At 43.6% G+C, this 72,089-nt stretch overlaps 1 pseudogene; it reads left to right on the forward strand.

The window, feature by feature from the left end:
* The first annotated feature begins 24,511 nt into the window (after window positions 1–24,511).
* Window positions 24,512–56,626, forward strand: LOC143697090 (cyclic nucleotide-gated channel alpha-4-like; annotated as a pseudogene).
* Window positions 56,627–72,089: the final 15,463 nt, after the last annotated feature.

Raw genomic sequence — 72,089 nt, forward strand, 5'->3', positions numbered from 1 at the left:
ACAAATTAAAAGTTTACATTTTACAATATTGACGTCAGTAAGATTTGTTTAATGAAATTAATATTTTTATTTAACAAAGGATCGATGCATTAAATTGATCGAAAGTGACAGTAAAAGGGTTTTACAGGGTTTTTTTATTATTAAAAAAAAACTATTTCATATAAATGCTGTTCTTTCAACTTTGTTCATCATGATACATTTTATGCAAAATTATTTGGTTTCCACAAAAACATGAAACTGTTTTCAACATTGATAATAATAAGAAAAGTTTCTTGAGCAGCAAATCAGCATATTAAAATGAATTCTCATCATGAAGGATCATGAAGACTGGAGTAATGATGCTGGGAATTCAGCTTTGATCACAGGAATAAATGACATAATAGCCCATGTTAAATTGTAATAATATTACAGTTTTTACTGCATTTTTGATCAAATAAATGCAGAAGAGACTTAAAAATCTTACAGCCCCCAAACTTTTGAACAGTAGGCTAGTGTACAATAGTGCATTACTATAACTAGGGTAGTTTGGTAAAAGTCACTGACTAATTACAGGCGAGTTGAGAGCACAAATCACAAAATATTTAGTGGTCATGAAAACGTATTCAGATTTAGCATATTAATGATGCATTCAGCTCATAAATCATGACACACTTCTCTAGCACAGGAAAATGCATGTTAGTTCAAGTGCATGCTTTTAAAAGTAAAAGTATTGGTATCGGTATCGATATCGGCGATACTGGCCCTGTATTTACTTGGTATCGGATCGATACCGAATTTTGCAGTATCGCCCACCCCTACCAGTTATGAATGTAATTTGATACTTATGTTATGACTGATCATGCCCAAACGCGTGTTCAGCGCGTTCAGTCTGTGTTCACAGTCGGTGTTTAAGACCTGCTACAGTCGATGGAAACAGTCAGTCTTCGAATGTTTCAGCGAATCGTAAGTGTGTCCCCATCATTGGTCTGCTATCAGTGGCTCAAACCTCCATTACTAACTCTAAAATGACGTTTTGGAATTAGCAACGGAGGCATGGGATTAGATGTGTAAGAAATTAGTCCTACATACAAGAGCGTTTTAATGGCAAAAGCTTGACAAACGTCTTGAAATGCATCATCTGAACAATGTTTTGAGCTGAACTGTAGTATAAGCGGAATAATTGACTTCAGGCCGTAATTATTTTTCTAATAATTCAATGGCCTGTCATCAATTATTCCTTACATAATAGCTCAGCTCATAAATAAATTGATGACGGTATCCACCCAGCAAAATCAGTCTTAAATACCTTTGTATGGTGGCCGAGAGAGCTCAGCGCGCTGCAACTGAAGAAAACACATGCAAATAGAAAAAAACAACAAATTAAGAAAACGTCTCGGTTACTAACCGAGCTCCCTGAGAGAAGGGAACGAATATATTGAAACCAAATTTTTTAAAAGGGCTCGCTCATATTGCATAAGTAGTTTACGCTATGGGAACCCCTTTCGAAACGCTGTGTGTGCTTAAAACTTCGCTCCTCAGAAGTCCCGAGGCTCATATAAGAGTAAAGTTATGAGTCCTAAGAGGGGCCAAATCCGTGTTGAGCCTTCTATAGGAATGAAGGTGCACATACCCCCCAATAGCCTACCAATTACACAATATGTGTACTAACATACTAAATTGAACAATTCTTATTTATAGTTTCCCAGAAATCAGTATCTTGTGAATTAATTAACTTTTCAAAGTCTAAAGAAATACCAGAAAACAAATGTTAAGAATAAAAAACAAATATTTATTTTACATTAATGTAATAACCCCCTTTTAAAAGAAAAATAAAGAAAAATAAAATGTCCAAATCAACTTTCCAGCCTCAGAATTGTTTGTTTTCTCCCTTATGTTCTTTTCACTTGCATTTATACCTTTTTACCTTTTCTCCTGAAACATGTAGAGCAATAAGGAAAATAAAACAATATCGTTAAAAACAAATTAAACGCACTTGAAGATTCACAACAAAGTTTTTTTCCCTTTCAGTATGCAAATTAGTTGCGAGTCAGTGACGCAGTCAAATATACGGTCGTTTGATATCGTTGGGGCACAGTTCGTTGGTGCACATTTACAGCTGACGAATTAAATGTAGGCTTACTCACATTCAACAGTCCCGCAAATGAGTTCACTTATACCCAGGGGGCAAAGGGGGTTTAGCAGACTGATGGGCTGCTGTAAAAGGTTGTTTACAGCTGCTATTTGGCTTGCTAGCTAACGTAACTACTTCGGTGGGTAGCCGTGTAAATGATAATACAACACTAATAAATTCAACCTAATCTCCAGGGATGAAACGCTACACAGTTCGGGCTACAACTAAATAAATAACAGCAAGGGTTTTGCGTGATTTTTAACAAAGACCCCTTTGGGTTGAGATCCTATGGTTGAGATACTTACTGTAGTCAGTAGGCGGGTGAAATGAGCGGTAAAAGCGCAGTGATTATGGGTAAGTAGCGTGCGTAACGTGACATATCGTTGCCGTGGTAACGACTGAAAGTCTTCTGATTCATAATAATTATTAATAATACTCGCTGATATGACAGAAAATATATTTGAAAAAAATTAAATATCGTAAAGGGTTTAATAACGTAAAGGGAACAACCTATTTAACAGCCTCGGGCCATTATTTAAAACTACTCCATATATAAATTGATAGTTATATCACAAACAATTTACTGTTATTTAGTCAACAAAAATCGGAACTAATACACTATAATACAGGGTCCGAAATTAACACCCGCCAAGCGCCAAATGCGGGTAGATTTTCCGTTTGGCGAGTAAATCTCAAAAGGCTATCCGCCACACTGGCGGGTGAATGTTCCAGACATCCCAAGTCTCCCGGAAGTTCCAGGAGTCTCCCGCATATTAATAGCGGCTCCCTGATGCCCGCAAATTAGTTCAAATCTCCCGGACTCTAGAGCGAGCGAGAAAGAGCGCGCACATACTGAGCTCCAAACCGTGTAGCGCGTGGACGGGAGAGAGGGAGAAAGAGCGAGAGAATTTGCGTGTGTGTGCGTGTGTGTCTCAAGAAGCGTGTGTGAACCTTCTTCACACCTAAAATAGACCTACAGCCTACAACAAAACAACACATATTGTTTGCATTCCTTGGTGAGCGCAGCGATATGATATGCTCTCATTCATGGATATTTCATAATATTTGTACACATGTATGGTTTATTTGCTGATAATTAATGTTTGTCATCTTGCATGTTTTACTTGTGACGTTTGTAGCCGTGAAACAAGTGTGTGTGAAATGTTTGTTGTATGTTTTCAATACAGTTTTCACGGTGCTAAGGTGATAGAGTGAAAGTTGAGCGTCATGCTGGTTTGACGAACTAAATAAAGGACACCTTATGCATCAGTCGAGACTCTCTCTGTTTCTTTGGACCCAAGGGCTGCTGCGGTGAAAACTCGCCGCTACATCTGAGTCATCTGCTACGCTGCATGTCGTCTTCGTTCTGGAGGTTGCCATCGCTTGTTCCACGCATCCAGGCAAGGTCGTAAATTGGTAGCACGTTAATCTTTCACATCACATATTTTAGCGTTATGGACGTGTACTGCAGGGTAAGTTAAAAGAATACAGCTGGTCGCTTTCACTTATAGTGTCAGCTAAATGAATAGCTGTATCTTTGATATCGATTGCACACAGTGACCGAGGCTTGTGCTTGTACTTACGTTAATGACAGATACCTACCGTTAGTATACTAACAGCTACTGTTCTAACAATGTACTGTCACATACGAGCGTACATCTTTACTATTATATTTGGCTAATCGCCATTAGTAAATTTTTGCGATATATAATTACTTTGCAAAACATCTCTCATTTGAAGCATAAACATAATTAACAGAAAAAAAAACTTAGCCTAACGTTACTGTGTAGGACTCGTCACTTGCCATTGGAAGCTTCTGTAGCAGCCTACGTTCCTGCTGTATCCTGCAGCCTATCTGGCAACCTCGAGTCAGGGAGGAGGGGAAGGGGATACACCGCTCTACAGTAATTTGAAGGTGATTGCAGTACCAGTTTTGGCCACAATCCTACATACTGCTCCTTTAACAATTCAGCCGTTTAAACGAATCATTTGAATAAATGACTCAATAACTCACTCATTAAGACGGTCACCTGCCCCCCCCCCTACTGGTGGTTTAGTTTCGTGTTTAAAAGTAGGCTATAATTCTTTCCAGTATGTCATATTTGTATCTTCAAAAAATATTTAAATCAATCTCATAACATTATTTAATGCAGTTGTAATTTTTCAGTGTAAATTTATTTATTTGATTGGTAACAGCATAGTGTCTTATTATTTCAATTGAATTTATTGATCAAATCTAAGTATTTAAAATGAAAGATGAAGCATACATTTAAACCGATTTCTGGATTTTTACTTGGACAAGAGAATGGCCGATTTATTTGTTCGAAGGACAAGCACATGTAAAGCCTTAATGTTGAGCCCGGAGTTATATTTTTTATACTGTAGGCCTAGTATTATGTTTATGTGGCAAGCCAGTTTTACACATCAGCCCAGTCTATTCTGTAAAATTAGTGATAAGCCGGGTCTGAGTTTTTTTGCACATTAATTTGACAATAAATGTGGCACACCCAATTTTTCTTATGCACACCCAGAGACGCTTTTCTGGCTACGCTAGTGGTATATGTTATTCAAACCGGTGTGCAAATAAGAGGAAACGGCGCTTCCGTACTGTAACGTAGTTTTACACTGTTTACTTTTTAGAGCTGCGTTAAAGAAGATTGTGTATGTTTGCAGCATTATTTTCTAGAGTTGGGGTACTCTAACTCGGACTCAAGTCCAATTTTGAATGAACTCGGACTTGTCACGCACTCGGATGAATTTGTACTCGGACTTGACACGGACTCGGACATTTTAGACTCGAAAAAATGTCCGAGTCCAGTCTAGTCCGGGCACTAGAGGACACTATATTATTCAAAAACAAAACGAAACTACTTGTGTTGTTTCCGCGTTGAGCATTAGCCAATCACAGACATGTATATTAAGCGCATGAACACAGAGGCAAATCAGAGGCATTGAGTCAACATGCGGAGAATTCGCTTAAAATGTATGTTCAGAATCAGCACAAGCTTTATCCTTTCGCAAATCCCCTCATAAACAAAGTCTTGACGCGATATAAATGACAGATTCAATGTGCAGTGTGGACACTTCAGTGTTTATGACGAGAGTTTTAGGGAGAGCGCAAAATGCGGTAAGTGATGGCTTAAAGGGAGCGCTATCGACAATCTAAATAATAGTTTTGTTTTTCGTGCTTCTACAGGACCAATTACGTTCACACTGTAAATTATAAAGAGTGATAAATGCATTTAAATGTGGGAGTGAATCCGCTAAATTTTAGTCCTGTGAGTCTTGAAATTGCGCTGATTGACATAGTAACCATAGCAACATGAGAAAGTGATAACCATAGCAACATTTTGGTGTCTAATAATTTAATGATTTTGTTACATTTACACTTAAGTCATAAGTTTACATACACCTTTCAAAATCTACTAAATGGAATTTTTATTTATTTATTAATAAGTAGGATCATAAAAACATTGTTTCTTTTTAGTACTGCACTGAAAAAGATTTTTCACATCACAGATGTTTAATAGCCCACAAGACAAAATACAAACACAAAATACAAGACAAATTACTTGATTGTAAATATCATTACCTGACACACAATATTACAATCAAGTAATTTATCTTGTATTTTGTGTTTGTATCCACAACTGTTTTTTTGGGGGTTTTTTGTAATGGTTGTTCATGAGGAAAAATCCTGCAGCTCCTGCACATTCTTTGCTTTTACAGCATCTTCTGTATATTTGACTCCTTACTAGCAGTGACTGTGATTGTGAGATCCATCTTTTTGCACTGGTGCCAACTGAGGGACTCATACACAACTATTACAAACCCTGCAAACACTTAGTGATGCTTAAGAAGTCCATTAAGGATGCAACTGGATGTAAATTGTTCTTATTTTGTTGAAAATTTATATTAATTTAGTCCTGCCCTTCAGAGGCTAAAAAAGATAAGTCAAACAAGAAAAACAAAATAAGTAAACTTTAAACATCACCATTTGCTCAAAAGTTTACCCCTGGCTCTTAATGCATCGTGTTGCATTCTTGAGCATTACCTTGCAGATTCTCAAAGATGTACAATAGGTAAACGTATGACTTTGACTATACTTTGCAATCATTTTGTAAGGTTTAAAATATTAATTTAAGAGCTCAGTGTTGAGACCTTTCGCCGGAATTTGATTGACAGGCGATCTGACCAATCATAATGCAGATACCGCCATTTTTGTCCGACAAACAAACCAAATCAGTTAGTAGATTAAAGTCAGTGGACTTGAACTTGAAAAATGGTGTGTATTGATATCTTTTTGCAGTTCTGATTTTCATTCATGTTTAATTTGTGCTATAACTAAGAGATTATCAGTTCATGTGCTGCTTGAACTGAGGCCTACACATTAAAGCACCACAAAACAGGATTTATTGTTTGAATTTCATAATAATTATAAAAATGTAAAAGATGAGACTTTATTTCATACCAAAAGTAGGCTGCTGTGTCTTGTATGTTGGCGCATATTCAGTGTCCTCTTTGCTCCGCAATATATTTTTCACTGTGTGAGAACATTTGGAGTGAGAGCGGAACGACTTGTCGGACGTAGCAACAGTAACTAAGAGGGGCGGGTCATTGTGAAAGGTCAATTTCAAATCATTTAAATCTTTGTGGACTCGGCTGGACTCGACTCGGACTCAAGTCCGACTCGGCCCTCTTTGGACTCGGACTTGGACTCGGACTCGATTGTTAAGGACTTGGACTTGACTCGGACTCGACAAAGGTGGACTCGGACACAACACTATTATTTTATTTATTTTTTTATCACCGTAACGCATTTTTTTAACAATCTGTATCGTATAAAGCGCTACATACATAATTGTGTAATTTACTTAAATGTAGATCTTCAAACAAAAGAGAATGAAACCAAGGCAACCAGAATAAACACAAAATTCAGTTGATTAATAATTGTAATGTTAACTTAAGTTAATTACTTGTCTTTGTTTTATGTTAAATTTATTTGGAATATCAGACAATAACTTACTGGATATACACAAAAAATGCAAGCAATTATATTCAATAGTTTGACATTAATGTGCATATTTTTTATTGTGTAATTGCTATTTTCAGGAAAATGCACTGGTAACAACTAAAAACAGAAGATAAAATGTAATTGTAATTTAACAGAAGATAATGGCTGCGGTGAAACAAATATGCACTCACAGCATTTAAAAAATTGTGCCTTTCTGCTTTTTTCCAAAAATGCAAGTTATTGGGCAAATTGTGTAGACTGTCAATGGAGTGACAAAGCTCTCAGATATCATCAAAAATATCTTCAATTGTTTTCCGAAGATGAACGAAGGTCTTGTGGGGTTGGAATGACATGAGGGTAAGTATTTTAACTTCTTTTATCTGTAGTGTTCAAACTCATTATTAATGCTGAACAATAAACCATAAAAAATCACTGGAAATAGTATGAATACTTTCCACAAACACTTGCTGACACCAAGTTAAAGGAACAAGCCACCGTGTTCGCAAGCACAGGTGAAGCACTGCTACTTGGGTGCAGAGATATCACGCAACACCTGAAAGCTGTAACTTCTCAAACTCAACACAATCCAAAAGCGAAGATACTCCGTGCAGGTCACGCCTGTATGTTGACGTAAGTGGGGGGATTTCAGGTGTTGCGTGATATCTCTGCTCTCCCTGATCCGTTCGATGACCTGTGGTAGCATCGTGACCGGAGGAAATGCATATAGCGGGCGGCTCGGCCAACGGTGGGCTAGCGCGTCCTTGCTTTTTGTGAAAAATGTTCGGCAACAAGCGTTGTCTTCTGAGGCGAAGGGGTCGACCTCTGCCTCACCGAAGATACTCCATATGCTGAACCGTCTGTGGGTGAAGAGACCATTCCCCTGGGGGAACTTTGTCTCTGGATAGCGCATCCGCACCCTGGTTCAGAATGCCTGGCACGTGCGCCCTCAGCGAGCGCAGTTTGTGCTGAGCCCATAGAATGAGACTCTTGGCCATGGTGTGTGCAGGTTGTTCGACCTGAGACCACCCTGGCAATTTATGTAGGACACCACTATGTTATCCGTCCAGACCAGGACGTGTTGGCCTTTTAGATATGGGAGAAAAGTTTTCAGTGATAGAGCGACCGCTCTCATCTCTAGACAGTTTATTTGTAGGCGCCTCTCCGGACTTGACCATGGGCCAGAGATGGGCCTGCCCTCGTTTATGGCCTCCCAACCTAGGCTGGAGGCGTCTGTCGAGATGACTTTTCTCTTTGAAACACACCCATACTCACGCCGGACTTGATACTAGTCGGCTGCTTTCCAGGGGGGCAGGGCTTTGATACAGCCGTGGCTCGCTCTGATTTGTAAGTGGCCAGATCGCCACGCATGAGTCGGTTTTAGGGGCTTTTAGCCGCTAGGCGTGACGTATGGCGCGCTCTCATTTGTATAGAGTCTATCACTGTTCCCAGGAAAGAAATATTTTGGTCTGGAGACAATGTGCTTTTGGAAGCATTGATCCTGAAACCTTGGCATTCTAGATGGCTGAGGAGCCACAATCTGTGAGTTATCAATTGCGCCTCCGATTGGGCTATAACCAGCCAATCGTCGAGGTAGTTTAAGACTCGCGCTCCCCTAAGCGCTGCATCCATGCACTGCATCCATGGTGAGCGCTGCATCCATGCACTTTGTAAATGTACGAAGTGCTAGAGATAGGCCGAATGGTAATACTGTGTACTGGTAAGCCTGCCCCTTGAAGGCGAATCTCAGGAATCAAATACAGAACGCAACCAAATCAAATACACAACGCAACCAAATACAGAAATGTGCAGCAAATACTTATATATGATCAAGATGTTAAAATAAACAAAAAAAACTCACCTTTTAGGTCATCGACAACACCACTGATGGAAAACAAGTAAACAAAATAAATGAGCCAATGTTCAGTTGTTTTTGTTAACTAATCTTTAACTAAAATAAAGCTGAAATAAAATAAATAGATGAAAAACTTAACGGAAATCCATACAAAAGTGAAAATTAAATATGTTCCCTTGGCAACTAAGTGAAAAAATTGAAGTAACAAAATTGCTCAAAATTAATGTAAAATGAAAAGGAAAATTGAAAATATAAAAATAATAGCCAATTCAAAATTTTAATAAATATTATAATTGTATACAGTAAAAAAAATACAAAATAGCTACTCCCAATGGTCATCGCTGTATCATCATGCATTAGCATAAACCTTTGTGACCTCTAATGTAATGAGTAGACTTCTCTGTTTTATGAGTTCATGAGTTATGGCCGCTTGGCTTTATCGCAGTCAGTGTGAACATCCCTAACCAGGCAACATGTGATAAAAGCCTTTTCCATGTAAATCTGAAGGAGCTGATTATGTTTATTAGTGACATGCAGCAACGCAAAGTCATTCACTGTCATTGTCAGACAGGCCCGGCTCCACGGGGGGGCCAGGGTGGGCCTGGCCCACCCAATCAGAAGCTTGGCCCACCCTGGCCCAACACCACATAACAGCCTATCACAAAATTGGTGCGATATTCAATTCAGCTCGAGATAGGCTACGTTATTGTCTATTTTCTACCCAACCCCTCCTTTTTCCCTCCGAGACCAGTGTTGCCAACTTACACCCACCCCCCCCCCCCCCCCCAACGCCCCCAACCCCCCCCCCCCACGGACCGGCCCACCTGGAATATCAGTTGGCCCACCTTTCATCTCATATCTGGAGCCGGGCCTGTTGTCAGATGGTGTTTTCCTGCAACTTAAGTGACACTGATTGTTGCAGATGTGACAAAATTGAGCAGGACTTTATGCAAATGAGCAGCAGCATGATGTGTGATGACAACCAATGGGAGACAGTCTTATACAGCAGCCAAATACAAACACCTAGAAACAACAGTAAAAATACTACAGCAGTTCAATTGCTGTCAGGTTTATTCTAACAGCACACTGCAACAAGAACAGGGACATTTTGCTGGTTACTTGGTTTCTATGGTTTCTTGGTTTCTATTCTGTGATGTACAGTGAAATCTCATTAGTCTAAAAATCACACTTCACAGAATTGTCTAATAAACACCAGATATTACTAGATTGGATGTGATTGTGTCACTGCGTGCAGCTTTTTCTCTATCGAGATGGCATGAAATGAAAACTCCCCCTATTTTCTAAATTCATGCAATTGATCGCCCATGCATACAGTTAATTTAATTGTTTTAAATGGTTTGACCTAATAATTTTTTAATTAAAATGTCAAATTGATTTTCAGTGAAATGACTGACCTTTCTAAGATGACATATGAAGGACTTCTCCAATCATTCAGTTCACTTAAGCCCTACTTTTAAAAAGAGAAACTTGACTACTGTCAAACTACAAGCTACTTATGAAGTCTACAGGGACAACAGAAGTCGCAATGCTCTTTCATTCCCTATTGTGACGTATATCCGAGTGAAAGCGGCTTCTGGAACAAGAAAAAAAAATGTAGAGCGGAATCAGGGGCGCATTAATGCACAGGCTTACTGTGCGTTCACACCGCAGCCGGCGAGAGCGGCAAAATTCGCTCTCACCGCCCTGCCAGCGACGCTGTGGAAAGATTCGTGGACACTGTGCTGTGGCGTAGATCGAATGCTTGGTCTTATTTTAAACTTAATTTAAAGGGGCCGCAAAGCAAACGAGCATGTCGATCGTTATTTTTGCAGAAAATTGATCGATGGAAAGAACTTAACAATTACAGTGACATGTTTGCTAACGAAATAAACCAATTAAAAGCCATGTGTGTGGTGTGACTTTTGTGTTCATGGTTAAGTTATATTCTAATTTACATTCCCGCAGAAATAAAGTGCATTAGCGTGGAAATCATGCCTATAAATAGTGTTGCGCGGCTTCTTATTAAATTCAAATGATCAACCTCTCCTCTATTTTGCTTGGGAACTAATGTGGTCGGAACCAAAGTTTACAGACTGCGTTCTCTGGAATCCTCTCAAACGGAGCACTTCTACATTCCGATTCGTTGCCGCCGAACCGTGTCATAGCTCATTACCATAAAGTTGACCAGATTTCAACTTCTCCTCGCCACTCTCGCCGCCCCAGATGCGCCGCGCCGCTCTCGCCGGAGCTCGGCGCCGGCTCTAATTGAAAATGAATGACTTCCGGCCACTTTGACGCTCTCGCTGGCGGCGGTGTGAACGCACAGTTACAGCAGGCGGGGAAATGTCCCCAGTGACGCTGGGGGGAAAAAATATATAATTGAAAATTACATTTAGATTTAATTATTCGAATGCAACAAAAAAATTCTTTGGCGATTGAATGAAACAAACTTACTCAGGATTTTCTTGTTCTAGAACTCCTTGAAGTAACACATAGCCTACATTATGTGAAATTAGGCCTCGCAGGATTAAGCCACCAAAATGAAAATTCATGATTTAATGCCAGTTTAGACAGAGACTTGATCATCTTGAAAGACTTATGTTCTTTGTTATTTTTCACAATTATGTAAGAAAAAAATAGGGACACATATGCTCAAGAATACATAACTTAATATTAAATATGCTATTTAAATATTTATAGCTTTTGAGTAGCTAGACACGTTTGGTTTGTGATGCATAATGTGATTACCTTTTGTTTTGCTATGGAAAAAGTAGTCACTGTTAATTTAAACCCTGCTTACCTTTGTCATGAAATCAAAATTATCGGTTTTAGAAAATAGTATGCATTTTTGAGTAATGGGTGTGCAAGCATGTAGCATAGGGTTCTGAGAGTTAAAGCTACAGGGCCTCTGATTGTGGTAATGTTGCCTTAAGTTGAGTGGGACTTGGTTTTGTCCATGGGGAATTGATCGGATGGTTGGATGATTGTAGTTTGCTATTGGTCAATTTCGTGTGAGTGAGAAGTTGTCCCGCTCTTGTACCAGTAAACACATCATCAGAGAATGTCACTCCAAGCAGGAGGGGGAAGTTATTTTGATTAAAGATTACAAGGGCAAATGGATAAAAAAATTAAAAAAACATGTACAGATGAATCATTCATAATAAACACTGCAATATTCCATTAAAAAATTTGAATTATTCATTTTGATTTCATGGTGACTTTAAATTAGTTTTCCCGAAAAATCATCTCTGTTTAAGTTATAATGCTATTTTGTATCTCCAAAATCAGGCTTACACAAAAACACATTTCTGCATGTTTAGACTTTAACTGTGACCTAATTTACTAGTTAGGCATTAGTTGAATTCCTCATTGATGGGGAGCGTAGTATGCTCTCCACAATGCAGCTGATTTTAGGTTGTAATGTCCTTTGTGGAAATATTTGATCATACAATATAGGCAAAACCTGACCACACCACGACTCAACCCTTCATTAGTGACACATTTACAGCTCATTCATGTAAAAGCATTTTTATTTAGGACCCACATAATGAAATGCAAAGATAAATTTATATCTGAACTCCCTCTCAAAAAATTATACAGTGAGACTGCATCATATGTTTGATTGAAGAAGGTACTACAGAAACCAAATGCTTATGAATTACTAATGAAATGTAATGAAGCTTGCAGATTCATTCGTAGTTTGAAATGACCCATAGTGTTGCTGAGGTCAGAGCTGCTTGTTCTTACTCTACGAAAACTATGCCTGGAAAGAGCACTGCAAACTGCTCTAAATGACAAAAGCATCTGCCAAATAACATGAATCTGAATAGCTCTGTGTGTCTGAAACATTCAGTATCCGAGGATGCTTCATGTTTAGTGTACATAAGGACTTTACTGCCACCTGGTGATCAACACAAAAACAGATTTTCCTAGAAATCAAAACAATCCTTCTGCATTTGCATTTGCAACCATTTATAGACTGACAATGTGGAAAAGCTTACTTAACTTTTTTTCATGAATAACATAAAAAAAAATATATAGGTTTTTTTTACTCCCCCTCATGTTCTTCCAACCTGCATGCCATTTGTTCCCCTCTTTGAACCAAAAAAGCAGATATCAGGCATATATCAGATTTTTTTTTTTTTTTTGTGAATATCAACGTCAGTCATACGTGTTAGGAAGTTTTCACTCATTGTTATGCTAAAAGCTTTTGTAAATAGAAAAATTCAAAACAGAAACATTTTCACTAGTGCCCTCATGAGTTCTGTACATGTGACGAGAAGAATGTTTTTCTCTTAAACTATTCCACACACACACACACACACACACACACACACACACACACACACACACACACACACACACACACACACACACACACACACACACACACGTATAAGATTACTTTAAGCTTGTGAGTTATGTGTATGTGGATTCAGGATTAGTGGCAGGATTATTGCAGCAGTGACTCTCGAACGCTGACAGTGGAGAGCAGAAAACCTTCAGAGAAACAGCAAGTAAAGATTTCAATCTCTGCACATGAAACGGATCAAAATAACCATTAAAATACGCCATGTGCACAATATCCACAGAAGCACTAGGGTCACTCTGTTTATGTATATGAAACTATCTGTAGCTGAGTAACATTGGGTCTCTAAAGGCTCAATTATTGCTCTGACTGAAACACAGGACTGGACATTTACTGGTGAGTGCACCTGTCTTCTAAGATCTGAATCTGATACTGTTCATTCATCCTGTGACAGCAGAACAGAGACTCTTACATACAACCCATCATGTTTTCCTGAAATAATTGGTGCTGTTTGGTAGGTCAAGCATCACTATTACTGTTGTTACTTGAACTAACCCCTAACACTAATTATTACAGTAATTACTGTAAAAACATAAGTGAGCCGTTTTTAAAATGGCAATGAAAAAGACAAAACGATCCACTATAGACTTACACTGAAGAAGAGACCTGAGCCATATCTAGAGACAAGTAAATTAAAGGAATAGTTCAATTCAAAATGAAAATCGTGTCATCATTTTCTCATGCTCAAGTTGTTTCAAACCTGTGTAAGTTTCTTTCTTCTGCTGAACCCAAAGGAAGATATTTTGAAGACTGTTGGTAACCAGACAGTTGATGTACCCCTATTGACTTCCATAGTAGAAAAACAAATACTCAATAGTAAATGGTGACAGAATTTTCATTTTGAAGTGAACTATTCATTTAAAGGGGAACTGAAACGAAATAGGAAGTAAAGGTGATATAACAGATGTGTTATCATTGTTTTTTGTGGTAGGACACTTAAAACTGCTGAAGTAGTTACAAGGGGGGGAAAACAGTGATGTTAGTTTGCTGTTTTGTTACTAGGGCGCCGCCATCTTGAGTTTCACCGGTCCGTGACGTCACTGGCATGGTAGGCTAACTTGACAGCTCCAGCAAAATGGCATATCAAGAGCATAACAGATCGAAAAAAAAATTGATCTGTCTAAAAAGCGAATATAACTGTAATGAGCTGAGGAAAACAAGGGAAGATGAGGATCTAAACGCAGGTTTATTTAATAAAGTAACACATAAAGCAGAACACAGAATTTAAAGAACAAAGGAACAAAACCAGGGGAATCACAGAGGCAACCATTACACTTACAACAACTGACAAAGTAACAAGTGAAACAAGGGCTATAAATACACGGGGACAAACAAGCTTAACTAAGTAATTAGGAAACAAGATAACAAGGGGGCTTGGCTAATAAGAAACACCTGGGGAGACTAATCAACATATTGTGGAACTGCTAACATGGGACAAGACAGGGGAACACAGACGTGAATTGTGACATAGCCCGCACCCCCGGATGGCTGCCCCTCAGGGGCAGCCATCTTCTCCGGAGACACTGGAACAGACACAGGCTCAGGAGCAGCAGACGCGGGCTCAGGAGCGGCAGACGCGGGCTCTGGAGCGGCAGACGCGGGCTCAGGAGCGGCAGACGCGGGCTCAGGAGCGGCAGACGCGGGCTCAGGAACGGCAGACGCGGGCTCAGGAACGGCAGACGCGGGCTCAGGAACGGCAGACGCGGGCTCAGGAACGGCAGACGCGGGCTCACGAACGGCAGACACGGGCTCAGGAACGGCAGACGCGGGCTCAGAAACGGCAGACGCGGGCTCAGGAACGGCAGACGCGGGCTCAGGAACAGCAGACACGGGCTCAGGAACAGCAGACACTGGCTCCGGCTCAGGAACAGCAGACACAGGCTCCGGCTCCGCTTAGCACTAAGGTCCAGACTTGAACAGTCTCTGGATCGGCAGACGTGACTTGAACAGTCTCTGGATCGGCAGACGTGACTTGAACAGTCTCTGGATCGGCAGACGTGACTTGAACAGTCTCTGGATCGGCAGACGTGACTTGAACAGTCTCTGGATCGGCAGACGTGACTTGAACAGTCTCTGGATCGGCAGACGTGACTTGAACAATCTCTGTGCTGGACGGGGCGAGCGGTGAGGGCTCTGGGCTGGACGGCGCCAGCGGCGAGGGCTCTGGGCTGGACGGCGCCAGCGGCGAGGGCTCTGGGCTGGACGGCGCCAGCGGCGAGGGCTCTGGGCTGGACGGCGCCAGCGGCGAGGGCTCTGAACGGGTTATCTTGGTGGAATGAAATTCTGGCATGGCAGCCTGTGGATTTGAGAGCGCTGAGACCAGTGAAAATCTCTGGATTCCGGTTGATCGGGCAGATGTCAGTGGTGGATCGGCCAGCTTGGACGCCAATCCTCTCCACCCTCGGACGAGTCCAGTGGGCGCAATCGTGCTGGCTGATGGTGCGGTCTGCGGTGGGCCACGCTCCACGGACGACGAAGCCTCGGCTGTATAGCGCCCCCCAAAAAAAGTTAAGGGTGGATCCTCCTCCACTTCGCCCACGGTGAAGGAAGATCCACTGAGCCGCAGAGCCAGATCTATGTATTGGGCCAGGGTCCAGCCAGTATAATCCGCCAGCATCATTTGGGCAATGTTCTCATCAAGCCGGCTCCAAAAAAGGTCCATAAGCTTGGAGTCATCTAACGATGCTAGATGACAGCAGGCCAAAAACTCCTCCAAATACCTTTCAATGGACTGGCCATCCTGGAAAATGGATCAAAGCACTCTCACAAGATCCTTTTTACTTCCTGCTAGATCCATATTTTGGTCAGTTGTTCTGTAATGACTTGAGGAAAACAAGGGAAGACGAGGATCTAAACGCAGGGTTATTTAATAAAGTAACGCATAAAACAGAACACAGAATTTAAAGAACAAAGGAACAAAACCAGGGGATTCACAGAGGCAACCATTACACTTACAACAACTGACAAAGTAACAAGTGAAACACAAGGGCTATAAATACACAGGGACGAACAAGCTTAACTAAGTAATTAGGAAACAAGATAACAAGGGGGCGTGACTAATAAGTAACACCTGAGGAGACTAATCAACATAATGGGGAACTGCTAACACGGGACAAGACAGGGGAACACAGACGTGAATCGTGACAATAACACCTCCGATGCCATCAAGGACCGAATAACCTGTTTGCAAAATGACTGTGGCATAAAGGTGACCACGGCGGGTCCTGTAAACAAAATTCCACTCACCCCTTCGTTGTTATCGTGATGTTCACCTTCACCATAGATCACCTTGCTAAATTAATCCGACATCGAGGATGCTATCCGATATAAGCAATATCCATCGACAACACCCGCAAGACACTGGTTAGTTACTGTAATTTCAGCCGCTTTTAAATTGTGTATGAGAAACACGGCGACGCGCCTTGCCTTTTTAAACTTGACGAGCGCACACGCCTAAACGCAATACACAGACAGACAGCTGTCACAGCGCGTGCACTAAACTACATTCTCTTTATCGTTTTATTGCATTCAAAGTGTCAAAAACACAAGGTTCACATAAACAGTGCGTTTTGTCTTAAGTTAATGCAAACATCTGTAAGAAATCGTGTATGTTTATCAGTATATTCTAAAGTGACAGCAGTAGCCTATCAGTATACGTTTCATTCATACAGTGAAGAATATGGAGTTTTGTTATTTCATTTGATGATTCAATTTCTTACTTAAATGCTGTTTTTAGTGTTAACTTGTCATATACAAGTACAATATACAATTTTAATAATCAACATGTTATCGAATTATTTTTTTTCCGTTTCAGTTCCCCTTTAAGCAACCACCTGGAACACCCTAGCAACTGCACAGCAACACAACAAAACAACACTCTGAAGTTAAGTCAAGTCACTTTTATTTATACTTTTGCTGTTGTATGCTGTAAGGAGCTTTGAAATAACAAATCTTTTGGCGAAGTGAAATGGGACCGTAATGCGGTCAAGGCCTGCCTGGAACTTCTTTAGGTGTGTGTTTTCCTGAAAATAATTACACACCTTAGAATGTTCGTAAACATCAGATGCAAGCATTCAACAGCCCCGTAGTAACTGTATAACATGCCAAAAACAACCCAGAATCTCCTAGCAACTGCACAACATTCTAAAAACTATTTAGAACACTTTAGTAACAGCATAGCAACACCCTAGCAACCTCTCTGAACATCCCAGTAAGTACAAAGCTAGCACTAAAAAACTATTCAAAACACCTGGCATCATACAGCCGACTGTACACGTGAATATCACTCACATTTACTTTCATTAAATGTAAAAAATAATATATATATATATATATATAGTTTAATACATATTTAATTTTAAAAGAATTATTCAACGCATGGTACTCAGTAATTAACTTGAAAAATACTTTTTTTAATTAAACTAAATCTTTTAACTTGATAAATTGCTGCTCATACATCACATTCTGTATTCAGAATAGCAAACCATAACATTCTTCTTAATATCCTGCCATTGCAAAAAAAAAAAAAGACAATGTTTGTATGCCATTGAGAACAAAACAGACAAGACAAATAGAAAACAACAGGCAAATGAACGATACACTGAATTTATCCAATCTTCCACCTTAATCACCCTTTTTCCTGCAGCAGGTCTCAGTTCAAATACTAAAACATCTTGTGTGTGTGAGTTTATGGCTGTAGTATTTCAGGTCATTTTGTGAGGATGCGCATCGCTGCAGGCCAGTGTATCTGCCGTGTTCTCTGAGGACGTGTGGTCTGCTTAGGTTTAAGCATGAACTGACAGCAGCGGAATCTCCACATGCCCTTTCTCCACTCCATTTCCTCTCTTTCCATCTTCTTCCTTTAATGCCCCCTTGTGTCAGGACTGCTATATCCTACTGTATCTAATACCTGTCACATGACATCTTTACCCATGAGTCCTCTTAAAACTCCATACAAGAGCTTCAAGCCTCAGTGGCACAAATGAATCCCCGTCCTGAGAGATTTAGATTCTATTGTTCATCCACTGGCTTATGTGCTCAAATTACGAGACTGTACAAGACTCTTCAATCTGAAAGATCAGTATAGGACATAATGCTAATGAAACACAAAAGATGACGAACTATTCCCTTTTAAAGTCACCATGAAATCATAATATAAATGTAGTACTTAGTACTTATAAATGATTTATTCATGCACAACATTATTCTTTCTTTTTTTTATTCATGTGCCTCGTAATATCTAATCAAAAACCCCCTCCCGCTTGCAGTGACATCTTCTCTCTTCTGATGATGTGTTTACTAGTGCGAGGGCGGGACAACCTGTCACTCACATGAGATCCATCAAATCAATTCACATGGACAAAATCATGTCCCTCCCTACATTTGTTCTTGTTCCAGAGTCAGTTTTACTTGGTTATATGTGTCATTATAAGAAAAGTATATAGACCTTATTCACAGCAGCCCCATCTTTGACTTTTAACGGGAATGTAAGCAAGGCTGTAAAGGGATAGACATACATCTCTTCAGTGAGTTGAACTGTTTTGGATTTTTGTGAAAGGGGCTAAAGTCAAACGAACCCGGGTCAAATCCCAGGTCACTGCATCCGTGTATTTTCCGTAATCTCTGTGTGAAAGGGCTAAAAGCCCCTTTCACACAGCGCGTTGATCCCGAGAAATTGCCAGAACACCTTCTGTGTGAACGCAAACACGACACGGGATTGATGTCGGGATCGATGCCGTGTTCAGTCCCGGAACGCGTGCTGTGTGAACAAAAGCCGTATCAATGCCGTGTCGTAATGATGGTGCTGAAGCCGGGATCGTTCGCCAGTGTGAAACAATACATAATGCGCTAGTTTATGATCGAATCAGAGAAAAAAATGCACAAGCGTGGATTAGAAGTCTCTCTCTCTCTCTCTCTCTCAGAGAGAAATCGCAGCTCATAAACTAACTACAGAGGCTGCTGAGACATTACATGTCACATTGATTGACCTGGGATTTGACCCGGGTTCGTTTGACTTTGGTTCATTCACACTACCAGTGATTTTCCGGAAATTAGTGTTACCGAAATATTTATCTAGGATCAGTTTTACACAATGCATAGACTAAAAAAATTCTCGGAATTGCATTTTCCAGTGCTAAAAAGGGTTATCATTCCCTTGGTCAGCGCAGAGAAAACTTCCCTGTTGGTTTGAAAGGCGATTATTTAAAGGAGTGTGAAGAAGTATAAAACACAGGTCATAATGCTTTAACTCTAAACAAGCGGAACTAATGCCACTGATTCCTGGGTAAGCACAAAATCCACATGCCTCACGGGACAGAGCACAACTGGCATGAGATGTTCGGATTTTCTTACGAGGCGAAAAGTCAAGTGATTTATTGTTATGTGCACAGAGAAACATGAAACCCTTTAAACATTTACAACTCGATATATACAAAATACAAAAAAATAAGCAAAAAGACTATTACATTTGAATACAAAATGTATTACATTTGTATATTAGATATTATTTAGCAGTTATTTTTTATTTTGTATATCGTATAGTGTATATATGGGGGGTTGAGAGGATGAGAAAGTCACAGAGCCAAGAAACTGTCCAGAAACTCAAACTCAACAAGAGAGGCCTGCTTCAACTATATTTGCATTTCCCAAAGGAAATAAAACTGCTTGCGAAGCATTAAAAGGATAATGTTAAAGTTTTAGATAAGTTCTGGTTTTAGTCTTTGGTTCTGTGTTAATGAGCCACTTTAGTTGTACTCAACACACGTAGGCCCGGTTTCACAGACAGGGTTTAGATTAAGCCAAGATTAGGCCTTAGTTCAATTAGGACATTTAACCTTCATCCTTTCCTTCGACTTTGTAACATATCTTTCCCTTGTGGTTAAAAATTTCCCGAAGCCCTAAAATTATACTTTTTTTTTTTTTTTTTTTCAGAAAGCTAATTTTATTTCATGTTGATATTTTTACTATTTTTAGTGCAATTTTTTTGGGAGATTTTTTTGTAATTTTTCATCTATCAGCTCAAAATATCTTACATTGGGTGTATTTGCCGACCTCTTGTGGAAAAACATAATACAACATGATATTTCATGATTAGCCACTTGGGCCTTATAGCTCTATGTGGAGCAAATGAACTGTTTCGCTGGATCCTAAAGTCAGTCCTTCAGTATGCGTTCAGATCACATGTAGACACAAAACATTTTGGTAAAGTTTTAGCATTTTTAGGTTTTTCTCTGTTTTGACAATGTCATAAGTTAACCCTGAATGCTGTGTATGCCCTGGGTTTGATTGGTTTATATTTTTTTGCATAAATGTTTGTTTGTTTCTCATTGTTTGGTTATGAGTTTGGTAACTTTTTGTAATCTATGGTGCACATTAGACAGATGACAAAAAGAGATCAAGAGTTTTTTATTTCTTTATTTAAAAAATAACATCAACTATATTAGCTTATATCCCTATTTTCAAAACTTACCTTCTGGGTTCATGGCTGCAGTATGGTTTCCAGGGGGGGGGGGGTCAAAGGGGTCATATAATGCCATTTTTGTACAAGTTAATATGAATCTTTAGGGTCTAAATGAAAACTTTGTAATATACTTTTATTAAAAATTATCATTAAGAAAATACTAATTTTAGATGGTCAAAAACAGCTCTGTTTTCAGCACGCCGTTTCAGTGCATATGCCTTTAAATGATAACCCTCTCACGTCAGAGGGTCCCAGCTAACCACGCCCTTGCCTACAGAGAGATGCGTCTCAGGTGCAACCCCAAAGGCTGGGCTCTAATCACTTTTCCAGCATTTTTCAAATGTTGCCAGCGGGTGGAGTCAGGCTCTGACCAGGGGTTTAGTTCCCCTTTAAATGCTAATGAGGAGGAGAAATGCGGGGCAAGGTGAAGGGCGGGTGTGGCCTTCACCAGCTTGCGGCAACGGTACCATGCATGTTTACATATTGCAATGGCACGCAGACACACAGTCGTTCAAGCATTTCAGTTTGACCCAGAATCTGATCCGGATGGAGAAGCAACGGATGAAGAAGTTGTAACTTAGCAGCTCCAGCTGGACATCTCCGAATGGTTAGTTTAAAATATTATGTCTGGATAAGGTACTTTATTTGGATGATTTACGTATGCTGTTAGTTATCATGGTTATTATCATGTAACTAACGCTATACTGTTGCCTTTTCATGTTGCTCTGATTTGCTATCGTTTTAAAGCTGTATTAGCATTTATATCAGTAATATTTGTAGTTTTGAAAAGCTTATTTTTTTAATGACAAAGTTCTCCATGTACATGTATATTGAAGTCAAATGAAATGATTCCACTGGTTCTTCTGGGGCTTTGATGAAGGAACTAAAAAAGTACTCCTGTGTTCATTTGTACATTCTATTATTGAGCGATGGCCGTGCTTCAGCCGTGCTATGATGTCTCTCGAAGAAAAACTGAAATCGGGCTCGCGTGTTCGTACTTTTTCTCATGAGCGGGTCAAATTCTCTGGGCGGGAAAAGCAGAGAAAGGGGAGGTAACCTTTCCCTGTATGACGTCATACGGGGAAGATTCAAGATCAGCCCGTCTGAGCTTTAATTTTCTCAAAGGCGGAGAAAGATAGCCAAAGCTCGGTTTACACCGATTTAAATTTCTAGACACTGGGGGACCATACACAGGCTAGGGGAACTCATATGAATGTTAAAAAACCTCAGAAAGTGAAAATTTCATGTCATGGGACCTTTAAATTATGTTTTATTTAACAAGGTTCGGGAGGAGCAGGTGCAGATAATTAACCCAATCAGCACAAGTGGAGATCAACTCAGTAATCAACTCAGGACAAGATAAATAACAGCAGAACCCACCTTGTTCCTTGACAGTTTATCAGCATCCCACCTCGACCCCATCTCCTCACTTTTAGTACCATCTCTAGCTCCATCCACTCTTACCAACGGGGGGAGTACTCTGGGTTCGGGCAGAAATTCCAAGCTCGGAGCTCTCCACCCGGACAGCACGCCAAGTACGCATAACCTTTACCATTATAATTATATGTAGATGTGAACTCGTGAAACATGCCTTAGAAGAAAAACATGATCTTGAGAAAAAAACAAAGGCACTGATATATTTGATATTTGTCAGTGCAAGTTGCTTTCAGTTAAGACGGCTCAAACATGCATTTCAGTCCGGGACTAGGTTCAAGCCTGTGAAACAACTATTTTTTTCTGTCAGTTGCACTAAAGAATCAAAATTCTTTTGTCAGTTCTGGAAAATAAACTAATGTACATTATTACAGAAATTTTTTCTTTAAAGTTTAACATTATGAAAACTTTCTTCCATTGGTTTGTCTCGGCACACTGGAAGAGAGATCAGTAAACCACACCAGTGCCAGAAGGGACGCAATGCTAGAGGAAAATGTCAGAGCAGATCTTTAAAAATGTAAAAAAAAAAACAGCGGCATCCCTGAAGGTCAAACAGAGTAAGCCGGCAGACGGGAATCAAACGCATCTGAGGATACTGGAATTGACATTTTAAGAGATCAAATTTTGTCCCCTGATGTTTTTAGAGACTCTGATTGTCTCAGATGTCGATGATTTTTTCCCCTCACATTTTGATGAACTTAAAAGGTCATTAAAAACAAAAAAACTAAACACAAACCTTTGAACTTTCATCACTTTGGGCCACTACTATATTTGGTTTGGTTAGTGCCACAATAGTGCTATTTCAGAACCTTCTTACTGTGGACTGAAGGGCCCAAGTCATCACCGGTGCACTGCTGCATTTTTCCTCTCCCCAAAAATTCATTATTACTGTTCATTACTGCAGTCAGAGCACTAATTTGTAGATTGGGAGGAGTTATTTAATTTCTTACAAGGTCAGTTACAAAAAGAATACCTTTACGATCAAGCCTGTATCGTTTATTTAAAGGTGCTCTAAGCGATGCCACGCTTGTTTTTTAGGCCAAAACATTTTTTGTCACATACAGCAAACATCTCCTCGCTATCCGCTAGCTGCCTGTCCCCTGAACACACTGGGAAAAAATGCGGTCTCTGCAGACAGCCCAGGCTCCACAAACGGCAACAAAAACAAACTGTAGCAACCCGCGCCACGAAACATAATAAACAGTGTTCAAGCCAATAACCGACAAGAAGGATATGGGGGTGGGGTTTGGGGGGTTAGTGCGCGTACACATGAAGGGGGTTGTGGAGGAGAGAGAAGCATGAAGAGGGAAGTTTGAATTATATTCTCTTTAAGTTTGACATTGCCGACACACGACCAAAGAGACGACATTCCGATGAACAAACAGCAAAGAGGGAAAAGGATAAGAGACGCGCGAAGTCCCGAATTTACATCAGAGAAGCCTTCGAAAGGTGGCAAGAACTCCACTGGCAGAAGGGCTTCCAATCCGACAACAAGGTAGCTCTGTTTTTGCTTCTGTTTGGCGCTTGTCTGAAGTATAAAATCATTGGTTACCAATGCTAATCACCAAACGGCTGTTCGTTGATAGGCCGGCTGTTTTCAGGCCGGAGGAAAACTGAGAGATAGGTCGCTATCTCAGACTGAGTACAGAAGCGAACTGAAATTGAGCGGAAGTACGAAGTCTGACGTAGTCAGCCTACATAACTCCAATATGTTTGCTGGAAAGTTTGCGTCTCCTCTTTGCTGCCATCTTGTTACTCCTTAATAGGATACCTCTCCAGCATTCTTAAATAATTTAGGAGCTGAGACCTAGTCTTAGAAACCTTTATGAATCACACTTATTCTCAAGTTTAGGAATAAGAGTAAAATAATGTAAATCTTAGTATTTTGACACACTTGAGACAAAAAAAATTACTCTGAGCGGCTTTATAGCATATGGCCCAAGTGTGTGTGTGTGTGTGTGTGTGTGTGTGTGTGTGTGTGTGTGTGTGTGTGTGTGTGTGTGTGTGTGTGTGTGTGTGTGTGTGTGTGTGTGTGTGTGTGTGTGTGTTGGAGTGTATTTAAATTTGTCCTCGAAAATGTCTTACAATTTCAGGATAATTTCTTAATGTATAGCAACAAATCAATCAGTCCAATAAAAACAATCCAGTGAACGAACGAAGTGTAACCGTGAAGTGTAGCTTGCCATCACTGCTCGACTGTCACGCGCCGGTTCACAATCGCGTCATTCTAAAATTCAAACATAACGGATAAGTGTAACCGTATCTACGCTGCTTTTTACCAGTTGCTTAGTCGCGATGAGTGTTGAAGGGAACGAGGTCTACCGGCGCTGGGTCTTGAACCCACGGAGTCACTTAAGGTAAAGTTAACGTTAACACGCACTAGCCTCCCTCATGGAAACTAACGCTCACCATATTTCATATTAACCCAGCTAATTCAGTTTCTAATTATTCAGCATCAGCATATGGTAATTAGAAATGTGATCGTTGTAACGTGTGTGTGTGTGTGTGTGTGTGTGTGTATATATATATATATATATATATATCGTATTTCTATCCACCTGTTTCCGTGTACTGTAAAATAGAACGTGGGTGAAACTTCCGGTTAGGTGGCGGAAGTAGTAAATCAACGGTATTTTTGTGTTACATAGCGAAGAGGTTAGGTATTTTTCGAGTACATTTTTCTACTATTTAAAGTCGCAAACATTAATGAGAGATGTCGTTACTGAGCTCAGGGACAATATGTGCTGTTCGTGGTTGTACATATAACCGCTCTAAACTAATTCAGTGGCTGCCGCGCGAAACAATAAAAGCCACTTTGCCGCAAATTTTTAAGGACAATTTCCCCAACACAACTTGTGTCATTGATTGCACAGAAAGTGTCTTGCAGAAGGCTAAACATCTGGACTCAAGCACTGAATCTTATAGTCACTACTATGCAAACAATACTGTCAAGTATCTAGTAGCAATTGCGCCCTCTGGTTTGGCATACACATTGAGCGAGCAATCAGACGTCTTAAGGTGTACAAGATCCTCTCTCAAACTGTGCCTATTCATTTTGTCCCTAAAATCGACAGAATACTAAAAATCTGTGGAGCACTCTTAAATCTGCGAGGAGAGCTTATTTCTAGAACATAGACACCATATCTTACACTATCAGCTTGAGCTTAAATGTTCAATTCTCTCTATAACTTTATCAACTGTATAAACCAATACACAACTTTTACTTGCACTGATTTTTTTCTAAACTGTTGTAATTATTCCTATTTGTTTTGATTATTTTAATTTCTTCGATGTAAAGCACTTTGAATTACCATTGTGTATGAAATGTGCTATATAAATAAACTTGCCTTGCCTTGATATACCAACACCTTTTCTTTTAGTTGTTGTTTCATAGACAGCTATTTTCTTTTGTAAATTTAAATTATTAATATTTTTCAATCTCGTAATATTCTGCAAAAGAGAGAAGTGTGTGTACTTTGACAGTATAGTATTGCTATTTTTATTTAATGAAATGTTCTGAATACAACTGTTAACCAAATGTGCAAATGAAACATTAATTTATTCTTATTAATAAATTCAAAAGCCAATGACTAAGTGTCTTATATGTTTTTATTCAGTGTGTATTTCTTTTTATAAATAAATATTTTAAGTCAAGGCTACTGTGAAGCAACACATACAGAACATGAATGACACACAGTAAACATTTCAGTTTAGTACATTTATTAATTAAATAAAAATATACAATAATACACAATACAGTAATACATTTTGTTCCCTTAATTGTCCTAACTTTACTGACCTTCCACAAAAGTGCTGCTGCATGACTACAAGAGCGTCCTGGCCCTGCAATACATGAACAACCCGCTGTCTGTAGTTCACCTGCCACTCAAACTAGCACCCAAGCCTTATGATGTGTTACGTGCAAACTCTGGCTCGGCTCAATGTCAGCTTTTAGATACGCAAGGTCGTTTCCGACGTCCTTAAACAACACTCGACCGACTTTATCACTGTGTAGATATTAATATGCCTATGAGCTTTTCAGGTTGCTCATCGCCTTACCATCACAGGCTACTGAATCTACAAAATAGCTAGAAATGTTACCATACGTGATACGAGGCCACTTCTTCACGTCATCCTCCCAACCATCTACCGCGGATGGTAAAGGTACTGTTATATTACCCCTTTTAATTTCGTTGAGGTTGTGTTCCCACATCAATAAGTTTGGATTGCTAAATCTTGAATGACGGTCAACTGAATGAATGAGTGTCAACTCCTGCTTGTTTACTTCGAACCGGAAGTCGCGCTCACTTTTGACGCAATGCCTCATGGGACGTAGGAAACTTGTGGATATCTATATGTTATTTCTATCTCTAGGACGGTTATTAAGAGTGAACATGAATGACAGAGGATAACTGATTACACTGAACAAATATTTTTTTTGTAATATCTTTTTTAAAAACAACAATTACATAAATACATTTCATATTCACATTTATAAGACACGCGATTAAATTGAAATACATATAAGTAATATAAAATGTAACGATAAAATTAAAAATGTTAACTTGCAATTGAAATTAATAACGTGTGGTACTAATGATACTATGTGATGCACCATGTTTTTTTGCATGGTAATTCAAGGTATAAAGTCTTCTGTGACATTATCACAATTTATTTAAATAAATAAATATGTTGTCATGAGGATTTAATGTCTTCTTATGTCTGTCAATGTGCCATTAATGCCATCACAGTGATCTAAAAAGAAATGTTAAAATTTGCCTTTTTCTGTCTTTTAGGCACTACTATCTTGTGTATATGGTGGTCTTAACATTTGTGAACCTTATAACAATTCCTCTGGACATGGCATTTTCTGATGATATGCATGGCAGTGCCCACAAATACTGGGTGGCTTTCAATGTATTCTCAGACCTCATGTTTTGTGTTGATGTTGGCCTTAATTTTCGAAAGGGCATTTTCAATGAAGATGGTCAGGTATGAACATGCCTTCATTGTCTTGTACTGTAGTGTAATATGAATTATTTATCATGGCTTTAACTTTCTAAAATACGGTTAAAAATGGATACAATGCATTCCTGTTTCTATATAGGCCTTCCTTGATCCAAAATTAATAAGGATTATTTCAGGTCTTGGTTTGTTCCTGATGTTGTGGCTGCATTTCCGGTCGACATTATCATTATTATTGTGGTAATTGTATTCATCAGTTAATACACTCACACTGATCAAATTTTAGAGATACTTCTTTACAGTACAACCAATTCACCACAGGAGCATTTTTATCACGCTGACACTACTTCACTGCTGGCTTCGAAGTTGGTGCGGATACTCATGTTTGTGAGGATTCTCGGTTTGATCCGTTTACTCCATGTGCCAAAGCTTCTGAGATTCTGCTTTGAATTGGAAAGTGTACGTTTTCAGCACAACTCACCATCATGTTTATGCAAGAAATGATCAATGGCAATATGTTCACACTGTTCATACTATACACAGCCAGAGGAGATCTTTCCTTGCCACAGTCACCTTTGGCTTGCTTGGGCTTGCATAGTAAATTAAGGAAGACACAATTTGTTATGAAACTCTAAATGGAACTTCCAAATGATCACATTTGGGATCGAAGATATTATTTATGTACAGTAGCACTATACATTGTTTCAAAGCTTGACTTGACAAATGCTTAAAAATAAAGGCTCCAATAAACAGGCTGTCATATTAAAAGTTATACAAAGGACTTGTTATTCTCTAGTTTTTCAGAAAACCATCTATGATCTAATCATATGGATAGTTCACCTAAAAAGGAAAACTTTGACATAATTTACTCACCCTTGTGTTGTTCCAAACCTTTATGAGTTTCTTATTTCTGTTGAACAGAAAGGAAGATATTTTAAAGAATGTTGGTAACCAGACAGTTGGCAGCTCCTATTGACTGCCATAGTATTTTTTTCCTACTATGGAAGTCAATGGGTGCCGTCAACTGTCTGGTTCTACAAAATATAATCTTTTGTGTTATAAAAAATAAAAATTAATATAGCAACTCAGGAACCCCAAACAGCCTAAAATAGTATTTAATAATAATAATTTTTTTTTAATTAAAAATAAGATGAAAGGATTTTTTAGATACTTTTTGTAGTATTTTCTCACATTTCCCCCCCTGTGTCGATAACACGATAACCCAGCAAGCAACAGCACATCTTTGGTTGTATTTTGTACACCCTTACTGTTCTATGGATACTTTATTTTATTATTTATCATTTTAGGTGTCTAATGTACAGCTTGAAGAAGTCAAGAAGTTATTCAGGGTTGTCTTCGTTTTCATAATGATGGTCCTCATTTGGCACTGGAACACGTGCGTTCACTACTTCATATCTGTAATGGAAGAGTTTCCCCAAGACTGCTGGGTTGTAAAAGAGAGAATTGAGGTATGTCTCATTTTTTATTGCTTATGCAGGCATTTGTTTGACATGATGTATTCAACGTGTCTTCCTTTTTTCTGTTACATTTTGCAGAATACCTCGATCGGGGAAAAATACTCATATGCTTCCTTCAGGGCTTTCTCTCTATTGGTCTGGAGATCAACTGAATCAATTGACTCACCAACACATACGCCGGACAACTTTCTATCAACATTAATCATTTTTTGAGAAATGATAATCAATCTGATAATCAGTCTTTGGTGCAGAAAAATGTCTCCTGAAATCACTTTAATCGGTGCATTTGCAACAACAACAAAAAAACTGTGACACAAAGTTAATTAATCTATGATGTGCTGTTACTTTTATGTAGCGTCTGGACCAATCACACACACAAATTATTCATTATATTTAATGAATAGTCTGGCAAACTCACTTTCCCAACAAAGATCTGTGTAACTTCCCCCGAAGCTAACACCACGCGCAGAACACTAACTTAATTCTCCTGAGAAGGAGAAATAAACCCTGTTAATCCTATATATTCTATATATATAACCACTTGAGAAATGTATAAACCTGTATCTAATTTTCACATCTCATGATTTTCCTTCTGATCTTGTTTTGGCCTATGTTTTCTTGGGAACTTCCACTTTTCTTATTGGCCGAGCCAACCCTGAGAGGTGGGACCTCTCTCAGGGTTTATATTGCGTCTCTTGGACTCTCTGGATGCTCTTGGCTCTCTGAGTCCCCGATGACTTTCTCTTGGTCCTTCCTGAGAAGTCCTGATGTGAAGGTGATGCTAAAATAGAAGTTTTCTAAGGACCCCAAGCTTGTGCCAGGCTGCGGCCTTGTCTTTCCATTAACCAAAGATCCTCTGACTTCAACTGGTTCTCCCTCTCATCAAAACAACATCAGCAAAAATCAACTAGAGCATCAACAAATTGCATCAGGACCGTTTATTCAAATGGGCGAGACATGCAAGTATCAAACTTAGTCGATACATTAAGTATCCTTACGCCTTTTAAAGAAGGGTGTGTTAAAACTAAACTGATGGTTTGCTCAAGGCTGTTGATCTACTGAATTTCAAACAATGCTATAACTTCTTGCTTTCCTGTATTCTTCTTCATCTCTCTTTCCCTTGGTAAACTATATGCATGATTGTATGTTAGAGTAGTTTAAATGTTTAGTCTAGTTAATAAAGTCTCGTTCATATCACACGTAAAGTTGTCAACGTCTCAAGCTCATATCTATCTTGACTACTGTTGGGGAATCTCCTCTGTCTCATGTACAAGTATAAGTGATGTAATGCCAAGCAGAAAAACTAGGTCACAGGGCATGTAACGACAGGGCATATGAGGACAGGGATAAGAGAATGGAACAGTACCCAAAAAACTTGTAGGAGAGATGCAGGTGTCAGGAAGCACTGGAAGAGAAACATATACAATGTAAGATGTTCCACCAATGGGAGAAGGTCTAGGGAGAGATGTTTTTAATGGTGGCAAGAATACGAGTAAGAAAACGTCTCGGTTACGTATGTAACCCTCGTTCCCTTTCAGTCGATAACGTCGGACGTAGTCGACGCCGACTGAAATGGGATCACGCTAGGGAGCCTATCGTCTTCGAGTATTATTGAACGAGCCAATACACATTGGCGTGCGAGATTTGCATCTCACACTCCGCCCCGCAGCGCGGGTATAAATACGGAAGTGGATGCACGCACCATTTGCCTTTCGCTTCGGAGCCGAGCTTCATGTCTGGATCTGAAGAGTGTTGTTGTACAACGAGCGAGTGTGTCGGCGCTTCTTTGGGAAGTCTCTGCTGGTGTCGGTGGTTACAGCGCGAGTGCAGCGGTGATCGCGAGCTTTAAGCTCTCAACTGCTGTTTTCACAGCAACCAAATTTCTGTTTGTGTCTGTTTGTCTGACGGTCGGTTGAGGGCGAGAAAGTGAGTGCTTCACTGGCACAGGGTGCACCATTCCTGTGTCAGTGTTGCCGCGGTCATTCCCCTGTGTGCTCCGGCACTGGTGAGAGTTTTTCACTTCCTAAAAGAGCAACACGGGTGCGTTTGCGTCTTTTTCAAGATGTCATTCCGCCCGTGCGTTTCTGGGTGCGGTCGTTCCCTGTCTCTCTCTGATGGTCACAATTGTTGTATCACGTGTTTGGGCTTACAGCACGCTGAGACAGCTTTTGTGGACAGCTCATGTTTTCACTGTGGGAACATGACTGTCGCAGTGTTGAGGGCGAGACTCGCCTTCGTCCGCGGAGAGCGAGTCCCCATTGCCATGCCCCACCCCCGGATGCTGCATGGGATGGGTGACCGGAGGGTAGTGTTGGATGTCCCGCCCGGTAACCATTCCCTGTGGGCTCCTCACCCCTCCCTTCCACTGCTACCATTGGAGCCTCCGGTGTTATCTGCTGGTCCATCTGTAATGGGTGGGCCAGCGGTTTCACTCGGGGCTCCCCTGGGGGACAGGATGTCGATTGCAGCATCGGAGGGTGAGCTGATGTCTGGAGATGACGACTCGGCTGCGTTGTCTCCCTCCGGGAGTTCAATGTTGCCCGAGCCGGATCCAGAATTATCAGCTATGCTGAAACGGGCCGCGGAGGCTGTCGGGCTCGAGTGGAACCCTCCACCGTGTCCTGTTCAGTCTCGGTTGGATGATTGGTATCTCGGGGCGGGCCGTGCTGGTTCTCAGCCCGCCGCCCCAGTGCCCTTCTTTCCCGAAGTGCATGAAGAGCTTACTTGGTCGTGGACGGCACCTTTTACTGCTGAAAACGACTTAAGTAGTTCTTCCTCCCTCACTACCCTTGTCGGAGGAGCGGTGAAGGGTTATGAGGCTATCCCTCCAGTGGAGCGGTCTGTTGCGACTCATTTATGTCCAACGGCCGCTGCATCCTGGGTGGGGGATCCTTGTTTCCCCTCGCGGGCCTGTGAGTTCGCGTCAGGATTGGCGGTCAGAGCTTACAGAGCTTGCGGGCAAGCCGCTTCCTCTTTGCATGCCTTGGCGTTGTTGCAGGTCTACCAGGCCAAGACACTCATGGACATGCACGAGGGTAGTTTGGACCGGGCGCTCATGAGTGAGCTCCGCACCGCCACTGACCTCGCCCTCCGGGGTACGAGTGTCGCGGCGTGTGCGGTCGGTCTAGCGATGTCCACTTTGGTGGTCCAGGAACGCCATCGTTGGCTCAGCCTGGTTGAGATGGCGGATGCGGACAAGGTTCGGTTCCTGGACTCCCCAATTTCCCAGGTTGGGTTGTTCGGCGACGTGGCGGAGAGCTGCGCCCAACAGTTCTCTGCCACCCAGGTTCGGACGGAGGCTCCCCGACACACCCTATCCCGGCGGCCCGCTGTTGCCTCCACCCTGCCGCCGGGGATAGTCCCTCCGCCCGTTCGTCGCCGAGGGCGCCCCCCTGCCGCTGCCTCCGGTTCCGCGGGGTCTCCGCAACAGCCTTCACCCAGGCCCCAGCGTAGAACCAGCAGCAGGCAGGCCGCCCAGTCTGTCTCGGTCACTGCCCAGCCAGGGGGCGAGTGTCAGAAACGTTCCTGAGACAGGCCACCCAGGGATGGGGGGACTAACTCTTCAGATGGTTACCGTTCCACCATTGGTTCTCCGGAGTCCAGTGGTACCCAAATTATCAGAAGAGCGAATTTCTCCGTCCCTGGGTCCCAAGAGGGGAGGCTGGCGGCTTGCGACCCTGTAGAACAGCCTTGCTCCCCTCAGCCCCCTCTTGTTCGCCAGCCCGCAACACGAGGCGGTCGAGGACCCGGTCATCCGCCTTCTCTCCCATCCTCTGTTGCCCCGTGGAGACAGGTAAGTGCAGCACGGCTCACTCAGACCCCGCTTCGGGCCGCCCACGGGCCTTCCGAGCCGGGTCCCTGTCCTCCACCGCGCTGCCCCACCCCGGGTATGCCTGTGTTACCTTTGGTCCCCCTGGTCCGGTTCGTCGAGGCCTGGAAAGTGCTCTCCAACCCGTCCGGCTGGCTCCTCCGTACCATCAGGCTCGGCTACACGATTCAGTTCCGCCGGAGTCCGCCCAAGTACAGTGGCATTCGCCACACTTCAGTGTCGAGCGAATCTGCTCCTGTCATGCGCGCGGAGATCGCGTTCCTGCTGGCGAAGGACGCGATAGAGCCGGTGTCGGTAGCCGATATGAAGGCCGGCTTTTACAGCCCGTACTTCATTATACCCAAGGAAGGGGGTGGGTTACGACCAATCCTGGACCTGCGAGTCCTGAATCGGGCCCTTCACAAGCTCCCGTTCAGAATGCTGACGCAGAAATGCATCTTCCAATGTGTCCGTCCCCAGGATTGGTTTGCAGCGATCGACCTGAAGGAAGCGTACTTTCATGTCTCCATCCTGCCGCGACACAGGCCATTCCTGCGTTTCGCGTTCGAGGGTCCGGCGTATCAGTACAAAGTCTTACCCTTCGGGCTGGCCCTGTCACCCCGTGTCTTTACGAAAGTTACGGAGGCAGCCCTCGCTCCCATGAGAGAGCAGGGCATTCGCATTCTCAACTATCTCGACGACTGGCTGATACTAGCTCAGTCTCGGGAGCTGTTATGCGAACACAGGGATTTGCTGCTCCAGCACATCAGTCAGTTGGGTCTTCAGGTCAACTGGGAGAAGAGCAAACTCGCCCCTGTGCAGAGGATCTCTTTTCTCGGTTTGGAGCTGGACTCGGTCCAACACACGGCGCGCCTCACAGAGAATCGCGCCCGGTCGGTGCTGAACTGCCTGAATTTTATCAAGAGCAGAACAGTGGTTTTTCTGAAACATTTTCAGAGGCTCCTGGGGCATATGGCAGCCGCAGCCGCAGTTACGCCGCTCGGCCTGCTTCATTTGAGACCACTCCAGCACTGGCTTCGCGACCGAGTCCCGAGGTGGGCGTGGCGGAGAGGCACGCTCCCTGTGAGAATCACCCCGGCCTGCCTCCAAACCTTCAGCCTGTGGTCGGACCTTTCGTTTCTCCGGGCCGGTGTGTCCCTAGAACAAGTGTCCAGGCATGCTGTGGTCTTCACAGACGCCTCCAACACCGGCTGGGGGGCCACGTACAACGGGCATGCAGTAGCTGGCACCTGGACGGGGTCCCGCCTGCATTGGCACATCAACTGCCTCGAGTTGTTAGCAGTGCTCCTTGCTTTGAGACGCCTCAGGACGACGCTGCTCGGCAAACACGTACTGGTCCGGACGGACAACACTGCGACCGTTGCGTACATCAACCGCCAAGGTGGTCTACGTTCCCGTCGCATGTCACAACTCGCCCGCCACCTCCTCCTATGGGGTCAGAAGCATCTGAGGTCGCTTCGTGCCGTTCACATCCCTGGCCTGCTCAATCGTGCCGCCGACGAGCTCTCACGACAGATTGTGGCCTCGGGAGAATGGCGGCTCCATCCCCAGGCGGTCCAGCTGATATGGGACCACTTCGGGGCCGCACAGATAGATCTGTTTGCCTCTCCGGACTCGTCCCATTGCCAGTTGTTTTATTCCCTCGAGACGGATGCACTGGCTCACAGCTGGCCCCGGGGCCTCCGCAGGTATGCGTTTCCCCCAGTGAGCCTTATTGCACAACTACTGTGCAAAGTCAGGGAGGAAGAGGAGCAGGTTTTGCTAGTTGCCCCTTATTGGCCCAACCGAACCTGGTTCCCCGAACTTTTTCTCCTCTCGACAGCTCCTCCCTGGCCTATTCCTCTGAGAGAGGATCTACTCTCTCAGGGACGGGGCACCATATGGCACCCGCGTCCAGACTATTGGAGACTCCATGTGTGGTCCCTGGACGGGACGCGGAGGTTCTAGGTAGTCTACCACAGGCAGTCGTAGATACCATCACGTCAGCGAGAGCTCCCTCTACGAGGCTTGCTTACTCCCTGAAGTGGAAACTGTTCGTTGAGTGGTGTGCTTCTCAAGGAGAAGACCCCCGAAGGTGTTCGATCATTTCCGTGCTTTCTTTCCTGCAAGAGGCTTTGGAGCGTCAGCTGTCCCCCTCCACCCTCAAAGTGTATGTCGCCGCTATTGCCGCACATCACGATGCAGTAGACGGGAAATCCCTGGGGAAGCATGACTTGATCGTCAGGTTCCTGAGGGGAGAGAGGAGGTTGAATCCGCCTCGCCTCCCCTCTATACCCTCTTGGGACTTATCTCTGGTGCTAACCGCACTGCAGAGACCGCCCTTCGAGCCTTTGCAGGTAGCAGAGTTAAAAATTCTGTCCCAAAAGACAGTTCTCCTACTTGCTTTGGCCTCCATCAAGAGGGTAGGGGACCTGCACGCATTTTCGGCCAGCGAATCGTGCCTGGAATTCGGGCCGGCTAACTCTCACGTTATCCTGAGACCCCGGCCTGGATATGTGCCCAAGGTTCCTACCACCCCCTTTCGGGACCAGGTGGTGAACCTGCAAGCGCTGCCCCCGGAGGAGGCAGATCCAGCCCTGGCTTTTCTCTGCCCCGTTCGCGCTCTGCGCTTGTACGTGGACAGAACGCAAAGCTTTAGGACCTCAGAGCAGCTCTTCGTCTGTTATGGAGATCAGCGGAAGGGAAAGGCTGTCTCCAAGCAGAGGTTGGCCCACTGGATAGTGGATGCCATCATCTTGGCGTATGAGTCCCAAGGTGAACCCTGTCCCCCCGGACTGCGAGCTCACTCCACAAGGAGTGTTGCCGCTTCTTGGGCGTTGGCGCAGGGTGCCTCGCTGACAGATGTCTGTAGAGCTGCGGGCTGGGCGACACCTAATACGTTTGCTAGATTCTATAGCCTACGTGTCGAACCGGTTGCTTCCCGTGTGCTCTCTTCTCATAGAAGCCAGTAACACCGTGAGCCCCGGTTCAGTGTCGGCTTGCTGCGCCATTCCCCTCTTACGGACCGGATACGTGCGCCGTTTCGCTCCGGTTGAATTCCCTTGTCCGGAACCTGTTGAGCTCCTCCGTACCCCCCCCCCCCCCCAACGTCGGACGTGGCGGAACGTCTGGTGTTAGGCCTACCACTCGTATGCAGTGTGGAACCCGTGTTAGGCTGGGTCCATATGTTGCGGTCCCTACGGCGACCCCATATGTGTATTCTTCCACGATACGGCTCCCCAAAGTGAGCCCGTGTCTTTCCCTTGGCAGAGTCCTGCCGTCACTGTAAATTGGTGTGTCTCCCCCCTCTCTAGGCTGGAGCCACCCCAGTGACATTCCATATGTTATACTGCCCGGCCCTCCGCCCAGTTCATATGTGTATTTCCCCCCCCCCCTTTCGGGTTGGTTGGGCTTCCGCAGCGTCCCTTCCTTCCAATGTTGGGCACGCTTTCCCAGTGTTACCAAGTCTAACTGAGTGGGTCTTGTGGAACAGCAGCGACTTCCTGGCCTAAGCCCTGTCCTTTTCCGCTAGAACGTCGGGAGGATCAGAAGGCTTTTGTCTAGGCACTGGAAGGTGGCAGCGTTAGTGGCATGTTCAATGGTTGATCCCATTTCAGTCGGCGTCGACTACGTCCGACGTTATCGACTGAAAGGGAACGTCCTGGTTGCGTATGCAACCCACCGTTCCCTGAAGGAGGGAACGGAGGACGTAGTCCCCTTGCCACTACCGCTGGACCACCGCTGACTCCGAGTTACGCTCGGCTCCTCAGCGAAAAGCAAATGGTGCGTGCATCCACTTCCGTATTTATACCCGCGCTGCGGGGCGGAGTGTGAGATGCAAATCTCGCACGCCAATGTGTATTGGCTCGTTCAATAATACTCGAAGACGATAGGCTCCCTAGCGTGATCCCATTTCAGTCGGCGTCGACTACGTCCTCCGTTCCCTCCTTCAGGGAACGGTGGGTTGCATACGCAACCAGGACGTTCCCTGAGTAGGGAACGGAGACGTTACGTCGGATGACGACAAATGGGGTTTCGCTTAGAAAGCCTATCAACTTCGAGTATTACAAAACGAGCCAATGGCAAAGAAATGCCATGGGTCTGCGGAATTTGCATGACGTAACTCCGCCCCACCTCGTGGGTATAAAAGGAGGACGCCAGCAACAGGCAGATATGTTTCTTCGCTGAGGAGCCAAGACTGAGCTCAGGCGATCCCCGCGGTACAGCGGAAAGTGGCAGGCAGACGTAACGTCTCCGTTCCCTACTCAGGGAACGAGGGTTACATACGTAACCGAGACGTTCCCTTTCGTTGTCACTCCGAGTTACGTCGGATGACGACGAATGGGGTTACCAGTCTAATCACGCCACCTTCTCAGCTGTCTTCCAGTGCCCTGCGTAAATCTGAGATCCCTTTCGTGAGACTGGCACGGACGAAGGACTCCTATTTAGCACAGGAATACAAAGGTACACTGGGGAGCATATCCCAAAGTTTAGGGGAAATATGCAATTACTGCCAACCCAGAGGGGGGGACTTAGAGAATACACATATGACCCGAAGGAGACATATGGAGAACACTGGGGTGTCCAGCCGCAGGTGGAATATTTCAACCCCAGGGGTGGCAAGGTGGCTTGCCAAGGGAAAGACACATGCTCAAAGAGGCTTACAGTGGAAATACACATGTGGGGGTCGCTCAGAGGAGGGACCATGCACACGGGAGGCACCTAGCCGACACGCAGGCAATAGACACTGGCGCCGACGTCAGGAGTGCTGGAGGAGCTCAGGGCTTTCGGGGAAGCTCACCTGAGGAGAATATCGCACGTATCCAGTCCGTGGAGTGGAATGGCGAGCAAGCGAAGACACCTGAGCGGGTCCGGTACTAGCTGGTTGAAGCGAGTACACGAGAGGACACAGGCTCCACTCGGAGATTATAGAATCTGGCGAATGTGTTAGGTGTCGCCCAGCCTGCAGCTCTGCAGATGTCTGTTAGCGAGGCGCCATGCGCTAGAGCCCAAGAGGATGCCACACTCCGGGTGGAGTGGGCAGTCACACCAAGGGGGCACGGTCGACCTTGCTGCTGGTATGCCAAAGCAATGGCGTCCACTATCCAGTGAGACAACCTTTGCTTGGAGAGAGCCTTTCCCTTCAGCTTCCCACCATAACAGACAAAGAGCTGGTCTGAGGTCCTGAAACAATGCGTCCTGTCTAATTAGGCGCGGAGGGCGCGTACTGGACAGAGCAGTGCCAAGGCTGGGTCTGCCTCCTCCGGGGGCAGCGCTTGCAGGTTCACCACCTGGTCCCGGAAGGGAGTGGTAGGAACCTTGGGCACATATCCAGGCCGGGGTCTCAGGATCACGTGAGAGTAAGCTGGCCCAAATTCCAGGCACGCTCCGTCAACGGAAAATGCATGCAAGTCCCCCACCCTCTTGATGGAGGCCAATGCAACCAGGAGCGCTGTCTTCATAGACAGGAACTTAAGCTCCACTGATTGCAAAGGCTCAAAGGGAGCACTCCGCAGGGCAGTTAGAACCACTGAGAGGTCCCAAGAGGGAACGAGAGGAGGGCGTGGAGGATTCAGTCTCCTCGCTCCTCTCAGGAACCTGATGATCAGGTCGTGCCTTCCAACAGACTTACCTTCGACTGGGTCATGGTGTGCGGCAATAGCGGCAACATAGACTTTCAGGGTGGAGGGAGACAGCCTACGCTCCAGCCTATCTTGAAGGAAGGAAAGCACGACATTAATCGAACATCTCCGGGGGTTTCTCGGTGAGAAGAGCACCAGTTGACGAAGAGGTTCCACTTCAACGCGTAGACGTGTCTCGTGGACGACGCTCTAGCGGAAGTGATGGTAGCCGCCACCGTAGGTGGAAGGGTACTCAAACCTGCTTCGTCCCGTCCAGGAGCCACACGTGGAGGTTCCAAAGATCGGGACGAGGGTGCCATAGGGTGCCCCGTCCCTGAGAAAGGAGGTCCTTCCTCAGGGGAATTGGCCAGGGAGGTGCTGTCGCGAGGAGTACTAGTTCGGAGAACCAGGTCCGGGCGGGCCAGTATGGCGCGACCAGAATGACCTGCTCCTCGTCCTCCCTGACCTTGCGCAGGGTTTGCGCAAGAAGGCTCACTGGGGGAAACGCATATTTGCGGCCCCGCGGCCAGCTGTGCGCCAGTGCATCCGTGCCGAGCGTGCCCTCGGTCAGGGAATAATACAGGGCTCAATGGGTCGAGTCGTGAGAGGCAAACAGATCTATCTGTGCGTCCCCGAACTGGTCCCAAATCAGCTGAACCGACTGGGGATGGAGTCGCCAATCTCCCGGGAGGGGTTGAAGCCGTGAGAGCTCGTCGGCTGCACAGTTCAGGGCTCCGGGGATGTAAATGGCATGAAGCGACCTCAGATGCTTCTGACTCCATATGAGGAGGTGGCGGGCGAGTTGCGACATACGGCGGGAGCGTAGACCACCTTGATGGTTGATGTACGCTACAGTGGCGGTATTGTCTGAACGGACTAGTACGTGTTGGTTCTTGAGCACGGCCCGGAAGCGGCGCAAAGCAAGACGTACGGCCAGCAACTCGAGGCAATTGATGTGCCAGAGGCGGCGGGGTCCTGTCCAGGAGCCTGCGGCAGCACGTCCATTGCACATGGCACCCCAGCCCGTGGAGGAGGCATCTGTCGTTACAACAACATGCCGCAAAGCTCGTTCCAGGGGCACTCCGGCCCGTAGAAAACTGAGGTCCGACCACGGGGTGAAGGTCTGACGGCAAGACGGAGTAACTATTACTCGGAAGGTGCCGTGTTGCCATGCCCACCTCGGGACTCGGTCGCGAAGCCAAAGCTGAAGCGGTCTCATATGAAGCAATCCGAGCGGCGTTGCCACGGTTGCAGATGCCATATGCCCCAGGAGCCTCTGAAAGAGTTTCAGTGGAACCGTACTCTTGCCCTCGAACTGTCTCAGGCAAGTCAGCAGTGACTGCGCGCGCTCGCTCGTAAGCTGCGCGGACATGGCGACCGAGTCGATGTCCATACCGAGAAAAGAGATCCTCTGCACGGGGCAAAGTTTGCTCTTTTCCCAGTTGACCCGAAGGCCCAGACGAGCTAGGTGCCGGAGCACTAGGTCCCTGTGTTCGCATACCTGGTCTCGAGAGTGAGCTAGGATCAGCCAGTCGTCGATGTAGTTCAGGATGCGAACCCCGTGTTCCCGAAGGGGAACAAGGGCTGCCTCGACGACCTTCGTGAAGACGCGAGGAGACAGGGCTAGCCCGAAAGGGAGAACCGCGTACTGGTATGCCTGCCCCTCGAAGGCAAACCGAAGGAACGGTCTGTGTCGAGGGAGAATGGAGACATGAAAGTAGGCGTCCGTCAGGTCGATTGCTGCAAACCAATCCTTGGGCCGCACACATCCGAGAATGTGTTTGGCAGTGAGCATCTTGAACGGCAGCCTGTGAAGGGAACGGTTCAGCACACGCAGGTCCAGGATTGGCCGTTACCCACCGGTTTTCTTGGAGACAATGAAGTACGGGCTGTAGAAGCCGGTCCTCATCTCGGCCGGAGGGACGGTCTCGATCGCACGCTTCGTCAGCAGGGTGGCGATCTCTGCTCTCATGATAGGGGCGTTGCCACCGACCAAAGTGGAGCGGACTCCCCTGAAGCGGGGAGGAGACCGCGCGAACTGAATCGCGTAGCCGAGCCTGATCGTCCGTGCGACCCAGCGGGACAGGAGGGGGAGCTCTAGCCAGGCTCCCAAAAACTGTACCAGCGGGGTCATACGGACCACAGACTTCCCACCGATGGTGCAGCAGGGCGGAATGACTGGCCCGGACGTGGACGGCATAGCAGCCCGGTGTGGGGGCACAGTCATTAACCGCGCCCTGACAGAGGAGACCAGGGAAGGAAGAACGTTCCACGGGGGTCTGCTCTGCCAGGGGGCTGGCGACAGAGGCGGAAGGGAGCGGCACGGTCCGGGGACGGCGCGCACTGCCAACCGGCTCTGGGACAGAGGGGGACAAGGGGTGCACGGCTCGGAGGCGGCGCACCGTGTCGTCCGAGAACTCTGTGTGCTCAGGGATGGGAATGTTACTTCTTTCTTTAACCACATTATGGTGCTGCCCATCCGTGGGTGAGCCACAGCCGTATTCACACCCGAGGGTGGCAGCTGTGACGAGTCGTCACTTCCAGACGAATCAGACCCGCCTAGTGATGCTGCGATTGACATCGCATCTTCCTCTGGAGCGCCAAAGGACACCCGCGGGACCTCAAAGGACGGTCCCGCGAGGATTCCCTGAACGCTCGCGGGTTGCAACACTGGAGAAGGTGCTGCGGGGCACGGACACATAGTCGGCGCTTTGTTCCACACAGTCACCCTCAGATCACCCTGGCAACCAGCCGAAGTAGAGCCTCTCGAGGAGGCGCTAGATCGGGGTGTGGATGAGGGGACTCTCACTCTTGCGAGATCCTTGAGTCTCGATCTAAGTGTTGCGATGGTCATGTTCCCACAGAAAGAACATGACTCATCCAAGAGCGCTGCTTTAGCGTGATCAAAGCCCAAACACACCAAGCAGCGCTCGTGCCCATCAGAGTCAGACACCAGTCGACCGCAACCAGAAGTGCACGGGCGAGGCATCTTTAAAAAGACGTGCCGCGTGCAAGCTCTTTTTGTGAGAGAAACTCAGTGCTGAAGCGCCCGCGGAGAACACACTCGCTGGCAAACCACGCTCAGATAAGCAGGAAGTGTGCACTCGCCGGGAGATCGCTGTCACACCAACACTGGAGAGTTGCTCGTCTCGTAAGAAGCTGACAATCAGAGATAGCTTAAGGAGTGAAGAATTACACTTGGCTCCGAAGCGAAAACATATCTGCCTGTTGCTGGCGTCCTCCTTTTATACCCACGAGGTGGGGCGGAGTTACGTCATGCAAATTCCGCAGACCCATGGCATTTCTTTGCCATTGGCTCGTTTTGTAATACTCGAAGTTGATAGGCTTTCTAAGCGAAACCCCATTCGTCGTCATCCGACGTAACTCGGAGTGACAACGAAAGGGAACAGATAATACAGATGGCCATTGTGTAAAAAGATATTAATACAGATGCTCATTGGGTACCAACGATAAGAAAAAGGTATATGACCCAATGTTGTCCACTGTAAGATCAGATGGCCAGCTGGCATCTCTTCTGAGACCTGGAACTTCGACTCTGAAAGATTTTCTTTGGAACCTGAATTAGAGAACTCTTAAATCTGCAGACCAGAACCAGAGCACTTAAATCTGCCACTACACTACTTGCTCTTAGTAGTACCTAGTAAGAAAAACATTTCCCATTTCCTTCTGCTGTTCAAACATTCATTCAAACACCAAACAAATAATTTGACTCAAACAGCATTTTTTTATATAAATAATTTTTAATAGTGCTATGTTTTATGTTTCAAAGGATATTATGGCAGAAGTATGCTCCAACCTGATGAACAAAAGCATGTTTATGACGCTAAACAAAGAATTCACTGAAGCCATCTTGAAGAACTCATTGTCCAACTTCATCAATGCAGGTGACATCATCATTCATCAGAATGCTCAACCTGACAATATGTTCTTCATCGACTATGGACGGGTGCTTGTGAAGAAAGAGGCTTTCCAAATGGAACTGTGTGATGGAGATCACTTTTGGAGGTGATGTATGAGAAACTTACTGTTGTGTGATTCAGTTTCGTGTAGAGTTACGGCATAAAGTCTGGTCCACATTGCAGTGCTATTCAAGTCAAATTTAGTGCTTTTCAAATACACAGTTTCAAAGCAGCTTTACAGAAAATCATGTTAATGTTTATAATACCTTAATTTCTTGATGCCTTACAGTCACATTTTTTTAGTTTAGAGCTGGGCGATAATATAGTTTACATTTTGCAACAATACAAGCAATCAAGCAGTTGAGATTTGTATACACTGAGTTGATACGTTATGAATGCGAATAAAGTTGGACATGCTTATATATACACAACCTTATATAAAGAGCTGGGCAAAAAAATGTATAACATTTTGCATATATTAGTCTCAGCTGCCTGATTTATTTTATATATATATGACACACACTAAACTCATGAGATGATACACGATATTTTGTTCACGATTTGTAAATTTTATACAATTTTGTAACTAATCTAGTATCGTCACTAGCGATTATTTTGGTAATCTGTCGATTATTTTGACTTAATTGAGTAATCTGATATTTTTGGTGGTAATAAAAACTTGACCTAAGCGAAACAAATGCCTGCTTTATTCAAATGTCCATTTATCTTAAATATGCAACCACTGTATTTCTAAAACAAGAACATGTGGACATCAAAACATGCCCACTTAGAGCTAGGGTTTAAACTTTAAATAACTACAACTTTTGATTTAAATAGCAACCGTGTTATGGAGGATGATCAGATATTTATTTTAATTGTATTATTAATTTGTGTTTACGTCACTCAAATAGCGCGCTAAGCCAGCTACAGAGAAACTGGTAGCCAGGCAACAGACAAGTGACCAATCCTGAGTGGCAACGTAACTACACGCATTCTTCCCGAGAATGGTTTATAATCACTCCACGTCGTACTAGGCTCAAGTGGAAATATAACTGGAACCATTACTTACCGTTCTTAGAACGGTTCGGCTCGATGGTGGAAAAGCTGAAGGAAAAGGAACCTCTTGTCTATTGCCACGTTGTCAGTGTACTCTTTATTCCGCAATGTTTTTCACTGCATGAGAAAAACAGATGTGTGGTGTGAGCGTGAGAACAGCGTTAATTACATGAGTTTCACGCTCAAAAATGCTCAAAATTCAATTACAGAGCTTGCCAGATCAAGAAATTGTTTTCCCAGTTTTGTGTGCAGTATTGATCAGATGGTCAGTCAGATAATCTTTGCTGTGAAACTCCAATGCGTTTTAAACAACCAGCCTCATACTCACCATTTTCAGAAGTTTTATGTTTCTGCTGAGATCAGCTTCCTGTTTGGTGGAAGGCAGTTGGCCACTGTTTCTGCTCTGACCACCTGCAGCCTTTTCACCCCGTTTATAACGAATGGTAAAACACCGGTTGGAAAGCATCTTTTGCAGCGATTTTTGTGTGAGCGTATCAGTGAACACCCCAGACCACTCGGTGAGTTCCACGTCTTTGTAAACTAAAGTTTAATGCGTTTTATGAATGATTCTTCCAGAGCCCCTATGAAACCTGTAGGGGGGTCGGAAGCATGTGGATCCATTTGCAGATATCTTTAATAATCAAGATCATGGTCGTACAGGCAAGAGTCAAACAACAGTGGTAGAGATGTCAGAGGCTGAGCAGAAACAGAAACAATACCAGGCAAGGGTCAGGGCAGGCAGCAAAGCAGTCAAGGTTCCAGAGAGCAAGATCACAAGGGCAGGCGGAGGAGAATCAACAGTGGTAAAACAATCCAAGATCATACACAGAAGGGTCACAGAATGTCAGGGTAAACGCTTAGAAATGTCAGCCAGAGCAAAACAAGACTTCGCAATGAGTATGAGAGTGAGTGCTGCTTAAGTAGAGCGGATAATGGAAAACACCTGTGCAGGTGATTAGTCTCTGAACGGGGTGCATGGGAAATGGAGTCCGGGAAAGTCAATACTCAGGTGAAGGTGCCCTCCGGTGGCCATCAGAGAGAGCCACAGCGGTCTGATTCATGACAAAACCATTGTGTGTGTGGGGAGGGGGGGGCAGCAGCATTTGTCCAAATTTCAATCTTAACCGTTCTATTTAATCAGAAACGATCTTAAAACAGGGCTTTAAGTGTAAAATACCGAACTTGTCCTTTAAGATCGATATGATTTGTGACTCCGGATATGAGCTTGAGACACAGACAACTTTACATTTGACATGAACAAGGTTTTAGTAGCTAGACCAGGGGTCGGCAACACAATTTGTTGAAAGAGCCATATTGGCCCCAAAAAAAAAAAAATTCTGTCTGGAGCCGCAAAAAATTAAAAGCCTTATATAAGCCTTATAATGAAGGCAACACATGCTGTAAGTGTTATATTAGCCCCCTAGTGTCAAAATTATAAGTAGGCTACACATACATAATGAGCATTCATGATTAAATGTTTATTTTCCCTGCAGCGAATCCTGGAGAGAATGACGCACCACGTGACTACGCTGCTGTACGATGGTGCTTTAAGTTTAACTTCCATTATAATGTTAATGTATTATGTTTCGTTGCATTGATGAAATTAAAGAAATACAATAAAGAAATCAGATTTTTGATGTCACTTTTACTTTAGTATTCGAAAAAACAACAAAATGTGCATCGTGCATGGTCTCCTGTAATTTCAGACCTCCCCATGGAAATAAAATGCAGTCCTCTTCAATCCTCAATAATACGATACAATACTCTTCTCTTTTCCCCCTTATCTGGGCAACAGACAGAGTGCAATAAAACAGCAGCCTTTTGAAACGAACTGGAAAAGTATTTAAAACATCCATAAAACATGCATTAAAACAGTGTAAAACACACTAAAAACATAAAAGCAGCCCAGTAATGGCCGCAGACATCCCAAGTCTCCCGGAAGTTCCAGGAGTCTCCCGCATATTATAGCGGCTCCCTGATGCCCGCAAATTAGTTCAAATCTCCCGGAATCTACAGCTCGCGAGCTGCAAACCGTGTAGCGCGCGTACGGCAGAGAGGGAGAGACCTTACGTGTGTGTGCAAATGCTCATGCAGCACATGGAATTCTTCTTTGACAGAAATGTTGAAATTAAATATTTATTTATAAATATATAAATATAATATTTATAAAACTTTAAGAATGTTTGTCATGTTTTTCCTCCTACAGAAATTATATTAAAACAAAAATATTTTTTCCATTTTCATATTTTTGAAAAAGCTCCAGGGAGCCACTAGGGGGGCGCTTAAGAGCCGCGGGTTGCCGACCTCTGAGCTAGACTAAACATTTAAACTACTCTAAAATACACATACATACATGCATACAGTTTTCCAAGGGAAAGAGAGCCGAAGCAGAATACAGGAAAGCAAGAAGTTATAGCATTGTTTGAAATTCAACAGATCAACAGCCTTCAGCAAACCATCAGTTTATTTCTAAGACACCCTTTTAAAAAAAGTGTAAGGATAATTAATGTATTGAACAATGAGACTAAGTACATGTCTCACCCATTTGAATTAAACTGTCCTGATGCAATTTGTTGAGACTCCAGTTAATCTTTGATGATGTTGTCTTGATGAGAAAGAACCAGTTGAAGTCAGAGGATCTTTGTTTAATGGAAAGACAAGGCCGCAGCCTGGCACAAGCTTGGGGATCCTTAGAACACTTCTAATTCAGCATCATCTTCACATCAGGATTTCAGAAAAAGGACTAAGAGCTAGAGCGGGGGCTGGTCTTGTGATCTTAAAGCATGAAGATGTCACACCCTCTGAAGGTGTGTGAGCCAATAAGAAGTTGTCTCTTTGGAGGGAGATTTTACAACCCTTTGTGTTCGAGCAAGGCGTTTGAATTAGAGATGCACCGATTACAATTTTCTAGGCCAATTCCGATTTCCGATTTTTCATGAGTTTGGCCTGCCGATACAAATTTTAGCCGATTCCGATTTAATTTTTTCTAACCACTTTACAGCAAACACAAATATTTATTTTCGATCTTTTCTTTAATATAACATTTTACATAGAACATTTTTTGAACCAATTAAATAAAATAGAACTATATAAATTATTACTCCTGGTGTGGGAAATTCACACATATCTAAGTGCAGTGTTATGGTATGGAAGAACCATTTTCAATTTCAATATCCAACAAAAAAAAATTTTGATAACAACCTTTATTTATATAGCACATTTAACACAATACAAATTGATCCAAAGTGCTGTACATAGTGCATAGCAGAACTACGCTATACAAACAACAATTACAAGTTTCCAAAGGCTAAAGAGTAAAAATGTGTTTTCAGAGTAGATCTAAAAATATCCAATGAAGGAGCAGACCTCACATGATAAGGAAGAGCATTCCAAAGCTTAGGCCCAGCGACAGAAAAAGCCCGATCACCCTTTAATTTGTAGCGACATCGTGACACATTTAAAAGCAAGTGATTTGAATCTAAGTGCCCTAGCAGGACAGTATGGCACAATAAGATCACAAATGTACCTTAGTCCACAGCCAGACAATGCCTTATATACAAACATAAGGATCTTAAAATCAACTCTAAACTTAATGGGAAGCCAGTGAAGGGATGCCAAAACAGGAGAAATATGATCCCTCTTTATCAAGGACGGATTATGGCGATGATGTGCCCTGGGCACGGATGTCTCTTCACCAATGTTTTGGACAACAGTGTTGCACCTGTATGCACAGGCGCCGCAATAGGGCAGGCAAGCCAGGCATTTTAAGGGAACCCCCTAAGGCTGATCATTTAAACAATTAAAAATGTTAATAATTACAGACGCGGCAACATCTCTGCATCCCCCTTAGTGTGGGGCCACTCTCTCGTTACGCTCGTTATGCTTTTACCTTTTTCGAACTGGTGCAGCGCTTACTCGCGGTATGTAGAAAATGCATGATTTGATTTGTTAAACATGAAAAGGACTGAAACACAGTGTTTAGCCTCACAGACATGATGAATATATATTTTTTATTATTGAACAATAAAAATGGCTAGTTTTTTTTTTCCAGACATATATTATCATTAGCCTGCTTTTGCCGGTGCTTTGCGGCAATATTTATGCATGCGCTTGCTTGAGCGCGGAATAGGCTATATGCCTCCATGCACTCAGTATTTAAGCAGAAATTAATATTAACGTGCGAGATTAGTCGACTAGGCCTAATTGCTTAAATGAATGACTACTAGTCGACTAGAAAAACCTTTAGTCAATGGCAATTCTAATAAATGCATTTAGGCTAATTTACATTCATTTAATTAGTAGGCTACGTATCCAGGTTGTTGAGTTAGTTGAGTTAACAATTAGTTAATGATACTAATTATTAATAAAGTAATAAAACAAAGATTAAATTAAGATGCTATATAGTATTTGCTTGTTCCGCCACAAAAGACACTTTTTAAGGTGACAATCCGTTACACATTTGAAGATTTACTGTATCTTAAAGATTGTTGCATTGCATTTAATCTTCTGTTATAAAGATGAAGATTGACATTTCATTAAAAAAATAAGCCCATAGGCTACTATTGTAGAACATAAACAACTTAGCCTATGTTCTGTTAGATATTCTGCGTTTTGACTACTTTTTGAATTTTGTATAATTTTAGGCCTACATCTAGTTAATGAAGATATAAATATATATATATATATTACAGTATATAAAATGGGCCCCAAATGGGCCTCACAAATTGGTTTATTTATATCTCACCAGTATCTATCAACATACAACATACTGTACAACATACTCAGTCAAAAAGCTTCTGACCTCTCCAAATCATATCACAGGAGAAAATTCCATAATAATTTACATTTCTACATTTAGCAGACATTTCATTACATTTCATGTGTAACTGTCATTCACCACAGGCATTTAGCTTAGAACAAAAAAAGTCGGTTTAAATTTACCTAGCTGAGGGGTATCTTTCTCGATTTCCTCAGAGAAAAGGCCTCCACAACATCATCAAAATCCAATTCCCTCACAAGATCGCATTCAATGGCCATTAAAGACAGTGAATTTAGACGTCCTTGACACATTTCGCTTCTTAGTTCGTTTTTTACTCTTGCCATTAGAGAAAATGAACGTTCTCCTTCACAGTTGCTGACGGGCAGGGTGAGGAAAAGTTTTAGGGCAACATAAACATTGGGGAAAACCGAAGGCAGTCCATAATCAATAATTGTTTTCAGCATTTTTGATGGTGATCTGTCCGGCTCCATTGAAATGAACGATCTGAACTGAATCAGCTCATCAGCAAGACAGCTGTTCAAGTCATCAGGGTAACCTTCAGAAAGGTTATGGGCTCCTGTTATAATTTTGCTGTCAGATTCTGAGTATGGCACGAATAGAACACCAAAGAGACTATTCGTGTGTTTATAGGCATCTATTCTGTGATCAAGGCAGTTGACAAGATTGTCAATGGTAGTATTAAATGTGTCCACTTGAAATTTACGGCTTCCACTAAGGCCTGCATCCCCATCTGTGGTCTCATCAGCAAATGTTTTTCTTTTCTTGATGCGTTGAACTTCATGCTTATAAGACTGACATACACCTGTCACACTTAAAGCACTCCTCTCAAAGTGTTCAAATAGTTCTCGCTGAGCTGATACAAACTCACGCAATGATTCAAGCAGTCACATCGCTGTTCGAAGGTCCATATCATTTTTTTGTAGACATAAACTGGTCACGTTGAATCGTTCGAGTTTAGTATTCCAGAACTGCGCCATGAATGCAGTTTCCAGTTTGTCCATCTTTGCGCGCAGTCCCGATGCTTCGTTGCGTGTTTCCCTTTTTTCGTTCTCATCTGCAGCTATGCTGTTCAAGGCTTCTCTTATATTAATATAATTTTGACAGAGAGCTTGGGCCGAATCAGCCCTACAGCTCCACCGAGTATTAGACAAATGCTTAAGTTTTAAGTTTGTCTTTTCGAACACTTTTGCCCATCGGCGAGTAGATGCAGAACAAAATGAATACAACGACTGTAGTAGACTAAAGTACTGTTTGACATCTGGACTGCTGTGTATACTGTTTACACCTACTAAATTCAATGAGTGAGCAGCACAAGGTATTTAATGGATCAATGGATTTATCCGTTTTAAGTGAGCCTGCAGTCCATTGTATCTGCCCGACATATTACTCGCATTATCGTACGATTGGCCTCTACAGTTTAATATGTCCAAGCCAAGGTTGTTTACCATTTTAATGACGTAATCACACAAACTCTCACCTGTGTGACATGAAATGGGCTCATGAGCTATGAATCGTTCTAGTACATTCCCTTTCTCATTGACGAATCTGAAGATGAATGTTAACTGGTCTGTGTGGGACAAATCTGGTGTTGAATCAACGATTACTGAAAAATATTTGGCATCCTTTAATTCATTCGCGATTACTTGTTTATTTTTTTCTCCCAATACATCAATAAACTCCTCACATATACTTGATGACAAATAAGATACAGTTCCCCTTCCTTTTTGCCCGCGTGTTTTAATATGCTCAGATAGAAACGGGTCAAACTGAGATATCAGCTCTAAAATTCCTAGATAGTTTCCATTGTGAGGCGAACCTAGGAGTTCATCCTCCCCCCGAAAGCCAGTCCTCTTTCGGCTAAAAATTGTATTACTGCCACCACACGTTTCAGTACCTCTTTCCAGTATTCCCTCTCTCCAGCAATTTGTTTGACCAGAGGTGAGTCAATCGCCTGAGTGCTTTTAGATCTATGTAATAAGGCTAGCATACAGGACATATGGCCTGGGCTCCTCTCATGTTCAAAAATCCGTTCTGGGTGCTTTCAGTCACTGAATCCATCTGTAAAGGCGTGTCTTTTGGACGAGAAAAGTTTGCAAGAATAGCAGAACACCTGTCCCGTTGATGGAGAGTATAAAAGCCACTCTCGTGACACAATCTGGCCGTTTGGTAAGTGAGTGTTTAATAAATCATTTGTAAGGGAGCGAGTCTTGCCACCCAGACCGCTATCCCTTAAGGAAGAAGTATATTTTGAGCTTCGGTTATGGAAAGCGGCAACCCCTCTGTTAATAAGAATACTTCTCACCGAATCCCCTTTTATATCGCCCCACAATGGGGGGTCATTGTTTGTGTCCCAAAACAGGGGGTCATCATCATCTGTCTTAGTGTGATCATCCTGACATTGTGATGGTGATGTTGACGGTGGCTGTAGCGGCGCCGGCGGGTTGTAGTAATCACTGCTATCACGGTTAGTTGTGCTAGCGCCATCTTCACTTGAAGCAGCAGAAACGTTGTTGTTAGCATCAACAGTGTTTGCATTTTTAAAAAAGCTGGAGATTGTTGGTAGCTTTTGTAGTAATTGAGCTTCTCTTGCTTCTTTGTCCTTTTTGCGCTTTCTTTTCATTGATCCACTTGGTTGTTGTTTTAAACTCATTTTTGTTTTGGTTTTTGAGTAACCGTCTTCTAAGCGTGACTTTTATATTACGCAATGCTTTTCACTCGTCTCTAGATGTCCTTCTCAACAGCGCACGTTACATTAAAATTATTTATTTGATTTATTTACTAGTTAATACTTTGTAACTGCAAAAAAATCACATTATTCCTCAACATTTAACACAATTTTACTGAAAAATAAAATAAATAAAAATAATTATTTGAAAAGAATAGACAGTACATTTTACAGGGCCCCCTGCTGGCCCAGTGCCCTGGGCAAGTGCCCAGTAGGCCCGTGCGTTAATCCGTGCCTGCTCTTTTTAGACCCAGTCAAAAGTCTTGCAGCCGCATTTTGAAAATGTTTTAATCGCGATAGTGTAGATTGAGGAAGACCACAATAAAGAGAGTTGCAATAGTCTAATCGTGATGTTACAAATGCATGAATTGCAACTTCTAAATCTTTGCTTGACAGAACATTCTTCAACTTTGCAATTGATCTTAAATGGAAAAAGCTTCCTCTAATAACAGCACTAATTTGTTTGTCGAAAAATAGTGAAGAGTCAAAGATCACTCCAAGGTTTTTGATTTGTTTGCATACTTTTGTTGAAAGAGGACCTAACTGGGCTTTCAGAGCAGGAGTGGAATCTGCCGGACAACCCAGAATTAAAACCTCTGTTTTATCCTCATTTAACTGCAGAAAATTATTTGTCATCCACCTCTTAATATCATCTACACATTCCAATAACACATCAAATGAAGCAGTGTTGTCAAGCCTTACTAGAAGGTGAAGCTGAGAATCATCTGCATAGCAGTGATATGAAATGTTATACTTCTGAAAAATGAGGGCCAAGGGGAGCATATAAAGGGAAAACAATAAAGGTCCCAAGATAGATCCCTGGGGCACACCAAATAAAACAGGCGCAGATGACGAGGAACAATTTCCTAAATTTACAGAAAAAGTCCTCTTTTCGACGTAGGAAGCAAACCATTGTAATACAGTGCCCTTGACACCCACCATATATTCTAGCCGTTCAAGAAGAATGTGGTGGTCGATGGTATCAAATGCAGCGCTCAGGTCTAACAAAACCAGCACAACACAAGAGCCTGAATCTAAAGCAAGCAAGATATCATGCGTTACCCTCAACAAAGCTGACTCAGTGCTATGTATTGACCTAAAGCCAGATTGGAACATGTCCAAAATATGAAAAGAATTCAAATAAAACTGGAGCTGTGAAAAAACGACTTTCTCTAAAAGCTTAGAGATAAAAGGCAGTTTAGAGATCGGTCGATAATTACTGCACATTTCTGGATCAAGTTGAGGTTTTTTTCAACATAGGATGCACAATTGCATGTTTAAAACGAGCTGGAACGACACCTTTGGCTAAAGAGCTGCTTATGATAGCGGTTACCGTATGACTAATGGTAGAAAAAACATCCTTAAAAAGAAGAGCCGGGATAATATCTAATTTAGAACCAGAACACTTCATAGTAGAGATTATATCAGCTAGCTGAGTTGGAGAGACAGGTTTAAAGTTTGACAGGCAACTCATAGGACAGGGCAGTTGCAAATGACAGGGTTCAGAGGGAACAATGGAGCTTCTAATATCATCAATTTTTTGAGTGAAATGTTTTAAAAAATCTTCACAAAGCTCAAAAGAGGCCTCAGATAAAATATTCATAGTCGGGTTTAGAATGGAGTCAATCGTATCAAACAGGACTTTTGGTCGCTTTGCGTTATCAGAAATTAATTGAGAAAAGAAATTCGATTTTGCCACCTTTACTGCCGTTTGATAGTGGAACAGACATGATTTTAAAATGTCAAAAGAAACCTGTAGCCTATCTTTTTTCCACTTTCGCTCCGCTTTTCGACACTCTTGTCTGAAAGCGCGGGTGACATCATTTAACCACGGCTGACCAACAACCTTCATCTTTTTACGCTTAAGCAGAGCAACAGCGTCCATAGATATAGAGGATGCTTTATAAAATATCTCAGTCAAGCATTCAGTATCTGTTTCATTTAGAAAATTAAAATGTTCAGAAAAATGTTCAGAAAACAATTTTGCAATGTTTGAATGAATAGCTCGAGAGAGACATGAAGGCTGAGGGCAAATAGAAGACGGGAGAAAGCACTCCGATTCAAACAAAATAGGAAAATGGTCAGACACACATGCATCAATAACCTCCAGATTTGAAATCAAAACACCACGAGACAGTACCAAATCTAGTGTGTGACCCAAATTGTGAGTTGGACCACATACAGATTGTACAAAGTTCAAAGACTCTAGAATAGTTACAAATTCTTTGACCAATGTTTTAGAAGGGCAGCAGAGATGAATGTTAAAATCCCCAAGAATCAATAGTCTATCAGCTCGAGTCACCAGATCAGAGAGAAAATCAGAAAATTGTTGAATAAAATCCTTATTGCATTAAGGGCGTCTGTAAATCAGAGGACATAGCATAGGACCATTTAACCCTCTAAGACCGCTCCCGTTTGCGTGTGTCTGTTTAAGAGCCTATAGAAACTGAATCCAAGTGGCTAGCTCAATCCTTCTTTTTGCATACAAAACCAGAGATGTAACATGTTCAGATCAAGCCTCCAACATGCTCATGTTGCGCTGTTTTCACCCTCTAATGAGTCTGTACAAATTGCGTAATATGCGTTTACAAAAAAAAAACACAAAAATGCATTGCACGTCTTTGCACACATGTTCTGTAGATCTGCGATTGATTTTTTTATTTTTTATTATTTTTTTATTATGAACAATACACAGGACAATATGTACAGAGAACACTACAAATACTGTAATCTGTTCAACTAAAATTAAATTGTACAGTGTACAGACCAGAGTAATAACAAATAAATTAATATAATTATAGAAGGGGAAAAATTAAAAATTATGCAGTTCCTTCAAGAGATGAAATGTTCTTGTAGCCTTCATGTTTTGCATGTTTTCTATTGTTTTGTAATATGATTTAAAGTCCAGATGAAATGCCTTAAAACAAGGTTGTGAATTAGACCGTTTACATTTGTGAATATGGTATTTTCCAAGGATAATAAACAGTTGAATAACAAAAATTTATTTTTTGGACAAACCACAAAAATCTAAGTATAACATGACATCAAAAATATTGATTCTGATGTTTACATTCAATTTTGTGATTATATATTCTTCCAAATCAGACCAAAATTTGTTTGTGTACATACAGTGATAAAATAAATACAAAATAGTCTCCTTATTAGATTGGCAAAAACCTGAAGGGATTGCATCAAATACAACTGCGTATTCTTTTGGTGTCACTGGGAAGTTAAAATTTAGAAGAAATTCTGAAAATGACATTAGCAAACCATCTTTTTTCACTAACTGTCCTACCAACAGAATTCCTCTATCAAACCATGGCCGGCAAAACAGAGACTTCCCTTTATAAAGGATTTCTTTGTTATTCCAAATTAAGTATCTATGTGGACTAAAGTGTGTTTATAAATCAATGTCCAAGATAGAAGAGCTTGTTTGTGGAAGTCAGCTAATTTCAAGGGAATTTTATCAATAGAAAAATTACATTTCAGTAGAAAATGTATGCCACCAAGACTATTGAACAAATACGATGGAAAAGCGTTCCAGAAGCTGTCAGGGCTTTTCAAGAATTCTATAATCCATTTGATTTGAAAAGTATTGTTTATAGTATGAAAATCCAACACTTCCAGACCACCTTGGTCTCTACATCCTGTGATAACATCTTTTTTGAGATAATGTTTTTTTTTTCCTCCAGATATAATCATACAGTATTGTATCCAATTCTTTAATTGTATTTTTTGGGATATCCAGCGATAAGGCAACATATAGGGAGCGTGATATACCTTCTGCCTTTGAAGTTAATACCCTGCCAAATAGAGACACGTCTCTCATTAACCATGAATTTAGATTGTATTTTTTTAACAATTGCTTCGAAAATTAACTTATGACGTTCCTCTATATTTTTACAAAGTACAATTCCAAGATATGTCACTTTTTCATTAATTGGTATTCCATCATACTGGCCAGATTGCAATTTTTGAGGGGGAACAAAACTGATTTATTAATGTTCATTACCAATCATGATACATCACTAAATGTTTTGATACTATTTACTGCAGTCCCAATTTGGTTACGGTCACTTAAAAAGATGGCTGTGTCATCTGCAAGTTGGCACATTTTTATATGTGTAGCCATTGTCTGAGCAACTAAGAGAAACAAAAATGGAGACACCGGGAAGCCTTGTCTAATACCACGTGATATACTAAATCTTTCTGATGTGCCTGTTTTCAATTTAACAGAACTAGAACACCCATTATATAAGGTTTGAATTGCCTTTTGAAAATAGTTACCAAAGCCAAAAAAGGAAATTGTCAGGGTTGATACAAAAGGATCCAAAAGCAAAGGAAATTTTATGCAAAGTCTTTAATGTCCAACAAAATCAGCTTTAAGAATAACAGCTCAGAACTAGAACAGAAAAAGGTGCTCTCCAGATAGACAGCTTCTCAGTGGATACTTTGTCGGGAGAGATTACGAAGAACAGACAATACTCTCAGAGTCAATGGTCCTTGAAGCCGGCAGCTGAGCAGAGAGAACAACGGATGAATCTCACCGAAGCAGGTCGCAGGAGACAACAAGGCGAATACTGCTACACAAGACAAGACATAGGTAAGACTCTTTTAACTGACAAAGTGAGAGAACGTACTCACCCAATAATCCGACACAGAACAGAGAGAACAAACACTAGAAGTAGACTGAGTAATTAGACAAGACAAGACACAGGTGTGAGCGGACAGCAGCGAGAGCGCTGATACTGATGATCAACAGGTGAAGGCAGAGCGGAAACATGACAGTATGTGTGTGCGCTGGAGAGTGAGAGAAATGGGTGTGTAAATGAGTGTGTGTGGTGGTTAGGGATGGGCGATACCAGTTATTTTCTTTTCGATCCGATACCAAGTACTTTCAAGACAAGTATCGCCGATACCGATACCGATACTTCTATGAAATATTTTTATGTAAGTGATTTTATAGAGTATTTTGATAGCAACATTATTAATAATAAATAAAATGGACATGAAAACGTTTTGCTTCTGTTTATTAACAAACACTGAACACTTTTACCACATTTCTTCCCTTTATAGGTTTTTGAGATGAAACAAGTTGACATTAACATTTTCCTCTTGAGCCTGTTTTTTCTATGACTGATAAACTCTACGGCTTAAAAATAAAATAAAATAAACCCCTGATAAAAGACTGGAATGCACTGAAAATCAAACCAGGGATGACTGTTAGGCTGAGAACACTTCAAATTATTTAAATGTCAAACTTGAACCTGAACTTCAGGCAGAATTTTAAGTTGGAATCTTCATATGTGCATGTACTGATATACACAGCCAGCATAAGTAAACCATTAAATGATTTAGAACTGATTTAAAAGGTTTTTGTTAAGGAACAAGAGAATGTTGACATTTTTCCCCTTTAGTCTGTTTCTTCTTTGACTGATCAACTCCCCTGCTTTGGAAAAAATTCTCTCAGAAGGGACAGATGATGCAGTGACCCCAAGATATTTTTTTGCTAGTTTGCTGAGAGCTGGGAAGGTTTGTTCGTGATTTCTCCACCAAACTAATGGGTCTTGGTTTCGGGGAAGTACTTTTTCCTCTGCATAGCGACGCATTTCAATTATGGAATCGGTGCTTCCTGATTGTTGTTGTTGTGCTGATAGAACCTGTGAGTCAAAATCCCCCCATATGCCTCCTTTAGCTGTAGATGATGCAGTACATGGGGTCATTGGAGGAGTCTCTGATGATGCAGAGTTTGCTCTAGGTACTGACACAGACCTTAGGGTAGATGTTGAGGTAGCTTGTGGTGCAGCCGCCAAGTGGACATCCCGCATTTCAGATAGGACTCGCTTTTTTACAGCTTCTACATGATCCTTGTCACGAAATGCCAGGTGCTTAAACCTTATGTCAAGAAAGGTGCTGGCACCAAGACTGTGTATGGTTTCAATTCCACGGAATCTCCGCTGACATTGCTGTGCCAGTTCTGTGGCAAAAGAGCTTCCTTGACGCTCAGTGGCAGCAGATGCTCTAAGCAGCAGTGATACTAGGGGAATGACCTTTGAGACAGAAGTGTATTTTTCTGCTGATACTTCACGTGTTGCCTCCTCAAAAGGTTTCAGGGCCTCAATGGTTAGGTGGATAACAGACCGCTCTTCAGTTGTAAAGCACAGGTCACTCTTTCCAAGTAAACAGAGGCTGTGGTAACTGGATCTATTTGTTCATGTAGCCTCTCCAACATGTAGAAAGCTGAATTCCACCTGGTTTCAACTGAAATTATCAGTTTATGTTCTGCCACTTTCAGTTGATTTTGTATCTGTTTAAGCTTCTCTGTGGCTTTTGTGCTGTGGTGGAAAAAGGATACAATGCTTCTGCATTTTTCCAGCAGATGAACGGTCTCCGGAGATGCCTTTATTGCATCTTTGACCACCAAGTTTAATGTGTGGGCAAAACATGGATAATGCATCCACCCAGCCTTATGCACTGCAGCAACCATATTTGCACTGTTGTCTGTGACAACTGCAAGCACCTTTTGAGTTATGCCCCATTCTTCAGCTATTCTTTTCAGCTCTGCACTAATATTGTCAGCTGTGTGCTGTACACTGAAATGGCAGGTTTCTAGCACAAAATTCTCCATTTGCCAGTTGTCAATAAAATGACAGGTCACAGTTAAATATGCCTCTGTGGACCTTGAGGTCCACATATCTGTTGTGAGAATGACATGGTTTGCATGTTGTAATGTTGTCATTACGTTGGCTTTACATTCACCATACATATTGTTAATTGTACAGTCCATCAGCTTTTTCCGGGAAGGGATTTGGTAACGTGGATCAAGAATCTTGACAAGAGCAATAAATCCCCTGTCTTCTACAAGTGAGATTGGCTGGAGGTCCCTTGCAATCATCTCTCCTATCCCTCTTGTAATTTCTGATGCTCTCTGCGAGTCATCTATAAAATATAATACAGAAATTATGTTCTTAAAGCTGTGTTACAGGCATTAAGAATTTATAATGATAGTAAATCTCTCCCGTATTAATGGACATTTAAACTGTCATTTGTTTAATAAACATTTTTTAAATGATAAATATATAAATGATTTAATTAAGAATATCCACCAGATAGCCTATCAGATAACAGAAATAGATATAGCTAATGAAAAATGTTTAAAGCAAAATATCCAGTTTAATATTCTGCTCCACATAAAATACTGTAATTAATATCTTCATATCTGAAACAGTATATATTGTACAAAGTAGCCTATAGCTATAAATAACTTGACTTTTTGTATTCAAATAATCTAACCACCACTTGATACCTGGATAACGTTGACCTCTCTGAAACCATTCTGCTAATGAACTCTGCCTCGAGCCAAAAGATGGGGGTCGTGTCTGTGTTACCTCCTCTGCTCGCTTCAGCTGCACTTCGTCGTGCTCTGTAGGGTGTTTTGCTTTAAGATGTTTTGTCAAATTTGTGGTATTGCCACAGTGGCGTATGTTTTTTTTTACAAATGTCACACGAGGCTTCATCAGTATTTACTGGAGTGAAATAACTCCAAATTACGCTTCTTTTTCTTTCACTCATCGCAGTCATGCACTCGAACACCTTTTTAAACCTGTCTGCGGGACTCTGCGCTGACTGAGTGTGCTGATGTGCTCCTGCTGGACTGGTAGTGAGAGTGAGAGTGTGCGCGCGCGGTGATACAGCGGAAGGAGACGTAACGTGAGCGAACGCGGTGATACAGCGGAAGAAGATATAGTTCCCATTGACATTATGCTTTAAGTGTATTTATATACAATAGGGTGTACTACTAATTTTAAAAATTAAAAAAAATAAACGTAATAAAAAAATAAACAAACAGATAGTATCGATACTTGTTTTTGAGGATCGATCCTTTTGATACAAAAGCAGTATCGAAAATATCGATACTTAAGGATCGATCCGCCCATCCCTAGTGGTGGTATGAGAGTGAGAAAGAGCAGAGAAGTAACCCAGATCCTGACAGTACCCCTCCCTCAACGAGCGCCACCAGGCGCTCCCAAGGAAGAGGTCTGGCGAGACCGATAGAAATCCTCAATGAGCGAGCGGTCCAGGACGTCCCGGGCCGGAATCCACTGCCTCTCCTCAGGCCCACAGCCCTCCCAGTCCACCAGGAACTGGTGGCCACGCCCCCGAGGACGAACGTCAAGCAGCTTGCGAACTCTGTAAATGGGATCCACCTCGTCGAGAGGCGGAGGCGAAAGGGCGGGACGGGCGGGAGCTCAAATGACAGGCTTGATACAGGACACATGAAAAACAGGGTGCACCCGACGTAACTGACGAGACAATCTGAGCTTAACCGCTGCCGGACTAAGGACCTTCAAAATAGCAAAAGGACCAACAAAACGGGGCATAACGTAACGTAACGAGGGGCCCTAACCCGACGACGATTAGCAGCTCTACGAGTGCGCGCCCTAGTACGACATAACGCAGATCTCACTCTCCTCCAAGTACGCTTGCACCTAAGAATAAAAGCCTGAACGGAAGGCACGGAAGTCTCAGACTCTTGAGAACCAAAAAGTGGGGGTTGGTAACCGAGACAACTCTCAAACGGAGATAACCCAGTAGCGGACGAAGGAAGCGAATTATAGGCATATTCGGCCCAAGCAAGCTGATCGCACCAGGATGCAGGGCTCTGTGAAGTCAAGCTGCGCAACATACGGCCGAGAATCTGATTGGTCCGTTCGGCTTGTCCATTGGTCTGAGGATGAAATCCTGACGACAGACTGGGGGACGCCCCAATCAGTCGGCAGAACTCCCTCCAGAACTGAGAGGCGAATTGGGGCCCTCTGTCAGACACAATGTCCGAAGGAAGACCATGAATCTTAAAAACGTGATCTACCATGATCTGGGCGGTCTCTCGGGCGGACGGAAGCTTAGGAAGCGGGATAAAACGAGCAGTCTTAGAAAAACGGTCGACTACAGTAAGAATCACCGTGTTACCGGCGGACGAAGGAAGACCGGTAACGAAATCCAAAGCAATGTGCGACCAGGGGCGTGACGGAATAGGGAGTGGTCTGAGGAGACCCGCAGGCGGGGTATTGCTAGACTTAGTTTGGGCACAGACAGGACAAGAAGCTACAAACTGACGTATGTCACGTTCTCTAGTGGGCCACCAAAATCTCCGACGAATAGTGGCCAAGGTACCCTTAACACCAGGATGGGCGACTAACTTAGAGGCGTGGCCCCACTGGAGGACGGATGAACGAACGGTGGGAGGAACAAATAACGTCCCTGTCGGGGCACGAGGAGGTCTGACAGCGAGTGAGAGAGCCCTCTTAACAGTCTGCTCAACTCCCCAGACGGCAGCTCCGACCACGCAGTGCTGGGGTAAGATAACCTCCTTGGTCGAAGCTGCCTCTGTGGAGCCGAACAGCCGCGATAGGGCATCGGGCTTAACGTTCTTGGAACCTGGCCTAAAAGAGATCGAAAAATCAAAACGACCAAAAAATAATGCCCAGCGGGCCTGACGAGCGTTAAGTCTCTTGGCGGAGCGGATGTATTCGAGGTTACGGTGGTCAGTCCAAACGATAAACGGAATACTGGTCCACTCTAACCAGTGCCGCCACTCCCCCAAGGCTAACCGAACCGCCAAAAGCTCCCGGTTACCAACATCATAATTGCGCTCTGCCGGTGAAAGGCGATGGGAAAAGAAGGCGCACGGGTGAACCTTGTCATCAAGAGAAGAACGCTGCGACAAAATAGCCCCAACCCCTACATCGGAAGCGTCGACCTCGACTATAAATTGTCTCTCAGGATCAGGGGTAACCAAAATGGGCGCGGAGGTGAACAGCCTCTTGAGTCGATCGAATGCATCTTGTGCCATCTCTGACCAAACAAACTGAGACTTAGTCGAGGTGAGAGCAGAAAGAGGAGCGGCAACCTGACTGAAGTTACGAATAAATCGTCTGTAAAAATTAGCAAAACCTAAAAATCGCTGGAGGGCAACACGAGAATTAGGAACGGGCCAATCGAGGACCGCCCGCACCTTCTCGGGATCCATGCTGATTCCCTCAGCAGAGAACACCGAACCAACGAAGGTGACAGATTGAGAATGAAACACACACTTCTCAGACTTAGCGAAGAGACGGTTCTCAAGTAGACGTTGCAAAACCCGACGAACGTGTTGAACGTGTACTTCGAGTGAGGGTGAGAAAATGAGGATGTCGTCCAGATAAACGAAAACAAAGACATTTAACATGTCACGCAAAACGTCGTTGACCAACGCCTGAAAAACAGCGGGAGCGTTGACCAGCCCAAAAGGAAGAACGCGATACTCAAAGTGACCTATAGGGGTGTTAAACGCGGTATTCCATTCGTCTCCCTGCTTTATACGAACAAGATGGTAAGCATTTCGCAAATCCAATTTAGTAAAGATCTTTGCGCCCTGCAAGATCTCGAAAGCTGACGACATAAGGGGCAAGGGATAGCGGTTCTTGACCGTTATGTCGTTCAACCCCCGATAATCAATGCAAGGACGCAAAGATCCATCCTTCTTCTTAACAAAGAAGAAACCAGCACCAGCTGGCGAGGAGCACGGAACAATAATTCCAGCGTCAAGGGATTCAGAGAGATACTTCTCTAAAGCCTCTCGTTCGGGCGCCGAGAGAGAATACAATCTACCGCGAGGCGGCGTGGTGCCAGGAAGGAGATCGATGCAACAATCGTAGGGGCGGTGAGGCGGTAGAGAAACGGCCCGGGAACGACTGAAAACCGCCCGCAAATCGTGGTACTCCTCCGGGACCCCAGACAGATCACCAGGTTCCTCCTGAAAAACAGACACAGAAGAAACCACAGGAATAGCAGACACTAAACAATTAACATGACATGAAAGACTCCAAGACAAAATGGTATTCTTGACCCAGTCAATATGAGGGCTATGCTGGACTAGCCAGGGATGTCCTAACACAACGGGGGTATAGGGGGACTGAAAAATGAGAAAAGAAATAGTCTCTTGATGGTTTCCTGAGACGGTGAGACTCACCGGACTGGTGACACGGTGAACATTAGAGAGAATACTACCATCCAGGGCAAAGACGGTGGTGTTCCCCTTTAAGTCCACCAGGGGGATGTTATGTTCCCGAGCCCATCTCTCATCAATAAAGTTCCCCTCAGCCCCTGAGTCGATCAACGCGGGACATGAAACGGTGGAACCGGCCCAACGAAGGACGGCGGGCAGGGTGGTACAGGATCTGGATGAAGAGGACAAAACAGTCGCGCTCGCCAGTACTCCTCTGTCTACTGGCGAGCTCTGGCTTTTACTGGACACGAAGCTGCGAAGTGGCCAGCCGAGCCACAATAAAGACACAGTCTGTTGGAGATGCGACGTTGTTTCTCCTCTGGCAGAAGACGAATGCCACCCAACTGCATGGGCTCAGGATCAGGTCTAGCAAAGACAGGAAAAGGAGGTTCGCGAGGAGTGGAGGAAGCTGCACGGGCACGTCGCCGTTGCTCAAAGCATCTATCGAGGCGAATCGCCAGCTCTATCAGTTGGTCAAGCTGGGCCGGAGAACCGCGAGCATAAATCTCCTCCTTTAAATCCACATTCAAACCCTCCAGGAAGCGCGCGACCAGAGCAGGTTCATTCCATTCAGCTGTGGTGGAAAGGGTGCGGAATTCATTCGCGAAATCAGCCACTGTTCTCCTCCCCTGGCGAATCGTGGTGAGAAGACGCGAAGCCTCGCGTCCGAAAACTGACTGGTCGAAAACTTTAATCATCTCCTCCTTAAAGAGATCAAAACAGTGACAGCAGGAAGTCCCAGCCTCCCAAACGGAGGTGCCCCACTCACGAGCGCGTCCAGTCAATAACGAAATCACATAGGCGATGCGGGCACGATCCTCCGCATAAGTCCGTGGTTGCAGGGAAAAAGCTACCTCACACTGAGTCAAAAAGGCTCTACATTCCGTAGGCTCACCTGCATAACATGGAGGATTGTTCACACAAGGTTCGGGAAGAGAAGGACGACTCTGAACAGCCGGTGATTCCTGGTGAGCATGAAGGAGGCGTGCAGACAAATCATTAACCTGTGCGGCCAAACATTCCACCGCATTTCTGGCAGCAGATAATTCCTCCTCGTGACGACCCAGCATAACTCCTTGGATCTCTACAGCAGAAAAAAAAGATTCCTCCTTTGCTGGATCCATTCTGGTCGGATTATTCTGTCAGGGTTGATACAAAAGGATCCAAAAGCAAAGGAAATTCTATGCAAAGTCTTTAATGTCCAACAAAATCAGCTTTAAGAATAACAGCTCAGAACTAGAACAGAAAAAGGTGCTCTCCAGATAGACAGCTTCTCAGTGGATACTTTGTCGGGAGAGATTACGAAGAACAGAAAATACTCTCAGAGTCAATGGTCCTTGAAGCCGGCAGCTGAGCAGAGAGAACAACGGATGAATCTCACCGAAGCAGGTCGCAGGAGACAACAAGGCGAATACTGCTACACAAGACAAGACATAGGTAAGACTCTTTTAACTGACAAAGTGAGAGAACGTACTCACCCAATAATCCGACACAGAACAGAGAGAACAAACACTAGAAGTAGACTGAGTAATTAGACAAGACAAGACACAGGTGTGAGCGGACAGCAGCGAGAGCGCTGATACTGATGATCAACAGGTGAAGGCAGAGCGGAAACATGACAGTATGTGTGTGCGCTGGAGAGTGAGAGAAATGGGTGTGTAAATGAGTGTGTGTGGTGGTTAGGGATGGGCGATACCAGTTATTTTCTTTTCGATCCGATACCAAGTACTTTCAAGACAAGTATCGCCGATACCGATACCGATACTTCTATGAAATATTTTTATGTAAGTGATTTTATAGAGTATTTTGATAGCAACATTATTAATAATAAATAAAATGGACATGAAAACGTTTTGCTTCTGTTTATTAACAAACACTGAACACTTTTACCACATTTCTTCCCTTTATAGGTTTTTGAGATGAAACAAGTTGACATTAACATTTTCCTCTTGAGCCTGTTTTTTCTATGACTGATAAACTCTACGGCTTAAAAATAAAATAAAATAAACCCCTGATAAAAGACTGGAATGCACTGAAAATCAAACCAGGGATGACTGTTAGGCTGAGAACACTTCAAATTATTTAAATGTCAAACTTGAACCTGAACTTCAGGCAGAATTTTAAGTTGGAATCTTCATATGTGCATGTACTGATATACACAGCCAGCATAAGTAAACCATTAAATGATTTAGAACTGATTTAAAAGGTTTTTGTTAAGGAACAAGAGAATGTTGACATTTTTCCCCTTTAGTCTGTTTCTTCTTTGACTGATCAACTCCCCTGCTTTGGAAAAAATTCTCTCAGAAGGGACAGATGATGCAGTGACCCCAAGATATTTTTTTGCTAGTTTGCTGAGAGCTGGGAAGGTTTGTTCGTGATTTCTCCACCAAACTAATGGGTCTTGGTTTCGGGGAAGTACTTTTTCCTCTGCATAGCGACGCATTTCAATTATGGAATCGGTGCTTCCTGATTGTTGTTGTTGTGCTGATAGAACCTGTGAGTCAAAATCCCCCCATATGCCTCCTTTAGCTGTAGATGATGCAGTACATGGGGTCATTGGAGGAGTCTCTGATGATGCAGAGTTTGCTCTAGGTACTGACACAGACCTTAGGGTAGATGTTGAGGTAGCTTGTGGTGCAGCCGCCAAGTGGACATCCCGCATTTCAGATAGGACTCGCTTTTTTACAGCTTCTACATGATCCTTGTCACGAAATGCCAGGTGCTTAAACCTTATGTCAAGAAAGGTGCTGGCACCAAGACTGTGTATGGTTTCAATTCCACGGAATCTCCGCTGACATTGCTGTGCCAGTTCTGTGGCAAAAGAGCTTCCTTGACGCTCAGTGGCAGCAGATGCTCTAAGCAGCAGTGATACTAGGGGAATGACCTTTGAGACAGAAGTGTATTTTTCTGCTGATACTTCACGTGTTGCCTCCTCAAAAGGTTTCAGGGCCTCAATGGTTAGGTGGATAACAGACCGCTCTTCAGTTGTAAAGCACAGGTCACTCTTTCCAAGTAAACAGAGGCTGTGGTAACTGGATCTATTTGTTCATGTAGCCTCTCCAACATGTAGAAAGCTGAATTCCACCTGGTTTCAACTGAAATTATCAGTTTATGTTCTGCCACTTTCAGTTGATTTTGTATCTGTTTAAGCTTCTCTGTGGCTTTTGTGCTGTGGTGGAAAAAGGATACAATGCTTCTGCATTTTTCCAGCAGATGAACGGTCTCCGGAGATGCCTTTATTGCATCTTTGACCACCAAGTTTAATGTGTGGGCAAAACATGGATAATGCATCCACCCAGCCTTATGCACTGCAGCAACCATATTTGCACTGTTGTCTGTGACAACTGCAAGCACCTTTTGAGTTATGCCCCATTCTTCAGCTATTCTTTTCAGCTTTGCACTAATATTGTCAGCTGTGTGCTGTACACTGAAATGGCAGGTTTCTAGCACAAAATTCTCCATTTGCCAGTTGTCAATAAAATGACAGGTCACAGTTAAATATGCCTCTGTGGACCTTGAGGTCCACATATCTGTTGTGAGAATGACATGGTTTGCATGTTGTAATGTTGTCATTACGTTGGCTTTACATTCACCATACATATTGTTAATTGTACAGTCCATCAGCTTTTTCCGGGAAGGGATTTGGTAACGTGGATCAAGAATCTTGACAAGAGCAATAAATCCCCTGTCTTCTACAAGTGAGATTGGCTGGAGGTCCCTTGCAATCATCTCTCCTATCCCTCTTGTAATTTCTGATGCTCTCTGCGAGTCATCTATAAAATATAATACAGAAATTATGTTCTTAAAGCTGTGTTACAGGCATTAAGAATTTATAATGATAGTAAATCTCTCCCGTATTAATGGACATTTAAACTGTCATTTGTTTAATAAACATTTTTTAAATGATAAATATATAAATGATTTAATTAAGAATATCCACCAGATAGCCTATCAGATAACAGAAATAGATATAGCTAATGAAAAATGTTTAAAGCAAAATATCCAGTTTAATATTCTGCTCCACATAAAATACTGTAATTAATATCTTCATATCTGAAACAGTATATATTGTACAAAGTAGCCTATAGCTATAAATAACTTGACTTTTTGTATTCAAATAATCTAACCACCACTTGATACCTGGATAACGTTGACCTCTCTGAAACCATTCTGCTAATGAACTCTGCCTCGAGCCAAAAGATGGGGGTCGTGTCTGTGTTACCTCCTCTGCTCGCTTCAGCTGCACTTCGTCGTGCTCTGTAGGGTGTTTTGCTTTAAGATGTTTTGTCAAATTTGTGGTATTGCCACAGTGGCGTATGTTTTTTTTTACAAATGTCACACGAGGCTTCATCAGTATTTACTGGAGTGAAATAACTCCAAATTACGCTTCTTTTTCTTTCACTCATCGCAGTCATGCACTCGAACACCTTTTTAAACCTGTCTGCGGGACTCTGCGCTGACTGAGTGTGCTGATGTGCTCCTGCTGGACTGGTAGTGAGAGTGAGAGTGTGCGCGCGCGGTGATACAGCGGAAGGAGACGTAACGTGAGCGAACGCGGTGATACAGCGGAAGAAGATATAGTTCCCATTGACATTATGCTTTAAGTGTATTTATATACAATAGGGTGTACTACTAATTTTAAAAATTAAAAAAAATAAACGTAATAAAAAAATAAACAAACAGATAGTATCGATACTTGTTTTTGAGGATCGATCCTTTTGATACAAAAGCAGTATCGAAAATATCGATACTTAAGGATCGATCCGCCCATCCCTAGTGGTGGTATGAGAGTGAGAAAGAGCAGAGAAGTAACCCAGATCCTGACAGTACCCCTCCCTCAACGAGCGCCACCAGGCGCTCCCAAGGAAGAGGTCTGGCGAGACCGATAGAAATCCTCAATGAGCGAGCGGTCCAGGACGTCCCGGGCCGGAATCCACTGCCTCTCCTCAGGCCCACAGCCCTCCCAGTCCACCAGGAACTGGTGGCCACGCCCCCGAGGACGAACGTCAAGCAGCTTGCGAACTCTGTAAATGGGATCCACCTCGTCGAGAGGCGGAGGCGAAAGGGCGGGACGGGCGGGAGCTCAAATGACAGGCTTGATACAGGACACATGAAAAACAGGGTGCACCCGACGTAACTGACGAGACAATCTGAGCTTAACCGCTGCCGGACTAAGGACCTTCAAAATAGCAAAAGGACCAACAAAACGGGGCATAACGTAACGTAACGAGGGGCCCTAACCCGACGACGATTAGCAGCTCTACGAGTGCGCGCCCTAGTACGACATAACGCAGATCTCACTCTCCTCCAAGTACGCTTGCACCTAAGAATAAAAGCCTGAACGGAAGGCACGGAAGTCTCAGACTCTTGAGAACCAAAAAGTGGGGGTTGGTAACCGAGACAACTCTCAAACGGAGATAACCCAGTAGCGGACGAAGGAAGCGAATTATAGGCATATTCGGCCCAAGCAAGCTGATCGCACCAGGATGCAGGGCTCTGTGAAGTCAAGCTGCGCAACATACGGCCGAGAATCTGATTGGTCCGTTCGGCTTGTCCATTGGTCTGAGGATGAAATCCTGACGACAGACTGGGGGACGCCCCAATCAGTCGGCAGAACTCCCTCCAGAACTGAGAGGCGAATTGGGGCCCTCTGTCAGACACAATGTCCGAAGGAAGACCATGAATCTTAAAAACGTGATCTACCATGATCTGGGCGGTCTCTCGGGCGGACGGAAGCTTAGGAAGCGGGATAAAACGAGCAGTCTTAGAAAAACGGTCGACTACAGTAAGAATCACCGTGTTACCGGCGGACGAAGGAAGACCGGTAACGAAATCCAAAGCAATGTGCGACCAGGGGCGTGACGGAATAGGGAGTGGTCTGAGGAGACCCGCAGGCGGGGTATTGCTAGACTTAGTTTGGGCACAGACAGGACAAGAAGCTACAAACTGACGTATGTCACGTTCTCTAGTGGGCCACCAAAATCTCCGACGAATAGTGGCCAAGGTACCCTTAACACCAGGATGGGCGACTAACTTAGAGGCGTGGCCCCACTGGAGGACGGATGAACGAACGGTGGGAGGAACAAATAACGTCCCTGTCGGGGCACGAGGAGGTCTGACAGCGAGTGAGAGAGCCCTCTTAACAGTCTGCTCAACTCCCCAGACGGCAGCTCCGACCACGCAGTGCTGGGGTAAGATAACCTCCTTGGTCGAAGCTGCCTCTGTGGAGCCGAACAGCCGCGATAGGGCATCGGGCTTAACGTTCTTGGAACCTGGCCTAAAAGAGATCGAAAAATCAAAACGACCAAAAAATAATGCCCAGCGGGCCTGACGAGCGTTAAGTCTCTTGGCGGAGCGGATGTATTCGAGGTTACGGTGGTCAGTCCAAACGATAAACGGAATACTGGTCCACTCTAACCAGTGCCGCCACTCCCCCAAGGCTAACCGAACCGCCAAAAGCTCCCGGTTACCAACATCATAATTGCGCTCTGCCGGTGAAAGGCGATGGGAAAAGAAGGCGCACGGGTGAACCTTGTCATCAAGAGAAGAACGCTGCGACAAAATAGCCCCAACCCCTACATCGGAAGCGTCGACCTCGACTATAAATTGTCTCTCAGGATCAGGGGTAACCAAAATGGGCGCGGAGGTGAACAGCCTCTTGAGTCGATCGAATGCATCTTGTGCCATCTCTGACCAAACAAACTGAGACTTAGTCGAGGTGAGAGCAGAAAGAGGAGCGGCAACCTGACTGAAGTTACGAATAAATCGTCTGTAAAAATTAGCAAAACCTAAAAATCGCTGGAGGGCAACACGAGAATTAGGAACGGGCCAATCGAGGACCGCCCGCACCTTCTCGGGATCCATGCTGATTCCCTCAGCAGAGAACACCGAACCAACGAAGGTGACAGATTGAGAATGAAACACACACTTCTCAGACTTAGCGAAGAGACGGTTCTCAAGTAGACGTTGCAAAACCCGACGAACGTGTTGAACGTGTACTTCGAGTGAGGGTGAGAAAATGAGGATGTCGTCCAGATAAACGAAAACAAAGACATTTAACATGTCACGCAAAACGTCGTTGACCAACGCCTGAAAAACAGCGGGAGCGTTGACCAGCCCAAAAGGAAGAACGCGATACTCAAAGTGACCTATAGGGGTGTTAAACGCGGTATTCCATTCGTCTCCCTGCTTTATACGAACAAGATGGTAAGCATTTCGCAAATCCAATTTAGTAAAGATCTTTGCGCCCTGCAAGATCTCGAAAGCTGACGACATAAGGGGCAAGGGATAGCGGTTCTTGACCGTTATGTCGTTCAACCCCCGATAATCAATGCAAGGACGCAAAGATCCATCCTTCTTCTTAACAAAGAAGAAACCAGCACCAGCTGGCGAGGAGCACGGAACAATAATTCCAGCGTCAAGGGATTCAGAGAGATACTTCTCTAAAGCCTCTCGTTCGGGCGCCGAGAGAGAATACAATCTACCGCGAGGCGGCGTGGTGCCAGGAAGGAGATCGATGCAACAATCGTAGGGGCGGTGAGGCGGTAGAGAAACGGCCCGGGAACGACTGAAAACCGCCCGCAAATCGTGGTACTCCTCCGGGACCCCAGACAGATCACCAGGTTCCTCCTGAAAAACAGACACAGAAGAAACCACAGGAATAGCAGACACTAAACAATTAACATGACATGAAAGACTCCAAGACAAAATGGTATTCTTGACCCAGTCAATATGAGGGCTATGCTGGACTAGCCAGGGATGTCCTAACACAACGGGGGTATAGGGGGACTGAAAAATGAGAAAAGAAATAGTCTCTTGATGGTTTCCTGAGACGGTGAGACTCACCGGACTGGTGACACGGTGAACATTAGAGAGAATACTACCATCCAGGGCAAAGACGGTGGTGTTCCCCTTTAAGTCCACCAGGGGGATGTTATGTTCCCGAGCCCATCTCTCATCAATAAAGTTCCCCTCAGCCCCTGAGTCGATCAACGCGGGACATGAAACGGTGGAACCGGCCCAACGAAGGACGGCGGGCAGGGTGGTACAGGATCTGGATGAAGAGGACAAAACAGTCGCGCTCGCCAGTACTCCTCTGTCTACTGGCGAGCTCTGGCTTTTACTGGACACGAAGCTGCGAAGTGGCCAGCCGAGCCACAATAAAGACACAGTCTGTTGGAGATGCGACGTTGTTTCTCCTCTGGCAGAAGACGAATGCCACCCAACTGCATGGGCTCAGGATCAGGTCTAGCAAAGACAGGAAAAGGAGGTTCGCGAGGAGTGGAGGAAGCTGCACGGGCACGTCGCCGTTGCTCAAAGCATCTATCGAGGCGAATCGCCAGCTCTATCAGTTGGTCAAGCTGGGCCGGAGAACCGCGAGCATAAATCTCCTCCTTTAAATCCACATTCAAACCCTCCAGGAAGCGCGCGACCAGAGCAGGTTCATTCCATTCAGCTGTGGTGGAAAGGGTGCGGAATTCATTCGCGAAATCAGCCACTGTTCTCCTCCCCTGGCGAATCGTGGTGAGAAGACGCGAAGCCTCGCGTCCGAAAACTGACTGGTCGAAAACTTTAATCATCTCCTCCTTAAAGAGATCAAAACAGTGACAGCAGGAAGTCCCAGCCTCCCAAACGGAGGTGCCCCACTCACGAGCGCGTCCAGTCAATAACGAAATCACATAGGCGATGCGGGCACGATCCTCCGCATAAGTCCGTGGTTGCAGGGAAAAAGCTACCTCACACTGAGTCAAAAAGGCTCTACATTCCGTAGGCTCACCTGCATAACATGGAGGATTGTTCACACAAGGTTCGGGAAGAGAAGGACGACTCTGAACAGCCGGTGATTCCTGGTGAGCATGAAGGAGGCGTGCAGACAAATCATTAACCTGTGCGGCCAAACATTCCACCGCATTTCTGGCAGCAGATAATTCCTCCTCGTGACGACCCAGCATAACTCCTTGGATCTCTACAGCAGAAAAAAAAGATTCCTCCTTTGCTGGATCCATTCTGGTCGGATTATTCTGTCAGGGTTGATACAAAAGGATCCAAAAGCAAAGGAAATTCTATGCAAAGTCTTTAATGTCCAACAAAATCAGCTTTAAGAATAACAGCTCAGAACTAGAACAGAAAAAGGTGCTCTCCAGATAGACAGCTTCTCAGTGGATACTTTGTCGGGAGAGATTACGAAGAACAGAAAATACTCTCAGAGTCAATGGTCCTTGAAGCCGGCAGCTGAGCAGAGAGAACAACGGATGAATCTCACCGAAGCAGGTCGCAGGAGACAACAAGGCGAATACTGCTACACAAGACAAGACATAGGTAAGACTCTTTTAACTGACAAAGTGAGAGAACGTACTCACCCAATAATCCGACACAGAACAGAGAGAACAAACACTAGAAGTAGACTGAGTAATTAGACAAGACAAGACACAGGTGTGAGCGGACAGCAGCGAGAGCGCTGATACTGATGATCAACAGGTGAAGGCAGAGCGGAAACATGACAGTATGTGTGTGCGCTGGAGAGTGAGAGAAATGGGTGTGTAAATGAGTGTGTGTGGTGGTTAGGGATGGGCGATACCAGTTATTTTCTTTTCGATCCGATACCAAGTACTTTCAAGACAAGTATCGCCGATACCGATACCGATACTTCTATGAAATATTTTTATGTAAGTGATTTTATAGAGTATTTTGATAGCAACATTATTAATAATAAATAAAATGGACATGAAAACGTTTTGCTTCTGTTTATTAACAAACACTGAACACTTTTACCACATTTCTTCCCTTTATAGGTTTTTGAGATGAAACAAGTTGACATTAACATTTTCCTCTTGAGCCTGTTTTTTCTATGACTGATAAACTCTACGGCTTAAAAATAAAATAAAATAAACCCCTGATAAAAGACTGGAATGCACTGAAAATCAAACCAGGGATGACTGTTAGGCTGAGAACACTTCAAATTATTTAAATGTCAAACTTGAACCTGAACTTCAGGCAGAATTTTAAGTTGGAATCTTCATATGTGCATGTACTGATATACACAGCCAGCATAAGTAAACCATTAAATGATTTAGAACTGATTTAAAAGGTTTTTGTTAAGGAACAAGAGAATGTTGACATTTTTCCCCTTTAGTCTGTTTCTTCTTTGACTGATCAACTCCCCTGCTTTGGAAAAAATTCTCTCAGAAGGGACAGATGATGCAGTGACCCCAAGATATTTTTTTGCTAGTTTGCTGAGAGCTGGGAAGGTTTGTTCGTGATTTCTCCACCAAACTAATGGGTCTTGGTTTCGGGGAAGTACTTTTTCCTCTGCATAGCGACGCATTTCAATTATGGAATCGGTGCTTCCTGATTGTTGTTGTTGTGCTGATAGAACCTGTGAGTCAAAATCCCCCCATATGCCTCCTTTAGCTGTAGATGATGCAGTACATGGGGTCATTGGAGGAGTCTCT

Source organism: Siphateles boraxobius, unplaced genomic scaffold (genome assembly GCF_051911475.1).
Source record: "Siphateles boraxobius isolate OS27281-9 unplaced genomic scaffold, OSU_SipBor_1 31, whole genome shotgun sequence".
In the NCBI taxonomy this organism is placed as follows: domain Eukaryota; kingdom Metazoa; phylum Chordata; class Actinopteri; order Cypriniformes; family Leuciscidae; genus Siphateles; species Siphateles boraxobius.